This window comes from Onychomys torridus, chromosome 6 (genome assembly GCF_903995425.1).
Source record: "Onychomys torridus chromosome 6, mOncTor1.1, whole genome shotgun sequence".
NCBI classification, from domain to species: Eukaryota; Metazoa; Chordata; class Mammalia; order Rodentia; family Cricetidae; genus Onychomys; species Onychomys torridus.
In genome coordinates this window covers 69,244,312-69,305,259 of record NC_050448.1, presented here as the reverse complement: position 1 = coordinate 69,305,259, position 60,948 = coordinate 69,244,312, and the positions used below count along the sequence as shown (strand labels likewise).

Genomic DNA, 60,948 nt, shown 5'->3' with positions numbered 1-60,948 from the left:
GAGGTAATCTTCCTGTCTCACCCTCAAGAGTTCTGAGACTACAAGCATGAGTGGCCATACCTGGCCATTAAATATACATCTTGATGAACAATCAAACATGGGATATTTTTGGTTACCAGCACCAAGTCAAACAGCAACATTACCAGTGTCCAGAAGTTACTCCCCCAAAAGGGAGTCACTGAGTGTGTACTCTTTGTGTCTGGCTTCCTTTGTTGAAATCATTTCGATGAGATCCAGCCTTATGATATATAAATTTTGTTCATTCATCATCCCTGCTGTGCCATATTACATTGTGAGAATTTTCCACAATTTACTTTTGTATTGCTAATATTATTTTTGAGACGGGGTTTCTCTGTGTAGCTATGGCTTTCCTGGAACTCATTTTGTAGACCAGACTGGCCTCGAACTCACAGAGATCCTCCTGCCTCTGCCTCTGCCTCCTGAGTACCAGGACCTCAAAGGCACGAGCTACCAATGCCCACCAGAATCACCTGGTTTAGACTAAAGGAGCATTGCTGTGTTTATGATACAGAACTTTCCTGTAAGTTTAAGTCTTGGCTGTCCCATTGTGGTTTAAAGTTTTCATCATATAGAATTGACACGTGTCTTGAGATTATTCCTAGATGGTGGGAGGAGGGAGGACAGGGGAATCTGTGGTTGATAGGTAAAATGAATAGAAAATCTCTGAATTAAAAAGAAAAAAAAAGATTTATTCCTAGATATTTGAATGCCTGGATAACTATAGCAATTTAAATATATTTTATATATTTTCATGTGTAGGTAGGTATGTTCACATGAATGTGGGTAGCTGTGGGGGCCTGAACTGGAGTTTCAGGCAGTTGTGGCCTCCTGACATGAGTGCTGGGATCTGAATTCAGGTGCCCTGCAAGGGGAGCAAACACTTTTAACTGCTGACCTATCTCTCTAGTTTCCCCTTTAAATCTTCAATTTGCTTTTGATTAAATTATTAAGCCGTTTTTTTATTGTGAGGTTGTGTGTAAGTGCATGCCATGGTGTGACTATGGCGGTCAGAAAGTGTGTTTGTGTTTTCTTGAATGATTGTAGTATGTGTGCGGCCTTTAGAGAACCTGTGAGTGTTCTTCCTCCCACCATGTGGGTCCAGGGGATCAAATCGGGTTGTCAGACTTGGCGGCAATCGCCATTACTTACTAAATCATCTTGTTGACCACTATAGCTTTTTGTTGTTGTTGTTGTTGTTAAAAACGGTGGAGTATTTAAATCCAAGAAATAGTGTCCAGTATTGCTACAAAGAGCACATGATTATTTGGTAGGCCCGTCATCTTCCAGCTTCAGTGTGGGTGAGGGTGGATCAAGAAATGAAATGAAATAGAAGTTCAAAGTAGGGTTAAAAACTAAAATTACAACATAGGGAGAGTTTCTTTTTAAACAAGTTTTTAAATTTAATGATTGTGTGTGTGTGTGTGTGTGTGTGTGTGTGTGTGGTCATGCTCGTGCAATGGCACGTGTGTCAGAGGACAACTTGTGGGAGTTTCTTCTCCTCCACGTTGTGGGTTCCACACATTGAGCTCAGCTATCATATCAGTCTTGACCTGCTGAGTTATCTCCAGCCCTGGAGGGATTCCTGAATCAGGGCAATAAAAATGGAAGTGTTACTGCTTTTCAAGGGGGTTCCTGCCTCTTTGCCTGGGTAGGGCTTTGGGGAGCAGTCACTGTGACTTTGGGATTTGTCTTCTCATTTCCCCCAGGAGCACAACTCAGTGTGGAAGCTGTGAGATGCCGGATTGGACGGGCCGTGATTTCTTTACTTTCATTTCTAGCTCCTGAAAGGCTTCTCTTTCCTTCACGGTCTTCTGAACAGGCTTCAGGAGGCTGTAGGTGAAATGAGTTAAAGTCTAGGCTGCTGGAGGATTCAGTGGACAGGTGTTTCTTCTCAGGAAGCCAAAGCAGGAAGCAGGCTTTAGGGATAGGGGCTGGCTCATCAGTTCAGAGTGCATACTACTCCTCTGGAGCAGTTCCCAGCACCCATCCCGGGCCACTCACAACCATCTGTCACTGCAGATTCAGGGGAATCCAAGGCCTCTGGCCTCTGTGGGCACTTGTACTTGCATGCACATGCCCCCCCCCCATATATATATATATATATATATATATATATATATATATATATCCGACTTTAGATCGCATGGGGTTCTCAGACAAAGGCAGCCTGGCTCCAGAGCTCTAACTCAGCATTCCTCCCCCAGCCACATGCTAATGGTCTTTCAACTAATACTGTGTTGTGTGTAAGCCTTTGAAAAGCAGCATTTCTCTCTCCGTTTGCCCCACTGTGGGAGTTACAGCTTCCTCCCCTGTCAATCAAATCTCCACCAGAAATTAGTAATAGGTCCCAGGAGGCTTACTTTGTCATTTATGCTGGCGCTGCTGTCCTGACTTTACATCAGATTGACCAGGTGTCCCGGGAGAGAGATTCTCAGCCTCCTCCACCACCACACTCTAAGGCTTCCTTCTTGGGTTCCTTTACAAAGCAGTTTGAAGGAACAGAATTTGTGGGCTGTCATTCTGAGATGTTGGCCAGCCTGAGTTCCCCTCATGTTTTTTTCTTAGACCAGGAGTTCCATCCAGAGGTCCCCACCCGTCCCTGAGAGGTGAATACTGGTAGAGGAAGGGGTCAGGGACTTCCATAGCACCCGCTGTAGCATCTCTGTTACACTGTGACTCTTATCTTTGTTTTAATGGACCCAAGGAAGCAGAGGCAGTCTGAGTACTCACCTCAACTTCACCCCTGCGAACAGGCTTCTAAGACCCATGACCTTGACCTGCACTCCATGGGGTCTGTGATGGCTTTGGGTGGCTGGATAATGGGAAACATTTCCCATCATAGCTTACACCAGATAGTCTCAAGAGAAGTCCATGATGCTGTACAGGGTTTTCATCCTTGAACAGAATCCAGCACAGCAAAGGACAGCCAGAAGTCAGAACTTAGAGGAAACAACCTGTCAGGGACCAATACGGAGAGTGCTGAAGTGGCCCCAGAGGGCTTTAGGGCTATAGTTCTCTCAGTCTAGGAGCTTTGATGCTCTTCTGAAATAGAAGGAAAGAGGGTAGGATTGGTTTCAAGAGGGCCCTTTCCAGCAAGCGTAGGCAAAGATGGACAGAGTGAGTGGGTTCAAATGACCTGGTTGCTCTTCCATACTGGAAGCCCTTCTTTAAACCAAGAGGTGTCTCAAGTTAGAACCCCTGGAATATCCATGTTTTAATCATGATAAAATTCTGGGAGTCACAGGCATTCCCTTCCCATCTGTCTCATGCCTGGAATTTCTGCCCCTTCCTGCAGTCCTTGAGGCAGACAGACTAAGAAGAGAGGAAGAAGAAAGTAAAAACAGCTTCCTGAGTCAGGTACATCAGTTATAGAAGAAAGGCCAGAATCAGAGCTGGACCCAGAACCCCTTAACAGTGGAGTGGGTAGGACAGAAAATGTCACTTTTCTCACACCTTCACACCATACAACTGAGAGGCTCCGAGAGAGTCCATTACAAGAGCGGAACAGTGACTATGTAGTACATAGTAGAAACGGTAGGTTTTGGGTCAGCCACCTCTGCATCCAAGTATAGCTTCCTTATTAACTAGCTCTGTGCACTTGAACAGCTTTATCTAATCTATCTTTAGACTTGATGTGAGGATTAAACACACACACACACACACACACACACACACACACACACACCCCAGCTTGTGCACTCACAACTGAGCTAAGAGCACCCTTTTCAGGTAGGTCAGAAAAAGGACTGGCAGGGGGGATGGCTCAGTGGTCAAGAGCACCGGCTGCTCTTCCAGAGGACCCAGGTTCAATTCCCATCACCCACATGGCAGCTCACAACTGTCTGTAAATCCAATTCCAGGTGATCCAACACCCTCACACAGAATATATACAGGCAAAACTCCAGTGCACATTAAATATAAATAAACCTTTAAAAAAAGATAAAGGACTGGCTTGCAGATTACCAGAGGAGCTGTGAAAGGCTCAGCACAGTGACCTTAAATGAATGGGCTTCACTTGGTCGGGGTTTCCTGGGAAAGCTATGCAAGAGTAAGGATTGGGGTGGAGGTGAGGTGGGCATGGTGTCACACGCCTTTAATACCAGGCAGAGGCTGGCCTCTGTGAGTTGAAAGTCAGTCTGGCCTACATATGGAGTTCCAGGCCAGCCAGTGAAACTTTGTCTTAAAATAAGGAGGTGGAGGGTAGGGGGAGTTGGGAGGGAGGCTGGAGAGATGGTTCAGTGGTTAAGAGCACTTATTGCTTTTGTAGAGGACCTGGGTCTGGTTACCCAGATGTTGGCTCAGAACCCTGTAAGACCCCAGCTCCAGGGGATCTAATGTCCTCTTCTGGCTTCTGTGGGCACCAAGTACGCACATGGTGCACACACTAACATGCAGGCACTCATACATACACATAAAACAAAAGAGATAAATCTTAGACTAGGACACCCACACGCATCCCCCAGGTCCCGACCTAATAAGCTGCTGGCAGAAGATGAGAGGGAGGAGAAGGTTGCCAAATTGTTCTTTGGACTGGGAGGGCATGGAGGAGCTTGGGGTCTCAGACTTGCCTATGCCTCAAGAATGTCCTTTTCTCCAGTCTTGCTAACACCTAAGCTTCTTACAGCCACTTCTGGCGCTCCCAAGTGCCACTTCTGGCGCTCCCTGTGTCCTTGGTCCAGCTTTGCTGGCTCAGTACCGCTCACCTGTCAGGGACAGTTTGAGCTAGGGATCTTGCAGCAGCAGCGAGTGGAGTCTCCTAGCAAGGGCAACAGCAGCCACTAGAAAGCTTATGGTGGCTTACGTTTTGGTGTGAGGTGGGCAGGGACTGGGCAAGGAAACGCGAACACTGGTTAGATGCTGCAGTCAAGAGGAAAGGCTCCCTGGGGCTGCGAGACTCTCCATACATCAGCCCCTCCTCCTGTCCTCCCTGCCCCCCTTCCCCCTCCCCTTCTGATGCTGATGCTGTCAGTGTCTAGAGCTCCCAGCATCTCTGTGCTTTGGGCTCTGCTCCATCCTCTGTTGGAAACACACCGTAGCAGTCAGCAATTCTACCTCTTACTCCACTTCCTCTTTGAGGTGACCTTTATCCAGGGACAGCTTCCCACTGGGGCCACACTAAATCCAGCTGGGGTTGCTGAGGCTGGTGTGAGGCGGCTGGTGTGAGGCGGCTGCTGCCATCTTCCCTCCACTTCTCAAGGTGGCTTGCTGAGCGCCCCAGCCTTGCTCCCAGCTGCACGCTCTTGTGTTTGACAGCGTGATTCTAGGAGTTCCCCTCTGGCTTCCCCCTTGCCGGGCGTGCTTGGGATCTGCAGCCCCAGAGCGACTGAAGATGTGAACCAGGAGGTTGCTGCAGAGGCATCCCTTCAAAGGCGGGGGAATCTGGCCTTCTTTGGCTCTCGAGAGGAGAGCCAGGGGGGCAAGGGTGCAAACTGAGAGGAACGCTGATTGCTGGTCTCTGCAGCCGTGTGGGCCTCCTAAGCCTTCATGCCAGGCTTGGGTAAGTGGATACTAGATGATGAATAGCTGAAATGGGGGGAACAGGAAGAAGTAGAGAGAAGTAAACAAAGGCCCAGGGATCATGTTTCATTCTCACGGCAACTGTGGCGGCTTTTGACAGTCTGGAAGGTGGTGGAGTCTCCCCCAGGCAGAGAGCCAGAGTGGAGTCGGGTCGCACTCGCAGGCATCCTCTGGATCCGCGGCTCTAGTTCCTGCTTGCACCCAGGGGCACTGGCTGGATTTGGTACTGGGTAGCAGAAAAGAAAGGGAGACCCCCTGCGTGATGAGCAGACTCAGAAGCTCGTGGTGCTCCCCGCTCACTTCTGAAATTAATCTCATGGTTGTGTTTGGCAGCTGGTCCTGGATATGAATGGATATAAGTGTGTGAAGAGCAGACTGGAGCCTTGCATTTCTTTCCTGCCTGTTGTGGGGGTGCCAGGTGGGGGCTGTCTTGGCGATAAGGTCTGTGTCTGCAGTTCCCTGGGGCCCATGCTATCCTCAGAGGAGAGCAGCTTTCAGAGAGCAGGTGACAGGTGGAGGGGGGGCATGTTGTCTGACATGAAGCTGTGGTTCAAGAGACTTTAGCCCTACCTTTCCCTTTGATGTCTAAAGCGGACTTGGGTAGTCTTCAGTGTGGAAGAAAAGATCAGAATAGCTTGGCAGTGACCCGGTTACCCCCAGAGTTCTTATCCCCAGAGGGCCGAGGTGCCACAAAATCAAAAGCCATGTGGTGCTTGACCCGGCCCTTGCCCTTACTCCAAAGAGCGATCAGACCGAAGCAGAGGGTCACTGAGGTGAGGAAGGGGAGAAAGCCCACTGCCAGCACCATAGCTATACCCCTGCTGTCCAGAAAGAAAGGCCCTGGGATCCCTGGCATGGTGATATTGGGGTCAGAGAGAGTGCCATTTGGTGGTTCAACTTGGATAACTTCCAGCCAGGTCCTCAGGGAGTCATTCCCAGCAACATTGCTGACTACACAGACATAGGCCCCCCTGTCCCGCAGCTGCACCGAGCGAATCTCCAGTGTGCCATCCTCGAGGACCCTTACTCTCCCGGCCCTTCCCAGCCAAGCTCCCTGAGGCCTCATCCAGGAGACAGTGGGGGCTGGATCTCCATCTCCAGAGCAGGAGAAAACAGCATGCCCTCCCTCCTCTGCAATGACCCACCGGGGCCCTGACTTTCGGATCAGGGCTGGTTTGCAAGTGAAGTGGCCTGGAGGCAGGATGTCTGAAAACTCCCTTAGGCTCTTGCCTTGGACATGCTGGGGGCCAGCACACGCAGGCGGGGAGGTGCCAAAATCCAGGTGGCGACGGAGGCGGAGCAGCCAGAGGAGGCGGCAATCACAGGTTAGGGGGTTACCAGACAGCCTCAGGGTGACCAGTTTATCTGGAGAAGGAAAGGCTGTTTCCTCCAGAGTCTGGAGAGCGTTGTCTGCTACATCCAGCAAGTGGAAGGCAGTCAGGCCATGGAAGGCCTGGGCAGCGATGGAAGTGAGGCAGGCTCCTGACAGCCTGAGCTCCTGGAGCCGGATGAGGGGGCTGAGCCTTCGGGCTGGGATGGCTGAGATAGGATTCTGAGATAGATCCAAGACCCGGAGGAAGCTCAGGTGGTATAGTGCTTGGAAGGGTACTGAGCTCAGATTGCAGCGGGTGATGGCCAGGGTGCTCAGATTGAGCCCAAGCAGGCTCCCTGGGTCCAGGGCCTCCAGGGATGGCCAGTGGTGGATCTCCAGCTCCTTTAGCTGCCCTAGCCCTTGAAGCGCCCCAGCTGGCAGCCTCTCAATATCCAGTTCTCGAAGCCTAAGAGCTACTAGAGCTGGGAGCTGGGCAAGGGCTAGGCCAGGCACTGTGCTGAGGTTGCAGCGTTCCAGGGTGAGGGTACTTAGCTTGGCCAGCCCTGTGAAGGCCCCAGGAGCCACGAACACCAGGTGATTGTCTCCAACCTCCAGCTGCTGGAGGCTGCCTAGCTCACCAAAGGCTCTGTCTAGGAAAAGGACAATCTGGTTGAGGCGGAGGTCCAGCAGTGTGAGAGCAGGCAGGCCTGAGAAGATCCCAGGACCCACAATTCTCAGTCGATTGCCCTGGAGCCTCAGGGTGAGTAGACTTTGTAAGCCATGGAAGGCCCCAGGCTCAAGGGTAGAGAGCTGATTGTAGCTGAGGTCCAGTTCTTGGAGCTGGCCCAGTAGGGAGAGCATGCCTCGCTGAAGCCCCCATAGGCGGTTTCCACTCAAATCCAGGAGCTCTGTGTCCAGTGGAAGCCCTCCAGGGACAGTGTCCAGTCGCCTATGGGCACAGAGTACTGCCCGGGTCTGGGAGGTGCAGTCACACACAGTAGGGCAGCTACTGATGCTCCCCTCAGGTAGGAGGAGCAAGAAAAGGAGTGGGGACCACAGAAGCCAGGCTTGCTTTGGAGCTGTGGCTGCGTCCATCCCCTGAGGCCTGGAATAGATGATGACATGGCCTTTTTTGGAAAGTGGCTTCAGATGATGATGACCCTGCACTCTCTCCTGAGCCTCCTTAAAGGGGAGGAAAAGTGGCCTGTTGTCTCAACCTTGCTAGCAAGTGTGACATATAACTGGGGAAACCTGTATCACCTTCTTGGGGCTTCTTAAGGCTCCTCTTATGGGGAAATCTCTCCTTTGCAGCCCTGAATAACCAGCCATGAACTTCCTGTGCATGGCTCCCTAGTCAAGCTGATTGCTGTGGTGGAAGGTTTAAGGGAAAGAACTCAGCATTTCCCTGCATTTCCCCGCTGCCCTCCGTATTTATGAGACCAGGAATACCTCAGGTCCTGTTTCTGTGACATCTGCTCTCTGCAAACAGAACTCTGTTCTGTTCCTCTCATCCCTCCCACCCTTTTTAGTTAGTTTGTTTATTTTTTCCGAGACAGGGTTTCTCTGTGTAACAGCTCTGGCCATCCGAGAACTCCCTCTGTAGACCAGGCTGGCCTCGAACTCACAGAGATCCGCCTGCCTCTGCCTCCTGAGTGCTGGTGTTAAAGGTGTGTGCCACCACTGCCCAGCTCTCTTGCCACATTCTTGTTCTCCTTTATTTTTTCCTACACCTTTACCTAAGGCTCAGGGAGGTCCCATCCAGACTGGAGTTTCTGACCCTGTGCTGACTGGAAAGAGGACCTCACCTTGACCAGTCATCAGAAGCAAAGGGACATGCAAGCTTCAGCTTTGCTACATTCTCTGCCTTCTTTCAGCCTGGCCCAGGGCCCAGCCTCTGGACTAGCCAAATTGGTGTCCCCAGAATGTTTGTATGGATGACAAGCCTGGCTGTATATTAGCTATGGAAAGGAGTGCAGGGGCACTGGATGACGAGATTGGGGATCCCTTACAAGAGCCCCAGGGATGGCACCTCTTCCTTTGTAGAGGGATTGGGATGTGGAAACTTTCCAAAGGGTGCTGAGGTTTTGCATGGGGTCCTCAGCCTTGGGCTTCTCTTCTATCCTCCTTACTGGTGAGTCTAGTTTGTACATGCATTTGAAGGAGAGCTTCTACCCCTTTCTGCCTGAGCTGCCCAAGAAGACACGAGAAAGCACATGGAGGCATGGGTAAAGAGGGAGAGACAGCCATGACCAGAAGCCATGGGTGAGGGGAGGAAGGGAGCCACTGGCTAGCATAGCAGACACCTGAACACAAGCAGTGCATAGCATCCAACTATATAGAGTGGGTCTCTGAGTACCGGAAACCTGGGCAGTATCAGCAGATGGTGACCATGATAACTGTTGGAAGCTGAATAAGGTAATAGAGACGACGGAGGTGTCTTAAGTGTTGAGTGCCTCTGCTTGCCTTGCTAATGCAATAGGGACCTCAAGAGAGGAGGAATGTTAGAATTAGCAAGAGATGGCAGAGGGACGGGAGCAGGACACAGCATTCCTGCAGGCTGTCTGCTGTGTGTCCCCTGGCTGTAGGTCCTGCACCTCTGGACTCTGGGCCCTGTGGAGTCAGCTTTCTGCTGCATGTCCTATCTTCTTCTGTGTGGAACACAGGAGGAGCCAGTTAGGAGCTGTGGCTCCCCTTTCCTTCCTACACTCTAGGAGACTCATTCTGGAGACCCCCCCTCCAGTCACTTTAGAGTAGCAGCTGGGGAATTAAGACGCCAAGTTCAACCCTCAGTACAGAGACTGGAGGAAAGAGCAGGGGATGAGGCTGACTTGGGAGGAGAAAGAGTGGCAAGGGGCAATGGGCTGCTAAATCTCCCCGCTGACCCTTCCACAGCCTAACAGGCATCTCTGGGGTGCTAAGAATTCTGTCTTTCCTCTCCCTGGTGCCTGTTCTGGGAAGTCCACCTGACAGCTAGCTCTTCATCACTGTTGCTGCAGTTCCTGCTCATGGCTTTGCTCTGCATTCAGCAAAAGTGCAGTGAAGCATGTGTGCCAGCTTCCTGCCTTCCCGCTTCTATGAGTTCCCTCTTTGTCCCCAAAGCCTGCCGGCCCAGTGGTTGGGGGGGGGGGACTTGGGGTCAACATCTTTTATTTATAAGGTGGCTAATTTAATCATAGTCTTCCTTTCTTATCCTTGGTGGCTACAGGACTGGCCTCTGGTCGCTTTGCAGGAAGAGGTAGATGTTACAAAAGCGCTCTCTTTACTTCTGGGGTCTGGAGTCTGGGGCATTGCCTGCCCCACAGGGATATGGAGCTTTCTTTCTTGTCTCTATGTGACAGCCACAGACCCATATGAACACTCATTCACTTAAAAGCACACCTGATTGAGACATGGGGACATGCATGGGGAGGGGTAACTTAGGAGAGAGGTTTTTGGAGTAGCCACACTCACTGTGGGGGGGATGGATCCTTTCTAGAGGTAGAAGGAACACTAGGGAGAAGGAGGAGGGATCTCCTCGGAGTCCCCCAACCAGGGTTACCTTGGACATTTTAGTTTTCATTCACAGTTCTGTGTGGCAGGATGAACGGTTGGCTGGGGTGGAGGGAGCAAGCTCCTTTTCCTTTACAGGCACACTTAGCCTGGCCTTTGAGAATGCCATGGGAAAGGGCAGCTGAGACTTCCGCAAAGAGGGCAGGGGCACTTACCGGAGAAGCTGGAGGGTGGCATCAAGTTGGGCGCTGCATCTCTCCAGGGCTGGGGCCTGTCCCATCCGAGCTGCACCTTGGCCCCTTCACCTCCCCTGTGTGTATGACTCCCCACTCCCCACTGCCCGGCAGCCTGCAGCATCAGCCGGCTGGCGGGACTGCTGTAGCTGCCGCCGCTGCCGCCGCTGCCTCTGCTGCTACTGCGGCCGCTTTGCCAAGACCAAAGGAGAGAAAGGAGCCAGAAAGCATTTCATTTCCTCTCTCTCTCTCTCTCTCTCTCTCTCTCTCTCTCTCTCTCTCTCTCTCTCTCTCTCTCCTCTCTCTCCTCTCTCTCCTCTCTCTCTCTCTCTCTCTCTCTCTCTCTCTCTCTCTCTCTCCCCCTCTCTCTTCTCTCTTTTTAAACCAGGCGAGAATGAGTCTGCAGCAACCCTGTTGGTGCAAAATAAATAAATAAAGCAACCAGGGAGGGCTGCAGCAAGCCGCCACTAGGGGGATGACGGAATGGGGGAGGGGGGGGGACGACTCTGGGGCTGGGGCAGGGTCTGCCACTGAGACTTCCTGGGAAGCTTGAAAGAGTTCTGACATCCTGGTTCCTCCTGGGGAGCTAGAGAGCTCCTGGGACGCCTCTTCCACAGCTTCCAGTCTCTTAAATGCAGGGCAATTCTGTGCAATCTCTAAATATAAAGGGGCCTGTGGGTATCATTTGTCGGAAGTTCTCAGTCCAGAATATCTTCCTGCGGCTTAGTTTGCCATTCCTCCAGGGCCGGTTACCTGAGCATCAGTTTCCAAGTTTCCCTGAGCGACTGCTTAGTTTGGGGGAAGAATCTGGGGGGTTAAAATTCCTATAAAACAGATGGATTGCTGACTTGACATAGGAATAAGACTGCAGAGCAGGCTTGTATCCTGGGCAGTCGTATTCAAGTCTCCCACCACCAGACATGCGTGCCCTGCACCTTTGCACAAGTGCATGTACACACACACACACACACACACACACACACACACACACACACTCTTCCAGCCTTTAAACTCATTTTATAAAGAATGGCACAAGTAGGGGGTTTATGTTGGCCTAGCTAAACCCTTTCCCCAGAGGGAAAACATCTCCTTCCGTCTCCTTTGCTGCTTACACCTCCTAAGAGAGTCCACAGCTTTACAAAGCTGAGAGAAGTTCAGAGCAAGCTTATGGAGGAGAAACAGGTCCCTGCCCGTTCCTAGTCACTCCCTCAAGCCTGAATCGGTGGCACACAGGCACAGAGCGGGGGATGGTACTGCCCTCCTTCCACACAGAGAGGGCAGGGTAGAGGCTGAGGTCAAGGGCATCTTCCTGGGTGCTGGTCCTTAGGTTTCTGGCTGATCAGTGTCCAGTCCTCTGCTTCTTTTAGGGATAGTTCTTGGGACAGAAGCCAGCTAGAGCTGGGATGGTATGTTTTGGCATCCTGTATGGATTGAAACTCTTTCTAAGGACCCCCCCCCCCCCCCCACACACACACACAGGCTTCTCTGAGCTGTGACTGCAGGGAAGAAGTTGTGTCAGAGGAAAAGTGTCCACAGTGCTGTGTCACCACAGGCAGAGTTGCTCTGTGCTCCCTGTGTGTGTGTGTGTGTGTGTGTGTGTGTGTGTGTGTGTGTGTGATTAGACTGTACTAACAGAGCCGACTTCAAGTGCACCCACAAGGTTCCCATTCTAACTCTGCCAGGGATGCTCTTGGCCTCCACTGTTCCCTCTCTCCACACCCAAACCCTATAAAACCATTAGCCTGGTCCCTCATTTCCATCCCACCCTTTGTCTTTACATATCCAGGTATTTTAGGTCCCAGAAAAAGGGCAGGGTGGCCAACAACTTCTTTACTGAACTAAGAAGGAGGGAGGCAGAAAAATCTCAAGGATCTGGATTCTTGTTTCCGACTGCTTGCCACCACCCACCAGTCTCTGAGCTAGATCCATCTCCCCCAGCTGAAGAAATACAATGAGGTATTCGAAGAACTTCTGTGAGCTTTGGAGCCTAGAATTGAGCTCTCTTCATCCTGGTACCCAGATTTATGCCCCTGTCTGTTTGTTTTTAGTTCAACTTGTTTGTCCTACATCCCATCTACCCCACACCTTCCAGAAGCCAGGGTGGAACTTATGGGAAATCAACCATAACAAGCCTTTTCTCCATCACCTGCTACTGTTGTTCTGCCAGACAAGCCTGGGGGTTTGGGGAGAGGCAGAAAACCAGTCTCAGCCTTTGTTCACTCCTAGGGAGACCACCCTCCACAGAGCACAGGAAGGTGGAGGCTGAGGGAATGGAGTCCAGGGAGACGGGCCATCAGGCTGAAGGAAGTAAAGTTGTCTTTCCTCCAGGTCACTTGGTTGGCCCCTCAGGGGACTCAACATCAGTGCTGAAGAGTTCCTTATAGAGTGGAGGGAAGGCAGCTTGGACCACGATGGGGTGGAGATGCTGGAAGATCTGCAGCTTTTCCACATGCTGGCTGCACAGGCTCCGGAGTTTCCCTTTGGGTGGCAGCTGGGGATGGGTTAGGAGAGAATGAGGGTCAGTCCTTCAGTTCTTACCAGAGCAAAAATGTCTTCTTGTTGTTGTTGAGCTAGGAAAGCCCTCCCTGGTGCCTTCCCCCAACATGGCCCCCGTGGAGCAGTCGGTCCCACTGGTGAGATGTACGTGTGTCTGGAGACGGAAGGGTAAGTGAGGATCGATGGGAGACAGGTGAAGCGGTTCTGGGTTCAGTTCTGACAGTCACTTCTGTGCCCTCAGCACCGTGCCTGGCTTAGCAAGGGCACACTTGAATGGCTCTGCCTCCCCACCCTCCCCACCCTCCCCACCCTCCCCACCCTCCCCACCCTCCCCACCCTCCTCACCCTCCTCACCCCAGAACTGACTTTACTCCCGCAGCTCTTTGCCTTGGTTCAAGTTGTTTCCTCATCTGGAATGCCTTTCTAATTCTTTTTTCTCCACTAACTCTTCCCTTCCAGTGTTATCCCCGCCATCCCTTGCTGAGTTAGAGCCCTTCCTACAGGCTTCCTTCTGTGTACTACTTGCCACACTGTAGAAGAAGGACCCAATTTGTCTGCCTTCCTGACCCACATTTCCTTAGATAGGGTCCCTCGGTCTGTTTCTCACTAGGTGTCTTTTGTTCCCATTATTATGCTGGCATAAATAGTCAACGGCTGCTTATTTGAACTGAACAGTTTCTAAGCAGGTACCCAGGACAGCAAATAGAAATCAGCCCAGTCAGCCTTCAGCCAAAGGAAGAGGCAGAAACCCCTGGGACAGAGGCAGGGAGAAAGACCCAGACACCACCATTTCTATGCAACTATGAGCACAACATGGTGAGACTTACAAACGCCTCTTTCTTACCATCTCCCCTTCTGAGCCTAGCTCGCTAGGAAAGCACCAGCCAGAGAAAAGCAGCAGGGTGACTCCCCCACATCTCTTGAATTTATTAGCCTTTCGTGTTTTAGTACTTTGAGTTTGCCTGGGTTACTACAATAATTGCTTTTATTCATTCAAAAGATAATTGTTGAGAAACTTGACAAATCTAGATGAGGCCCTGTCGTGAGCCCTGATGTAACATCGGTGAATAAAAACTGTACTTTTATTGGATGTACACAGTAGCTAGGGAATCATAAATACGCTATATGCTTCCAAACAACTTTTTGGAGAATTATGGTCCTCTAACTACAGTGGTTCCATAAGGCTGAAGGGGTGGTGGCAGTGTAGCTGTGTGTATTTGTGAGTGTGTGAAGCTGTCTGGGTTCTGAGAACATATCCCTGTTAGTACACAGTATACAACTGTATTTAGTACTAAAGCAGGGTGAGGGATGGAGTCCTTCTCCTGATGGGTAATTGTTTCGGGAAAACCTCTCTTGAATGAAGGCATGAAGAGAAACGGTTGGAAGCAGGGAGGGAATCCTACAGAAGACAACAGCAGGTACAAAGACCCTGGGAGAGACAGGGCCAGACAGGGTATGTTGAAGGACTAGCAAAGAAACAGTGTAGCCAGAGTCAGGAGCCAGGAGTGGTGCAGAGTCAGGTAGGAAGAAGGCAGGGTGACATCATTGTCCAGTTGACCCTAACAGAGACTCTGGAGTTGAAATTTTGGCAGCTACAGGAGGGTGGGGAACAAAAGAGGCAGGTGCTGGTCTTGCCTCCTGAAAAGGGCCAGCCTGGGAACTGAGGGAGCGCTGTGTGGCTCTGACATGGCAGACAAAGATAGGGTAGGAAGTTGATTGAGTTAGGAGTTTAATAGTCTAGTTGTGGCCAAGAGCTGGGGGTACATCATAGAAGGTGTGATGTATTTTGAATGTGGATCCTTCTGGGCATGGTGGTACATGCCTGTGATCTTAGCACTTGGGAGGTGGATGCAGGAGGATCACAAGTTCAAGGCCAGCCCTGTCTCAAAAAAAAAAAAAAAAAAAAAAAAAAAAGATACAAAACACACCAAGTGGATCCAAGCACATTTACATTCCAATTGCTTTCCCAGGTCTAGTCCCTCCCTCTTTAAATCTATTGTGTTGTAGATTGAAGTCTACACTCCTCAGGGAGAGGCTGTAATTTCTGTCTCTTAGTACCAGCCCAATGACTGTGTGTCACAAGGGCCTAAGAGAATGACTACGTAAACGGATTCTTTACAAAGTAAATTCCCTAACGACAGCTCTGAATATGGCATGGACTCCCCATCGCCTAGAAGCAAAGCCCTCACTCTTCCTATGGCATGAAGTCTTTGCTTCTGCTGTCCTCTAACGGTTTGCAGGCCTACCTTCTGCTACTCTCCTGCTTCCCCATTCTACCCCAGCTTCTAGCCTCACATTTACAAAGAAGTACCACGAGGGGTGGGGAGACAGCTCAGTCAGAAAAGTGCAGGCCTTCAAGCATGAGGACCTGAACTCAGTTTCCAGAGCCCACGTAAGGAAACCAGGCAAAAGCCGGGTGTGGTGGCATACACCTTTGATCCCAGCACTGGGGAGGCAGGGGCAGGCTGATTTCTGAGTTCAAGGCCAGCCTGGTTTACAAAATAGTCCAGGGCAGCCAGGACTATTAAAAAAACAAAACAAAACAAAAAAACCAAAACCTTGTCTTGAAATAAACAAACAAACAAACACAAATAAAAAAGAAAAGAAAGAGAAAGAAAGAAGAAAAAAGGAAAGCTGGGCAAGGTAGCTCTTGCCTAAAATCTCAACATCTGAGAGGCAGAGACAGGCAGATCTCTGGGGTCTCTCAGCAGTCCTAGGTCAATCACAGACACGAGTGAACGAAAAAGACAAAAAGACAAAAAGATGGCACCACCAAGGAATGATAGCCGAGGTTATCTGGCCTCTACAGGCATACACACATCCATGGGAATATGTGCCATGAGCCACCCTCCCTCTGCACACTATGTGGCCTCTTTAGGGTTTCATTCATCTCATCCCCTAAGCCTGGATCCCTGCTCTGTGCTCAGAACGCTTGTTCAAACCTGTATCTTTCATGGCCTCATTTTCTCGCTTCACACCTTTTTAAGGAAACATTTATGTTCTACTCCCTTTACCTTCAAGTTGTGGAGAATTTTTACATTTTTAAAAAAAATTTATTTATGTGTGTGTGTGTGTGTGTGTGTGTGTGTGTGTGTGTGTGTAGGTCAGAGGTCAACTTGTAGGAATTAGATTTTTGCTTTCGTCGTGTGGGTTCCAGGGATCACACTCAGATCACCATGCGAGGCTTGGTGGCAAGTGTCTTTACCCACTGAGCCTTCTCACCAGTCCCTTAAATTATTCTGAACCCCTGTCTACACCATAATTTTTCTAAAAATGACCCCCATTTTAGAGGGGGAGGGGGGCTCATGTAGCCCAGGCTGGCCTTAAACTCATTAATAGCTGAGGATGACCTTGAATTCCTGTTTGTCTTGCTTCCTTCATCCTCCTGAGTGCTGGTAGTACAGGCACGCACCTCCAATGTGTGTTTTCAAAAGCTTTTATGATATTAAATTAGGGGCCCCAGGGGATATTGTTGAGAGAGCACTGGGATCAAGATTTCTCTTATCAATTAATACATGTCACTGAAATCACTTTATTGTTACGGGAAGGTTTTAACCCTATTTAATTATAATTGCCTTAAGGATAAGAGACCTATCATCAAAAGCACTTGGTTAATCTCACTATTAAAATATCACACATTCGCTGGGTGGTGGTGGCACACACCTTTAATCCCAGCACTTGGGAGGCAGAGGCAAGCGGATCTCTGTGAGTTTGAGGCCAGCATGGGCTACCAAGTGAGTTCCAGGAAAAAGGCGCAAAGCTACAGAGAAACCCTGTCTCGAAAAACTGGAAAAAAAAAAAATCACCCATTCTACTCCATATTAGAATTACATTAGAAGGTATGCAAATCTCTTTATACTAGATTGAAATATCTTAGTGGGGACAAGAACTGCATTTCTGTATCTTTCCACAGAGCTTTGTATAAGCAGGTGCTGGCTAAGTGTCGGCTATATTAAACCGAATTGCTCCCTGGAGGTCTCTTACAACTCCAGGCTAACTTTCCATCTCTCTGTACATGGGAACAGTTGTTCCTGCAGTCCTCACTGCTGTTGCAAAGACTCTGAAATGACACAGCACTCCAGCACTCCCTCGGCTGCTCCTGGAGACCCTGGACTGCCTGTGGGTCTCGTCTCTTCCATCCTAGGAACCTACCTTGGCGAGGAGGCCTTGACGATGAGTCTTGCAGAGATGATGGTGGAAGGCCAGCTCCAGGTTGTACTGCAGATGCTCCACTCTCCTTTTCTCTTGGAGCCCGGGTCGGTCTGAAGGAAGGGATGGGGCCAGATTGAAATGGAAACAACACAAATAGTCTTGCCCAGCAAAGCCGTGTCACATATCTTTTTTGGAGAGGCCCTCTCAGTTGAGTGTGTGTGTGTGTGTGTGTGTGTGTGTGTGTGTGTGTGTGTGTGTTGCTTTGATAGCAGCAGAGATGGGACTTTGGGCCTGTCTAGCTAACTACTAGGGAAACTGTAGTGATGAAATGGGGGGGGGGGCTGTTAGCCTCCCAACTCCAAGCAACCTCGTTCCGCGTAACCCGCTCTCTCACGTAGCCCATTCAATGTCAGGCACTAGATTTCTCTCATGGAGGTAAAATGTTGGAAGAGCGCATCCCCATTCCTACAAGAGTGACTCAGGTGACCTCCTGAAGTTGTCCAGGTAGGCACCAAGGCCTCTAAAAGTAGTCTGTGGTTCTCTTTCAACTGCTAAACTACCTCTGCCTTTACTTCCCTCAATTACCCAGAAGTCATCTATAAAGTCTTGCTTCCGGCTTGAGGCCACGTTGGCAGAACTGGAAGACTTGTACCGCTAATTAACAAACACAGAGCAGCAGGCCCACTTCACTGGGTTCTGTGGATGTTTAGTGGTCAGCTGGCTTGGCTCGGATACTCTAGTCCAGTGGAGTGGATCTCCAGAGCCTTACTGCTATTGCAGGCAGTCTGTCTCAAAATGAGCTCACACCAAGCAATCATTCTTAATCTTAATGGCTCAATCTGGAGGTGATGGTTACAATTTCGGATGCAGCCCGGATGAGTTACATCAGAACATGGAAGTGGGACCCAGTTCTTAAAGCTCCCCCGGGCAATGATGATGTCGCAAAGGAGTCGCTGCCAACCACTGACCAGTAGATTAATGCCTTCTGGGGAAGTGGCTCATTTCCTCCCCAGCTCCCTTCTCCATGCTCCTACTGCCCCATGATAGGCTGCTCTTGTTCTGTCTTAAGGTTCCTCTGAATGTTTTAATCTATTTTATTTTACAGAAGCGTGGGGCAGAGCTCACTTTGCTATTTCAAGCACTCTCCCAGATTTAGCCACATCCGAAGGCCTAGGTTCTCCATTAGCCACCAGAGCACCCTTTCCCAGGCCCAGCCACACTCACTGGCATTGATGAGAACCAGGGCTGTGTAGAGGGCAATCTCATCCTCAGAAAAACGCAAGGCACTGAGGAAGTGGGAAAAGTCGAATATGGAGCTGATGAGCTCGCTGCAGCCTGCCGGAGTATAGATGAAGAGAGTAAGCATGGTAGCTGGTCTCCAAGGGCACCACCCTTTGGGCATTTAGAGCAGGGGGATCATCAGCCCTGTATAGAGGCTTTAGAGAGGATTGGCATCAGGAACTTCTCATTTCCCCCTGCCCCTCACCCAAGGCTCGGAACAGCTCCACGCCACCATATTTGCCTTCAAAAAAGACTGTATGGTTGTCAGCATTGTAGGCCCGGCACATCCTGACAAGCACAACTTCCATTGCTCCTAGAGAAGGGGGGGGGGAGGGGAGGAATGGGTGGGCAGTGTCAGGCAAAGCCAGGAACTGACTCCCCCAGTATCCTGGTTTCTTTAGGCCACCCTTCACTCTGTCTCCCAGACTTGCTGTTTCCACCGCCAGCCCATGCTTTCACCCCATCCCAGGCCTTGCCCGTCCCAGGCCTTGCCCATCCCAGGCCTTGCCCATCCCAGGCCTTGCCCATCCCAGGGCACCTGCTTTCAGTAGTATGATCTGGTCATTCTGGCAGAGCTCCATGAAACCCGAGAGCCGCTTGGCAAACTCCACCACATACTGAATGGCCTCAGTGAGGTGGTGGGCACAGCGTTCCCACATCTCCCACATTGACTGCAGGGACAGAGGAGGAAACCTGTGATTCTTCCAAGTCCCTGCACCCCCATGAACTGCAGGGAGTTGGCTCCACGTTTCCGTGTTTCAACCCTCAAGCCTATTAGCACAAATGTACCCAGGGCCGATTCCTGTCAGCTCCACTTACTGATCCTGCCGGCCCCCCAGGCTCAGTACAGGGAAACCTGGAGAGGTATGTGAGGGATGAAAACTTCTAATTTCTTAACTCCAAGCCACCCTCTTCCTGATAACCTGGCCTTTCATGAGGCCTACTCAATGTTAGGTGCTAGGATTCTGCTATGAGCAAGAGAAGGTTGGCAGAGAACTCCCCAGACTCCTACAGAGTGACTCCAGATAGGAGGTGGTGGCTTTCCTGAAACATGGTGTCCTAGGGAAACTTTCTGCTGCAGTGGGTAAAGGGAAACAAGGTACAGTCTCACTTGCAAACAGTGTACACATTGTTGCTTGCTGCTCCCCATGAAGAAGTCTCAGTAACTGAGAGACGCAAATGTGAAGTGCCAGCTGATTTCAAAGTCGCTGGTATCGACAGAGTGTGACAGAAGGGGTCAGCAGATACAGCAGAGCCCTCGGATTTGAACTTGACTTTGGGTCTATCACTTGGTGATCCTGAGCACTTCTACCTCAGTGTAAATGCTATTCTCAGAGGTCAGTTGTTGGGAGGGCTGAGGATGATCTCACATATATGTCTAACCTTCAACATGGTGATATGACATGATTATCTAAAAGTTCACACCTGAGAATGAAGTTTTTAAAAATCTCATGTTTTAAAGCCAGGTGTGGTGCACACCTTTATTCCCAGCACTCAGGAGTTAGAAGCAGGTGAAGTTCAAGGCCAGCCTGGTCTACAAAGTGAGTTTCAGGACAGCCAGGGCTACTCAGAAAAACCCTGACTTGGAAAAAACAAAAACAAAACAAACCAACCCTCATGATGGTACATTGGGCCACATTTATCTCTGTCTTTAGGCACATGTAGCTCACCGGCTGCAGGTTGGACATACTTCATCAAAGCTTCTATTATAAAGACTGATAAGGAAAGGTATTCAATAAATGGCCCTTAGATACTGGTTAGTGTCAGTCACTGATGGAGCATGAAAGGCAGTGTGGCAAGGTCTGGATGCATGAGGAGGCAGGGTGCCAGCTGGGTAAATTTCAATAAGCAGGGGCAAGGGAAATACTCTCATCTAGCTGCTAGGGTATAGACAAGACACACTTGTTGGCCAGCCTGTCTGTGGTACCCTACCACCCCCCTACCTGTGCAAGTAGCCATCCCTGGGCTCTTGCGGTGGTGGGGTGACGCCCCCCCCCTTCCCTCGTGCTGCCTGCCCTCACCTTCCTCTGGTAGCTGGCTACCTCCTCCCTGGAGAAGAGGTCGGTGCGCTGCCGCAGCAGATCCTCCAGGCGCAGCTGGCAGGTCTCTCTGTAGGACTTGCAGACGTTCTGTACCAGGTACTCTGGGGCCGGACGAGGAAGGCATGGCTAGATTGCAGCCACTTCCCACCCTGACTCTCATAAAGAGGTTCTCCCTGGTCTACCCTGCTCTGCCTCCTCCCTTGACTCTTTGTCCAGAGTCCCCTAGTTCCTTAGGACTAACGGTTGGTTACAAGAGGTGCCGGGGAAAGTTCTCCCTCATTTTCACCACCCACCACCCTTCCCAGAGGCTCACCTATGTCTGTTAGAGAGGCATACGGTGCCTCTGGGGCACTGCAGAAACCGGGACTGCAGTGGCTGTCTGCACCCTGTTCTGCTTCCCCAAGCTCAGGATGCCTGGGTCCCTCAAAAGGAAGTCCACGTCTTCCAGAAGTAAGCTGGCTGGCTGTGCTATAGATGCTGTCTCTGCCTTCGGCTTTGCCTCGCTCTGGGCTGTACTCAAGATGGCAGGAGGCTCCTTGGACCTCTGTTTTGGCCAAGTTGTTGGAATATGGTGGCCCAGAGCCTGAGGCTTTCAGCAGGCCAGGGGGACAAGCGGAGGCCTCAGGTAGGTCAGGTGAGGCGCCCAGGGGTAGCTGCCCATCTGGGAGCCCCAACGTGTATGTAAGGGTATCTGCTCCATGGCCCCCTGCCGGAGGAGTCTTGGCCACTTGTTCCTGCTGCTGCTGCTGCTGCTGCTGCAATTGTTTCTGCACTTCTGCATGGAGACTGTCCCTCTGCTTCTTGGACATTCGGCCGAACTTAACAGCTGAAGAAGGTTCAGGAATCAGTACAGGGCAGAGTCAACAGGCACACAAATCTGACCCCAAGCTGGATTTCTCCAGCTCTGTCTCCAGGCTCCTCCCACACCTGGTTCTGTTCCCTTTAGGATCCAGTATTTCCATCTCTCTAGCAAACTCTTTTTCGTTCTCAACTAGATGCTAATTAGTGACAGAAACCAAGCACTGAGCTTAGGTTGGGGATTCTGGTCTCCTGAGACTGGGGCTGAGGTGGGGGTTGAGTAGGGGGCCTCGGGCTGTATTGGGGTCAGCGTGCCTGTCTGGGAGAGCTGGAGGAAGAGAAGGGCTGCGAACACAGGTCTCCCTGTGGTCAGGTCTGCAAGCTCCCTGGTGACCTAGATACTCACCACAGCCCAACCCAGGCTCCGCGGCTTCTTCTGAACATCCTCTTCTGCTCTCTTTCCTGCCTTTTCGCTCCCCCAACCCCTCCCAGGTGTGGGGGCACAGCCCTTGGCCCCGCCTGCCCCTTTGCACCCCTGCATGTTTCCTTTCGCTTTGTTATTTTGAGCACTGAAAAGTGCTGACAGGTTCCTTCTGGCTCCTCCTCACCTCATGCCCCCCCACACCACCCAGGGTTTCTTCTGCGGTGAGGATGGTGGGTGAGGAGGGTGGATAAGACCCTAGGAACACCACACTCCATCCCCCACCTTCTGGGTCATTCTCAGGCCAACTCTGATGGCGTTCCCAGCCACAATCCTGTGTCCGAGGATGGTTACACGGGGTTCGGGACGGAGATCAGGACAGGGTAGGAGATAACAATGTGAGAACTGGATGGGAACTAGGCCAGGAGAAGGCAGAATGAGGAGAATTCATTAGAGAAAGAGGAGACAAGAGAAGTAGGACATTGGTAAAAGTTTTCAGGAGCAGAGCATGCATTGAGACCCTGAAGAGCCTTGGGGACCTTCAAAAAGATGGGGCAAAGGACGATGGGTGGAAGAACAGCCAGAGGCCCTTGCCAACTCTTACTGGCAAGAGGCGGGATACCCTGGAGAGTGCAGGGACTCTGGGGACCTGTCCCCACATGCTCACCGTCTCGAGACATGCCCAGAGCCAGGCACTTCTGCAGGCGGCAGTGTTGGCATCGGTTTCGACTGGTGCGGTCGATGGGGCAGTTCTGCTGACGGGTGCAGGAGTAGGCCACATTACACTGTTGGCTGCGGCGGAAGAAGCCCTGGGGAACAGAGACTGATTATCCCACCCAGGCCACGCTCAAGGGGCACTGGTCCCAGGACTTTCCACATCTGGGACCCTGCCAAATTCTCCCTCCCCCCCCCCTCACTGCATAATTGTGATTGACCCTGCAGTCACCTTCCCACACCAAGACAAGGTCCTCCTCCCTCGTGTTCATGACCCTCACCAAGTGTGCATCTGCAGACCAGCGCCTGCAACTCACCTTGCACCCCTCACAGGTGATAACCCCGTAGTGGATCCCAGACGACTTATCCCCACAGATCTTGCAAGGAATTACTTCAATTTGTGCTGGAAGAGAGAGAAAGGGGAGTTAGCCCAGGCTATTTTTCTGGATTCCATTTCCATGAACCTGGGGTGCAGGCACAGGTGTCTGGTGCTTCTCCCACTTCTCCAGTGAGCTCCAGCATGCCCTCGTGCATTAGAGAAGGGGAAGTGAAGTGATAAATGCTTCTCAGCAAAGGGTCTGAGAAGGCTGTGCTTTTGTTCACAAAGCAACTGGAGCTGTATCAGCTTTTATGGAGGCAGAAAGCAGCTGTGAAGAGGCCACCCGCTTATCCCTTCAAGTCGAATATCTCCAGTGCCCTCCCTCCCCTCCCCCATCCTGTAGAGAGCCAGAGGAGTCCTTCATAACACCTGCTTCCCGCCCAAGGGGCTTCCTTTGTGCCCCCTCCCCCTACTGAGGTTTGGCTCCCGTGAACAGAGTATGGTGCATGGCAAGAAGATGAGGTACACCAAGCCACTGGGCACTAGACAGAGATGTCAGTCATTCTTGGAAAAGAGGGATGGCTCCCAGGGACAGGAACTGAGGGCGACCAGTATAGTGGGGTGCAGAGAGACTAGGAAGAAACAGGGATGGAGCCTGGAGAAGGCATCAACCCAGCTTTGCTGATTGCCCAGGAGCCCAAATAGGGTTTCCAGGCTGTTGGCCCAAGAACCATCATGAAGTAGTGCTCTGTGTATAAGCCTGTAAGAGGATATACAAAGGCATCTGTGTCCATCCATGTGAGCACAGACCATGACTGTTAAAACTGGCTGAGATTAAAACCACCTCATCCACCTGTTCCCTTCACAGATGAAGAACTAGTTTGCTCAGGTTCACACAGCTAGTTTGCTTGAGTGCTGGGCCTACAGCCCCACCCTCCTGAACTGTTCATTACGTGTTATGTGTAGGGCTTCTTGACCTGTGTGAAGTCATGCATGTGTGTGTGTGTGTGTGTGTGTGTGTGTGTGTGTGTGTGTGTGTGTTCAGATGAAAAGTATGTGTGGCTTGTTGGCCACGATAGCACATACCTTTGATCCCAGTGCTGGGGACACAGAGGCAGATGGATCACTGTGTGTTCAAGGCCAGCCTGGACTACATATCAAGATCCAGGCTAGCCAGGGCAACATAGTGATTTCTTGTCTCAAGGAAAAAAAATTAAGAAAAGAAAAGAAAACACAGTATATGTGGCCTGTGGATTCATGGTAAACTGTACCAGCGCATGTGTACATATTTGTCAGGTAGATCTCACTTACTGGCCACTAAAACCCAAGTTTTTTTTGCCAGGTGGTGGTGGTGCATGCCTTTAATCCCAGCACTCAGGAGGCAGAGGCAGGCGGATCTGTGAGTTCGAGGCCAGCCTGGTCTACAGAGTGAGATCCAGGACAGCCAGGGTTACACATAGAAACCCTGTCTTGAAAAATCAAAAACAAACAACCAAAAACCAAAAACCAAACCAAAACAAAGAGCCAAGTTTTCACTCCAACTGAATTCACTCTCGGTGCTGCCCGATCTCCTTCTGCTGCGCTGCGGCTGCTCCCAGCTTGCTTTCCTTATTCTGTCTTATCACTGTCCATCTCCACAGCTTTCTACAGCATTTCAAGGGTCACCAAGGCCTTTCTCTAGTCCTTCCTTGAAGGGGAGCTAGATGAGCTGGGTGTGGTGGCATGCACCTTAAATCCCAACACTCGGGAGGCAGAGGCAGGTGGACCTCTGTGAGTTCAAGGCCAGCCTGGTCTATAGAGGGAGATCTAGGACAGGTACAAAACTACACAGAGAAACCCTGTCTTGAAAAACCAACCAACCAAACAAACAAACCAGACAAAACAAAAGAGCTAGAGGGCTGGGGACTCAGCTCTGTGGTGGAGCATCATGCATGAAGCCCAAACTCAATCTGCAGTTCTTTGGGGGGATCAAGAGAGAAGGGACAGCAGCTGGGTGAAGCTTGGAGTCCCAACCACTCTAGATGTTTCCAGCAGCTAAGGATTCGGTGGGTGGTGGTGGTGGAGGGGGTGCCTCTTCTTACCATCATTGACTGAACTCTGGCTTTCTCTAAACGGAGAGGCTAGAGCCGGATCAGGCCAGAAAAGTAGTCTAGAGTGAAGCCCCTTCTCCTCTGGGACATGTCTCCCACTCTAGGGACAGTGTATCTCATGGACAGCAAATTCACTCCTATGTGAGCTCACTTTCAGCCAGGGTTTGGTGCCTCGTCACTTGTGAACCTGCTAGCTGGGTGGGGCTGCACATCCCTATAATTCCAGCATTTAAGAGGTGGAAGCCAGAGGATCAGGAGTTCTAGATTACCCTTGGCTACACAGTGAGTTCTCAGCTAGCCTGAACTACGCAAAACATGTTTCAAAAAACAAAACCATACATAGGCCTGCTGATTCGAGGGAGAGAGGTAGACCGTGATGTGTCCACCACTTCCCAAAATATTCCATCATCTGTAAACCATGATCTGCTCTAGCTAGCCTAGAACTGGGTCAGATTAAGTAGCTGTCTCTACAAGGGACTGGCCACATGAGTGTCTGAAATCCTTCCACCAAAACTCAGTTCTTTGTCCCACCCCCAGACATACTTGCTACCCGCCAACTGCACAGTAAGCTGTGGCCACCAGACGGCAAGTGTGCTTTTCAGATTGTTTCCTGTAAGTTACAAGCTTTGGAGGGAAGAAAGAACAAGAGGGGGGCCTGGGTGCCTGAAAGAGGGGTGGAAAGTGTGGGGGCACGCACACTTCCAGGCACAGCACTCTCGTCCTCAGTTCTCCTGGCAGCGAACGAGGGTGGAAGTAGCGTTGCCTGTGATGCAGGTCAGACAGTGCTGAGGGGCCCGTGGAGGAGCAGATCATTACAGGTCATTGCTGTCTGAGATAAAGCGAATCCATGGGCCTGGCAGCCTGGCTGGAGCACGCTGGCCCATAGGCCTTGCTCCTACCCAATACCTCCTCTTCTCTGTACTGTGGTATATCTCTCTCTCTAGTGGCCCTAAGACCAGAGAGGGGGGAAACCAACATAGGTCACCCAGAAAAGCAAGTGGTAGGGAGATTAGGCCAAGCCACAGTGGGAACTCAGGCCCTGGCCCAGCAGGCAACCACAGGCCTCCCTACCTCTTCCCTTCTCCAAGAGCCACATCCGTGTGCGTGTGTATACTGACCGCATGGATGACCCCAGTCACACCTCCCTGTCCCATACTTGACCCACTGTCCGTCCTAGCCCAGGAACCTTACTGCAGTGTGCCGAAGACCCTGCCTGTCTTAAGAGATTTGGCCGCTCAAGGACTGTGAGATTTTGGGGGGCTGTGGGAGCCCTGGACCCCAGCTCTCAGCCCAGCCAGCTCTTAACTTCCCCATCATCAATCCAGGGCAGGGGTCCACAATAAGACAAGTACACATTGTCAGAGCTCTCTGTGTTAGACTCTCTAGCCAAATGAGTTAGAAGGCTAAGCGGTTCGGGACTGGGGAGAAGAGTCAGTGGGAGCAGCAGAGAGATCAGAGATAGAGGGAAGCCCCTGCTGTGTCCTAGTCCTCTGCCGGACCCTCCCCTGGACCAGGCAGGCCTCTTGACTTTCTCTACCTACACTTGACTTCCTACACCTGCACTTCTTTCGGTGCCATCCACCGTAGACACTTAAACATCAAAGAAAGTACCAGCGCGCGCCTGTGTGTGTGTGTGTGTGTGTGTGTGTGTGTGTGTGTGTGCATGTGTGTGTACGTATGTGACCTGGGGAAGAAAGGCGGGGAAAGGCTGGTGAGAGGCGTTGAGAAACACCTTCACAGCCAGCCTTTAAGACTCACGGGGTGAGCCAGTCCCTGAACAGCAGGCCATGGGAACCCAGTTTGGCGAGGGGGGGCTGAGTAATCACAGGATTACTCAAACTGCTGCCTGGGAGCCTAGTCTGCCAGGAACTTACCATCTCAGGGCCCAACGGTGCCAGGAACTGGAGCCAATCAAAGGTCAGGAGCCCCTAGCCCAGCTCCTGTCCCATGGCTTCCACAGCAGCCAAACACTGCTTACATGCTTTCTTAGGATTTTTGTGTCTTCCCGGCTGCTCTCTCATGGCACCTTTCTCCTGAATGTCATAAAAAAGAAACCCTTCCAGCTGGGAAACCTCAGCTGTCAGAAAGGTGGGGCAGGAGGGTTGCCATGAGTTGCAGGCTAGCCTAGGGTAGAGTTTGAGGCCCTGTTTCAAAAAAACGACAACAAAGCCCCCCGATTTCCATTCTCACAAAAGTGAAAATGCCTGGTGCAGGCTAGTGATGACTGAGCAAGCTGGAGGTCTTGTTGAAATACAGGAGCTGGAGCTGCAGAAGGAGCTCAGTAGTGGGGGGCTTGCCCAGTATTCACAATGTTCTGAGTGCCATGGCCCAGTACCACAGAACAAAACAAAAGCAGGTCTTTGTCTAAGCAGCCCACGGTGGGGCTTGGGAGAACCTATACTTTAATGAGCTCCAGGATGATTGCCTCTTTGCCTGGAGACTATACTTGGAATAGCAAGATTTTAGTTCCTGTGGTCACTTTTGTGCCAGGCTGCTCCTCCTCCCAAGGGGTCAAGGTTGGTTTGATGATCTCTTTCCAAGCCCATTCCTTATACAGGCCAGCTCACCGAGTTTATCCCTGCACCTTCCCTACTAATGTAATGTGAAAACCATAATTATGATGCTTCAGCCCTGGGAAGCTCCTAGGGGAGCATCTCAGAACCTCCCCCTAGGAGAAATAAGGTAGAGGCAAGCACCTCTGCCTCCTACCTCCTCTAATCTCACCCTGCTCACAGCTGCAAGATTCATTGATAGTGCTTTTTGACTTTATCCAGAGCTGGGCCCTGAGTCCTGGCCAGGTGCCTAGCCACAGAGAGGAAGTGGTGGGAACAGAGAGGGGCTGCAACTCAGGGGGTTCTCACTCCAGAAGCCCCACTTGCAGGGAAGGAATGGTCTAGGCAGAGGCAAGCTAGAGTTCTCTCTTCTGTTCCTCTCTCCTTCCTTCTTTCCAACTGATACTGAGTAAGAAGGAATAATAATGAAAGATGTAAACACTACCTGAGTTCTTAGTGTATGCCAGGCTTAACACGTGTGTGTGTGTGTGTGTGTGTGTGTGTGTGTGTGTGTGTGTGTGTGTGTGTGGTGCTGGGGACAGTACCCAAGGTCTCATGAATGTAAAACAAGCACTTTATGAACCAATCTATTTCCCTAGCCTCAGTTTTTTAAAAATTATTATTACATTTATTTACTGATTGTACATGCACATTGCTACGTGCCACAGTGGAGGCGTGGAGGTCAGAGGACAGCTTACAGCGGTCGGTGATCTCCTTTTACCATGTGGGGCCTGGGGATTGAACTCAGGTCATCAAACTTGGCAGCAAGTGCCTTTCCCCCCTGAGCAGTCTCACTGCCCCTCTCTCCCTTCTAAGCAGGGTCTTACGGTGTGCTCAGGCTGGCCAGGAATGCAAGATCTTCCTGTTTTGGCCTCCTGAGTGCTGGGATTATAGGTGTGAACCATCACACTCAGCTTTCTTTTAAAAATTATTCATGGATTATTATACTGCATGTGTGCATGCTATCTCTACATGTGGGCACACATGCCACAAGTCATACGTGGTGGTCAGAGGAGAACTCTGGAGTCAGTGCTCTCCTTTCACCTTCCCAGGGTTCCAGAGACTGAACTCCAGTTGCAAAGACTGCACAGCAAGGTCCTATAGCTGCTGAGCCATGATATTGTCCTTGGGATTCTTCACTTATACTTTCAATGACCACAACAATCCTGTAAAGTAGGCTCCACCAATGTTGTCCCCATTTTACAGTTTAAAAAACTGAGGCTTAGCAAGTGACTAGACCAAGCCTATACACCCAGAAAAAAGGCAATCAAGGAGTTTGCATCCGAGTCTGGGTAACTGGAGACAGAGTCCTCAATCATTAAGCTGTATCCTCTGTGGAGGATGAGATGCCCAAGTATAGCAAAGAGAGGAGGATGGACTAAAGTCATTGGTTGCAAGGAGAACAAGTGTGAAATGAGAGTGATCGTGAGTTAGGTAATTAGGACTCAAGCCTAGTACAAAGATAGCTAGAGAGGTAGATAGAGGATAGAGAGGTAGATAGATGACAGAGAGGTAGATAGAGGATAGAGAGGTAGATAGAGGATAGATAGATAGATAGATAGATAGATAGATAGATAGACAGACAGGTAGCTAGTTAGCTAGCTAAATATAGGATAGGGAGAGGATAGTTGGATGGATGGATGGATGGATAGATAGATAGGGACCATGCCCTGGGCCCAGCTTTCCTAGTGGTCCTGGCTGGCCCCTGCACCCTTTATCTGCTTCTCTAGAGCTGAAGTCGGAAAACTTGCACACTCCAGCAGAGCCCCTGCCCACCGTCCCTCTGGAAGTCCGCAGCTCCTTCAGGGTATGGACTAGGCTATCCCTTGTTAGGCCTTTCCTTGCAGAAATGAATGGCTGGATGAGAAAGAGGAATGCAGCTCTCTGCTTCGGCCCCTTCTCTCTCCACTGAGACCACAGCTCCAGGCAGCGGTCCCCTGTGCACCACAGCCTGTCATCAGCCTCCTTCTTTTCTTAGCTCTCAGTTCCTCTAGTTTCTGCTGGAAACCGAGGTGGTGGTTGCCACCACAGGGCCAGGAACCACTGATCTACCTGGTGGGCATGCCCCAGCCCAGGCAAGCCCTCATGAGAATTTTCTACTGACATACCTGATCCCAGAACTGAAAAACTAGTGACGCTAAAACTCAGGTGGGCGAGGGAGAGTCGGGTTTTGCAAAGCCATGAAAGCCAGCCAGCCACTCGAAACCCCCTCTTGCTGCCCCCGCCACCCCCACAGTCTGGGACAGGAGAAAGGAGAGGAAAGAAAAGAACTCAAAGAAAACAAGCGGTGTTTGGGGGAGGGGATGAATCACCAGGAGGAAGCTCTGAGGAGTAGGAACCACACTCAGCAGCTTCCCCTGCCTCCAGGGCAGTGGCTCTTCCCCTGGGCACCTCTGCTGCCTCTGGGAGGCGAGCAGACCCTGAAACCCCTGATTGTAGCACTGAGGCTCTGCTTTATTACTGTCCTGCTCCCAAATAGAGATCTCCACTCTTTGAGTCTTGGAGTCTCAGGGAAAAGGCTATGTTGTCGCACTAGCAGGAGTGGAAATTAGACCTCAGGAAATACTCACGGGGACAGGAGTGAGACCCCAGGCTGTCTTCCTTAGAGAGCACTCATCTCGGGGAAAGTCCCTGTCCCTGTTGCTTTGAGTCAGCAGCACAGAGCAGGGGAGGGGTGAGTGAGCCCCTGTTCAGTTATCAATACACATTTTCATTGTGATGGAAGCTTGTCCCGTTCTAGTACCTTGAACCTGAGGCAGGTGGGGTTTTGGCTAGAAAGGAAATGAGAAGGGTGCAGGAGTGATACAGGCAAGCCCACATGGAGCAAGGATCATGGGGATGCACTCCTATTATCCTAGCATTTGGGAAGCAGAGGTAGGCAGGACAGAAGTTCAAGGTCATCCTCAGCTGTATGGTGAGTTCATGTCCAGCCTGAGCTATCTGAGACTTGGTCACAAACAAGCAAATAAACAAACAAAACCAAATAGGGCCATGGATGGCTCAGTGGGCAAAATTGCTAGCCACAAAAGTCTGACAACATGAGTTCAATCCCCAGAACACTAGGGAAGAAATCAACTACCAAAAACTATCCTATGCCTGCCACATGCACTCTATGGCACTTGTAATTTACACACACACACACACCATGCTGGGGTTTTGGAGTTCTTTGTGGTTCACTGCTCTGCATTATCATGGCTGGATTCAAGGAAGATGACAGACATGTGACCTCTGACTCTTAGACATCCTGACTACTCATTCCACATTGACCAGCTCCTAATAGTAAGCTGGCTGGGCTATTCACCCCTGGCTGGTGGCGGCGGCAGTGGGTCTGTTTAGTTATGAGACACCCTCCAGTTTCTTTATCATCTCCCCTCGTGTCTGTGCCTTAGAGCCTGTGGCCAGTGGTTTCTGGGCATCTTTCTCTATGGCAATCCTGGTATTCCTCCATCTGGACATCAGCCCCTCCATGACCTTTAATGCATCACTTATTTCCTAGGTTCCTTCTGCTCTTTGTTTCTCTGGCCTTGCTCTTTGGTGTGGCATGGTCCCAAACTGGTGGCAACTGGCACTCAATAGGGTCAGAAAGCTTGGTATATGTGTGTGTGTGTGTGTGTGTGTGTGTGTGTGTGTGTGTGTATGTATGTATGTATACGTATGTATGTATGTATGTATGTATGTATGTATGTATGTATGTATGTATATGTGCAATGCAGAGTTGCCCAAGTGTCTTCCTCAGCCACTATTGGGAACTTCTGCCCCCTGCTTGGGCATGAAGTGTGCAGAAACATGGCATCCCAGGCTGATTGGTGGTTTGGAGCTGTCTCTGTGAAGTCCAGGAAAGAATCTGCAGCTCCTGCTCCCATCATCAGGACTTTTGGCTCTTCTCCCAGTCCTCCTGTCCCACTAAGGCTCCAGCCCCTGAACTGTGGTCCCGCCCCATGCATGCAAGTGGTGATACCAACTTGACCTGTTTTCCTTGTATATTATGGGGGGAGGGGGGAAGATTCCCTTTCACCTTTGGGGGTGCTTTATTTGGGGACAAGGGGTTTCTTTGGTCCTGCATTCTTAGAACGGGGAGACTCCATGCTCGGTTTCGTTGTGAAAGTCAACCCTTTTGTTTTGGGCCGGAGACCAGAGCCCAGTGGCCTGCCTCAGGTGACCTGCTGCTGGGACCTGCTCACGAGACTTTCAGTCCATGGGTCTTTCCAGGACCCAGAACGGCCTCCTTTCTGTGGCTTGTGGAAAGACCCCAGGCTGAAGCTGGGGCTGCCTCAGGCCTCAGGGTTACAGGCTTCCCTTTTCCTCATTCACCCTGGACTTTGAGAGGTCTTCTGGCTTCCCTTACATGAACATGGAGGGTGGTCTGATTTGCCCACTTTGCTCAGCTGGAAGACAAATGGGCCCCAGACATGTGCCCAGCAGCTGTCAGCCCATGGTTCCAAACAGGGAATGGAGAGAGGCCAAGGGCTTTCTGCTCCTATCTCTACTTGCCTCAGATGGGCAACGGCGGCACCTGGAGACACAAGCAAGTGCATACATAAACACACACACACAAGCAGACGCAGAGCATTCCCACCATGTCCCAGTGTGTGTGTGTGTACACGCTGGTGGTCAGGCAGATTAGAGGTTCTGAGGCCTAAACGGTGATTTCTGACCCCCCACTGCCTGCTGACCTCAGTTTACTGTGACTCCTGCTTCAGGGCACAGCAGCACCTGTGTTTGGAGGCACAAAGAGAAATTCTTCCTGAGGAGCTAGGAATGTCAGCTGAGTCCTGATGACTACCAACCTCCATCAGCTCCCAGGCCCCAACTGTGAGCTCTTGAGTGATTCACTCCCCTCCCTTGGTCTCCGTCTCTTTTGTGAATCTTTTGTTGTCCATGCTGGACACCATGGGGATGCTCAGTCTTCCTAGAACTTATGGCAGGAACTCCTCAACAATTTGTTTACCGCTGCTGCCAAGGAAGCTGCCTCGGGAGAGAAACTCCCTGGGGACTCCACCCATCTCCCAGCAGATCTTGACTTTGACTGGGACACACCCTGCCAAGGAGGCACTGTTTCCAAGACACCCCTCCTATTCAGTAGGACCCAGGCTTCCCCAGAGCCAGGTGGCCCATTCACTTACTTCTCATGACTGAGCCTGAGCTTGTCGGTCTTGGCTCCCTGTCCGCCTCAGTAGGGTAGCCCAGGACAGCGCACAGCTGGCAGTGGAGGTGGGGTGAAGCCCTCTCAGCGGAGCCTCAGCCCGCAGATCTGCACAAAGCTCTCCCCCAGTGTTTCTGGGCAGGGGGGGTTTAAGCTCTGCACCACACAGGTGGCCAAGTGACAGCCCCCCAGCCCCCAGAGGTGCACTGTGTGTGATGACAGGCACCCCACGTGGCCAATCTGGGTCTGGGGCAGGGTGTGAGGGGCGGGGCAGCCAGTCACAGGGGGCGTTGGAAAATTCCAAAACCACAGCCACAGCCGTGGTAAAAGCTGTTTCCACTCGCCAGGGCAGTTCTAGCTGGGGAGCTTCGTGGAGCTCATGGGCAGAGAGGCTGGGCTCGAAATCCCCTCTTCCTGAGTACCCCAGTCCCTCTTCCAGGTGACACACCAGGGGTAGGGATGTCCCAGAGGTAAGTCACAGAATATCTGTCTTGGGTGGTGTCATGTGGCACTGAGACCCTGTGGACTGTCAATAGCCATACCCAGTGTGGTGTAATCAGGAGACTGCTGACCCTCACCACACCCACACTACTCCTCCGCACATGATGCTATCCTGAGCTGAGGAAATGACAGTGGCGGTATCATTAGGCAAATACCCAAGACTGTAGGATGGGTTGGTCCTTCAGAAAGGCCTTTAGGAACAAGACTGCTAGACTGGGACACAGCTAGTGAGCACCACCACCTTGGTCCTCTTAACCATAGTGCTTAACTCAGTGCGGGGAATGACTCAGTACTGTGGGGATTATGTAATCCCCACAGAATACTTTATGTGATAGCTACCATTTCAAAGACAAGTAAAGGGAGACACAGAGAGGTTAAGCAACCTGCTCAAGGTCACAATGGTCGAGAATGGTAAGTGGACAGGCAGAGTGACCTCAGATCCACTTGAGGGATATGGGGGTTTTATCTGGCTCAAGTTTGCTTTTGAGTGTGTCTCAGGCTGGCCTGTCTCCTGGGACTTGAGTTTCTCTGTAGGTTTTGTTGGTGTGAGGTTTCTTACTGATGGGTCCCTTCATTTTCCAGTCTGCTCTGTGGGGTACCTCAGCGTTGGAGATTCCTTTTCTGACCCTGTAGTCACTAGGCTCCCTCTTGGTCTGGGTGTGCCCCCTAAGTTTCTCATCTTGGATGCCTTTCTGGAGGTTATTTCACTTGGGGAGCAGTTTATATGTTCTTGGCCTGGGGTCAGGGAGTGGATCTCAACATTTGGGTCAACCCCCTTGAGAGGTCTTCAATCTTGCTGGAATCCCCACCTCTTCAACAAGTACAAGCCTCTCTCTGCTTGCTTGGAAGTTAAGCGTTGGCTTGGTGAGGGTGGCCAACCTGGACCCTCATGAGGACAGGAGGCATGGCTGGAGGAGGCTTGGTCCTTCCCAGTTCCCACTGCTCCAAAAGTCCCTCTTTCCCCCCCAAATGTGGTCCCTGGTCCCCTCCCCCCAGCTTGCCTTCGTCATTCTGACTCGTTTTCCTCCCGGGGGCCCTGCTCAGCATTTCCGTGGGGCCCTGTGGCTAGTGGCACTTGAAGCTGATCAGGATTGTGCTGAGCCAAGCAGCCCCAACTACCCCCCCCCCCCAAGCAGGAGGACAGAGTATCCTAGCCAGCCCCAAGCTCAGGGAGGAGGGATGCTGGGACACAAAGGCTGCAGATGGCTTTGGCAGTGGGAGGAAAAGGTGGGCCAAGAGTATGTTATCGAGGTGTGGAGGTTACCTCCTCTGATGAGATGGTCATCATCAACTTAATGACCGCGCTTGTGTAAGTCTTTTCCAAGATGCTCCCAGGCTGCCGGGCAGGACTTTGGTGGAGTGGACACACTTTGTGGGGGAATAGCCTGTCTCTCTGTGGCTGGGTTGGGGGTGTTACAATGGCCCGAGAGAAGATGCTTACTTGCAAGTGTCCATTGGGAAGTCCTTCTGGAACCCTAGTCACCTCCTCCCATACTTTAGTCTCAGGATTTCAGGACCCCAAGAAACAGAGTCCCTGTCCATTCTTTCCTACAGAGACCAGGCTTCCTGCTCTCTAGTTCTGCAGAGCCTCGATCCAGGCTTGCTCACACCTCAGAATGTGTTAACCACAGAGATGAACACACCAAACCTGGCTCTGCCACCACAAAGCCTTGGGCACGCTCCTAGGCCTCCCATTGTGGCTGCTGAGTTCCGAGGCTGGGGCGGCCTTAAACCTCCTCTCTGCTCCGGCCCAGCAGCCTGAGTCTCTGTCCAGCACCCGCCCTCCTCTTTCCACAGTTCCCCTTTTCTTTACACTGCTTGTTACTTGACACTCTCTGGGCTCCTTTTATTGTTCTTCACTGTCTTGGACTTTTCCTTTGGACCTCATCTCTTGGGCCTTGTAATCTTGGCCTGCCTCTTCCACTTCTGTCCAGTTCTGGGACTTCCTTTCACTCATGCCTCCTGAACTGAACTGTTTCACTATACCCAGTACCACTTTCTTGGCCCAAACCCCTACTCACAAGTATGAGTCTTCTTTGCAGCCAGCAGCTCTGTAAAGAGAAGGGAGGGGTCAGTCAACAGTTGAAGACATGGGGGGCGGGGCACAGACTTCCCCAGTTACTGGCTCCCACCCTACCCCACTTTTTTCTTAGCACTGCCTGGCCTCTGAGAAGAAGCTGGGTCCCCTCTGCAGTGCCCATCTCTTTGCCCTTTGGCCACACTGGCTCTCTTCCAGGTCCTGAAAATGCCCAGCTCCTCTCTGCCTCCAGGACTTCCCCATGCCACTCTGCTTTCCTCCCACCCCTTCAGATGTCTCTCTTCCTCTGGAACAGCCGCCCATGCCTTCTCCCCTGCCCTCGGGTTTATTCAGTCAGCACCATGCGTTGTTTCCTGGCACTTGACGTAACAGCCAGCTGCCCTAGGTGTGCCATAGTCCCTTCTAGACTGCAAGCCCGTCTTGAAGCAGAGCTACTATCTGTCTTGTTCAGCTTGCTGTTCTGGGGACACCCAGAACCCTCGAGTATCTGGTGCATTTGAAGTACACAGATATTCTGCACCCAGAGTTAAATTCCTGTGGGAATAGCAATCTTTTGGCTGCTTATCTGTGCCAGAAAGCTCGAGGGAGTAGCAGAGGTGTGGGGCTGGGTGGTGGGAGAGGAAGACAAGGAGAGAGCTGTGGACAGACCCTCTCTGGCCACCTGTGGGCTTCACTGGTTCACAAGCCTACAGAGGAGAGAGCCCTTTTCCTGGCTACTCTGCTCTGTGCCTAGGTCTGGGTGGAGATCAGGCAGTAGGTGGTCCCTAGAGGTTTGTAGAAACACTGCTGTTCAAGGGACTAGCTGCTGGGGTGGTGGTGGTGGTCTTAGCTACTGCATAGTTACAGGGTCGTTTATGCATGCAGTCATTATTTGGGAAACACCTAGAGAGGGAGCCCTTGGCAAAAGAGGCTTTCTTGCCAGACCTCCATCCCATTTTCCATATCCACACAGTGCCCAGGGCCAGTTTTTTTCTTGTCCCAGAAAGCCCATTAGCCCTGCCGGCAATGTCCCTGACCTTTGACTCAGTTCTGTTACTTTTTGCCTCCTGCGGACCGAGACTGACATCTGTCCCTCTGCCAGGAGATGCACCCTGCCCCCGGACTTCCTGCATTTCATTGCCATGATGGCCAGTGCGGCCTAGTGGTCTCTGGCTCCCGGGGGTGGGGGTGGGGGTGGGAGGTCTGCCCAGAGAGGGTGTGGCCTTGTGCCGTGCCCACCTCCCTGCTAATCCTGTCTGGTCCTACTCAGTTTCCTCCCTGAAGCGGCACCCTGTCAAGCCTCCAGCTTTGCATTTCTGAGCAGTCCTGCATGGAGGCACTCCCCTTGTTGGCCCCAGGGACCTTCCTCTAGGTGGCCCTGGAAGCTGGCAGTTCTGTCACTCACTCTCCCTAGGTTCCCAGCTGACAAGCATGGTGTGTGTGTGTGTGTGTGTGTGTGTGTGTCCTGTTCTGAGTGGCTCCCTCCTCACACCGTTGGCAGAGCCAACGCTGTTCCTTCCTGTGCTCCACAGGTGCCTCACACTCTGCAGAGATAAAGCTCCTAGAACAGGTTGGAGGAAAAGTGTAGGACTGCTGGGCTGGAGCAGCTGGAAGGGTGCAGTTGGGCCTCCCCCCCCCCCCCGCTGCCCCCTGCACCCTCCCACCCCATGACAGCAGACAGGATACTCCAGTGGTGAATGAACGGGAAGGTGGAGAGGGCTGCCCTTCCAGTCGCTACTGCCCAGGGTCCTGTGGCAGGGAGAGGCCTGCTCATGCCTGGGAGCCGGCCTGCCACATTGCGATCCTTTCTAAGGATCTAGCCTCCCTAGCACAGCTCCTCCCTCCCGCACCCCCCTCCTCCAACCTGGCTCTTCCTTCTTGACTCCTCCGTCTCCCCAAGTCTCCTGCAGTTACCTCAGCCCTTCTTCCTGTTTGCCCTACTTTTCTATGAAGACTTGTCCTGTCCTACCCTTCTGCTCTCCTCTGCCAAGCCTCTCCAATTCTCTTCCCATCCCTCCTCCCCTCTGAGCCTCCTGGAGGTCTCTTTCACCTGCCTGCAGGGCTCTAGGGCCTCTTACCCCGAGATGTTCGGTGGTGTCTCTGTGGGGCCCTGTCCATGGGGTAGCTCCCTTGGTGCCGTCCTTGCTGCCCTGGCTGCCCAGGAGGGCAGGGAGCAGGGCCCAGGGGAGGGAGGAGGAGGGAGAGGGAGGGAGCACCTGGCCCGTCAACAGGCAGGGGAAAGGAGTGGCTGGCAGAGTATCCTGGCACTAGGAGGCACTCAGGGAGGGAGCAGTGGATCGGTGTCTACAGTCTTGAGGAGACACAGCTAGGTGAAAGGGAGCTGGCATTTATTGACTACCTACTGTGTGCCAAGCCCCTTGCCAGACCTTGTAGGAAAAACCAGGATTGTGGTTTTTGGAAACCCACACCAGAGCCTCTGCAGGCAAGTGTGATTATTCATAATCACGAATCCGTTGTTGCTCAGAACAGAGAAGACTTGCCAAGGACTTCACAAGGGTCATTTGTGATTGAGCTGAGATTTGAACCCAGGTCTTTGTGACTTTTGAGCAGGTAACAGAATAGCAAGAAGGGTAAAAGAGGAAGAGTGAAGAGAAAAGACAGCATGTGTGTGTTTGGGGGGGCAACATGGACTCCGATCCCCAGGGTGAGGTCAGATGAACTTTTCTGCACGTTGAGTTCCTGGAGCACATGCCCACTTTGCCTCTATCTAACTGCATGCTGCCCTCCTCTGGATTTCCCTGGCTTCTAGGTGCTTCCCATACTCCTGGAGGGGTGGAGGGTGGGGGGAATGTGTGGAGAAGGAGGAGCAAAGTGGAGAGCCAGGGGAAGAGAGAGGAGGGGAGAGCAGAAGATAGGAACAGCACTGGACCGACAAGTTAGGAGGAGAGGGACCCCCCTCACACACACACACTCCATTTTCCCCCTTCCTCCCTCGACGAAGCCTGCACACATGAAGGCCTGCATTGGAGTCTGAGGAGGGCCAAGAGCCATGGCTTCTGTGGATATTGGATGCCACAGTTCGGCGTGGCCTCCACCCAGAGTTTGATTAGCTGGGCCTGGCTTTCCTGCTTACCCAACAGCCACTGGCTAAGGGCCAGGCTGCAATCAGGAGGCTCCCAGCCCCTCCTCCTGCTCTCTCCAGCTGGTAAACAGCAGAGCAGGAGCCAGCCACGCCAGGGCCTCGTGACTCGCCCACTCCCTCCACCTGGGCACGCGGCACCTGGCGTGGAAAGGGCAGGGAGGAGCTGTCACTTCTCCACTCTTGCCTGCCCTTGGAGCCTCACACTCTGCTACCATGGCACCTATGTCTCTGGGGAGTTGAGTGTCCTAAGCCTCAGGAACAAATAGGAGGAGAAATAGCCTTTCTGACTCCTAGGGGGCCTGAGAAGGGCTTGAGGAGTGAGCCGACATTTGAGGGACTTTGAGGCTCTGACTATCCCCATATCCCTTGTGTGTGTACACGTGTGTGTGGATATGGGTACACATGTGGAGTGTGCGTGCCTGTGGAGGCTAGAGGTTGACATCTGGTGTCTTCCTCAGTCCCTTTCTATTTTTTTGAGAGTGGGTCTCTCCTGGAACCTGGAGGTCACCATTTTGGCTCGACTGGCTGGCCAGTGAGCCCCAGGGAGCTGACTGTCTCCACCACCCCATTGTTGAGACTACAAGTGCCTACCCCCCCCCACTGTACCCTGTTTTATTATGTGGGTTCTGGGGACTGAGCTTAGGCCTTTTTGCTCTTCTGGCAATACTTCACTGCCTAAATCAATCCCCTCAGACTATCCATGGCCTTTGGTAAACATGGGCCCATGTAGACTTCTCTGCTCAGAACATGAAGCCAGTCTGGAGAGCTTTGAGGTAAGAGGCAAAGTTCCAGTAGCGGCACCCCCACCTAGGACTCTACCTAAGAGCAGAGCCAGAAAGAGGCAGGAGGGAAGGCTGGGCTGTTCAGGGGTGGGGACCTTGCTTGTTCACATCTACCCCTGCTTTTTTCTGTGCTCCTGCACGATTCTCTTTCCCTGTCCATCACTCTCCAGTTCCCTGCGCCTCACCAGCTCCCCTGCTTTTTGTTCCTTACTTTTACCTAATCTTAATTTTTTTATGTGTATGGGCATTTTGCCTGTAGGTTTGTCTGTGTACCATTTATGTGCCTGGTTTACTATGAGGACAGAAGATGTCAGATGCCCTGGAACTGGAGTCATAGATGGTTGTGAGCCACTGTGTGGGTGCTGGGAATTGAACCTGGGTCCTTCTAGAAGAACAGCCAGTGCTCTTAACTGCTAAGCCATCTCTCCAGCGCGCGCGCTCTCTCTCTGTCTCTCTCTGTCTCTCTCTCTCTCTCTCTCTTTGGAAGTGGGCTCTTCTAAGATGGCCTCCAAACTCACAGCCCTGCCTCAGTCTTGGGTGCGCTGGGGTTACAGGCTTGCATCACTGGCCACATCCTTTCCCCTTCTGGCTTCTCTTGGTGATTCTAGATCTAAAGGCCTTCCAGATGACCCATTCCTCAAGCCAGAGGCACAGGGTGGAGGCCCTTAGGGATGCTTGCAGATGGCACACCGTATGGCACTGGCAGACACTGCCTGAATGGCTGCTTTTCCCACTGTACCCCTTCACGCTCCTGTGAGTGCTCAGGAAGTGACTGGGGCTTGGGAAGACAGGCTTCTGGCTGTCGGCCTTGAGAGCCATTTGCTTTCTTGGCATTCATTGTTTTGTTGTTGTTGAGACAGGGTCTCACTCTGTAGTCTAAAATGGCCTTGAACATTCATGAAGATCCAGTTCCCTCAGCCTTCTGAGTGCTGGGATTACAGGCAGGAGCCACCACGCCCAGTTTTTGGTCACTGCCTCCAGCTCGAGGGTGTGTGGGCTTAGGTTCCTTCTCCTACCCAGACTGACACCATGACCGGAGAATTCTCCCTGCTCACAACTACCAGCTTCAGCATTTGTTCCTCCCACAGTGGCCACAGGGTGAGTGAGTGGACTGTTGTTATCCAGTGTGACCTTGGCCTTACTCAGCTGGTAAAGAGAGCAGAGTAGGTGCTGGGATTAGTCTCTCTGGGATGTTCCCCCTCTTGCCTGAACTCCCCGCCTCTCCCTGTAACCACGGCTCCTTTTCTGTAGGAATCTGTGCTTTCTAAGCAGGGCAGGGGTTATTTCCTCCTCAAATACATTCTTATGCAAGGAAGAGGCTGATAGGGATCAGAGAATCATTCTACCCCCACGTGCCCAGTCCCTTTATCAGGCCCAGGAATCTCAAAGCTGGGGGCAAACAACCTGGAGGGGGTGGTGATGGCTTGGAAATGGGGAGCAGCCACCAGCCCTTCCTCTCCACCCCTGAAACCGCAGAAACCACTTAAAGCTCAGCACAGGCCTGCCCTTCCAGGGAGGCAGTAGGTAGAGAGGAAACTTATGGGGTTTGGGCAGCGTGATGCCATTCTCAGCCTGGCTTGGCCCAGACAGGGCTATCCCCCACTGGAGCCCAACACACTGCTTAGAGACCACCTTTCTTTGAGTCTTAGGGGCTTCATGCCTGCAGAGACCTCAACCCACCAGAATGACTTGAGGGAGAGGATGGTGTCTTGGCCATGAAAAACAAAGACAGTGCAAGCTCTTTGGAACATCTGTGGTTTCTGCCTCTCAGCTTCCAGGCCCTCACCTTCACGGAGGCCCAGTGTGGGAGGAGTGGGAAGGGTTGACCCTAGTCCGGGCCTGGAGCTCTATTTATATGGTGACCCTGCTTAAAGCTGTCATTTCCCAGTTAATGCTGAGGTAGGCTTGGAGGCAAGGAGGGTTGAAAATCAGGAACTGGGGCTGGAGATGGAACCCTAGATTCGACCCCCAGCACCTCATAACCTGACAGGGTGGTGCTCATCTGTATTCCCAGCACTTGGGAGATGAGGCAGGAAGACTGGGAGTTTATTGTCATCCTCAGTTGTGAGGGGGAGTTTGAGGCTAGCCTGGGTTACACCAGAGCTTGCCTAAAAACAAAGACAAAATTGGGAGCTCTGATTTGGGGGACAAGGAAGACTTTAACAATGTGGTCTGCTGGGTAACAGTCATGAGCCCTTAACCCTGCCACAACCTTCAGCCAAAAGTGGGTGGGTGGGTACCACGGGTGCCCACCTGTGTTGATATGGGTATCTGGGGCCTGAGCTGCTTGCACACAGGATAGGTTCTTAGGGTTTATTTGCTCCCAAGGCACAACATGTCTGTGGCTGGGACTGTGTGTCCCTGTCATGAGCCCTGAAGAAATGTGACAGAACTTCTTTTGGGGGTCTTTGCAACTCATAGATACCCCAAACTCTCCGGCTGGTGGCCGGGGATGTTTGTCTAGAGTCGCTGTCAAGAATCTTCCTTTCAGCCAAAGCCGATCCTCAGGCAAGTTTATTTAACCTCCCTGATCTCTTTCTGCCTTTTTGAACTGGGACTAATAATGCCTCCCTTCCCCAGTGGTGATGAGATAAGACCAATGGGTAAAGTACAGGGCCTGGTACAAAGTACTGCAGCTAAAATAAAAAAAAAAAAAGAGGAATATTTCAGTCTCCCCCTCTCCTGTCCACTCCTGTAGTCTTACCTCCCTCTTTCTCTTACCTTACTTTCTGTGTCCCGTCACCAACCAATTCTTTATTCTTATTTATTCATTTTATAACTCACTTGGTTCCTGTGTTTGTTTTGATCATGGCCGCCTCCAATGCCTAGCACGCCATAGACCCTCCCTAGCCTTGTTGGAGGAATGGATGAATGAAGGTGATCTGATCTGTAGGCATCTTTCCAGATACTTTGAAATCTCATTGCTCACTAAGGGTTGCTATGAGAGAATTTCAGGGCTGATGCAGAACATGGTTCAGCATAGTAGAGACAGAGAGAGGTGTGGGGGTGGACTTCTTAGAGTTCATAGGTGTGAGTCCAAAGTGCCAGGAAGAGAAATGATCGAAGAACTATCATCCTGTGGAAAAGCCACCTTTCAGGCTTTTAATACACATGTTAAAAACTATCTACTTACATGTGTGTGAGTCGGCTCTCTACTTCTACCCTGTGGACCTCTAGGATTACACTCAAATTGTCAGGCTTGGGGACAAGTACCTTGAGTCATGCCACTTAGTTTTAGTCTTTGTTACCTGACTAAAGCCCAAGGTCACACTGAATTACAACGGTACACTCACCTGATGGCAGTTGCCCTGAGGAGCAAATGTCGAAGCTGTAACAGTTAGTTCCTCCTATAGGGTTCAGGTTACGTGTCAGCAGGGAGTATTGTTTGGTGTATGCCACCACCTGGTGGACGCCGTGAGCAAAGGATGGGTGGTGGAAACCTAATCAGTGGAGGAAGAAGGTGCTGGGGGAAACTTCTGCCTTGTGTGTGAAGGAAGAGGGTGTGTGTGTGTGTGTGTGTGTGTGTGTGTGTGTGTGTGTGTGTAGGTGGGGGAACTGCTGTTGAGATTTTGGTTGGAAACAAGCAGGTTTAATCCCAATGGCCGGCACCACGAGAAGTGAGAAAAGGCCCAAGGGGGAGGAGGAAGAAGCTGGATTGTTCTAGGGCCTGTCATCTACCTTCCTTTCCCCGTTCCCTCCTCCAAGTATGACGTAAGCCAGGAGGAACCAGTTCCCGAGAAGGCAGAGGTGGAGAGAAGGTCACTGCTGACGTCAAGGACTTTCAGGTAGGAGGTAAACACAGGCTGACCCACTTTTACTTCTCTGCCTTTCACCCTCAGCTCCTGGCTGGAGAAGCCTTTTCTGGCATCCCTGAGGCTAGCCCTCACTGATAGCATCCTCTTTCCCAGATCCCAGTCCCTATAACCCTAAGGGCTGCTGCCTACCCAAACACTACTCTGTGCCCCCCCCCCAAAAAAAACCAAAAAAACAAAAAACAAAAAACCAGGGTTTCTCTGTGTAGCTATGGCTGTTCTGGAACTCACTCTGTAGACTAGGCAGGCCTCGAACTCTGCCTGTCTCTGCACTGGGATTAAAGGGGTTTGCCACTTGGCTGGCTTACTCCGTGGTTCTTGACTGCAGCCATTCTTCCTGCTCCTGGTGCACAGGTGCACAGGTGTGGATGGGGCTGGCCAGAGGGAGGCAGGGAGGTTTAAAGGGTACCGTGTCTGTGCTCCCCTGACTCACTCTTAAGGTCCAAACGTTTCATTTGTCTGTAGGACAGATATTGGTCTAAGGGGTGGGTGTGTGGGTGGGAGCTCCACCTCAGCCCCTGGCACCCTGGCATCCTATACTCAAAGAGTCTGGAATGTTCTGGTGGGAGATCCACTTCAACTCCTCTCCCCCATCTCTTTCCCCCAAACCCGCCCCCTCAAGACCCGCCCCCTCAAGACCCGCCCCCTCAAGGCCCGCCAAACACAGCTCCTCCCCCAGAGAGGCTCAAGACCACTCCCACAGGGTATTTAAACTGCATCTCAGAAAACAGACTCGTGGTTTTTCGGTCTCTCATTCCCCATCTCCTCTCTGGGGGGCTGGAGAATCACCTAGGAACGCTTTACCCATTAAACCGGGGCTTTTTCCAATTTGGTCTAATTTGGATTGTTGCGTTGGCTGAGAGGCTTATGGGGTGCAAAAACTTATCAGTAGGAAGGACCAGTTTCCTCTGTGCAGACCCAAGGAACTCTGGTTCTGTTCCTAGAGCTCTTGCTGGGGTTACTCAATGACTCAAGGGCTCTCTGAAAGTGCAGGATTTTGTTGGACTCTAGGAACCTGTTGCAGTTAGGTTTAACTGTCAGCTTGACACAGTATAGAATTGTCTCCATCATGCTGGCCTGTGGGGATGTCAGTGGGACATTCTCTTGATTACAATTAATTAATGTGGAAGACCTACCCATGTTGTGGAATAGAATATTTGTTTATCAGGTAAAGATGTGTTACATTTGTTTATGCTGCATTTGTTTAACTATGTAAAGATGTGTTACATTTGTTTATGCTGTATTTGTTTAACTATGTAAAGATGTGTTGCTGTTTGATCTTTCTTGTCTAAGGCACCTGACTGGTCTAATAAAAAGCTGAATGTCCAATAGCTAGTCAGAGAAGGGATGGAGGGCAGCCAGCCAGACATGGCGGAAGCAGGAAAGCAGGATGGACAGTATGTAAATGAGGCAAACAAGCCTTGGGGCAGCACATAGATGAATAAGAATGGGATAATTTAAGTTAAAAAACAAAAACAAAAACAAAGTAGCTGGAAACAAACCTGGGCTAGGGCTGAGCATTCATAATTGATAGTGGGTCTCCATGTCTTTATTTGGGAGCTGGTTGGTGGCCCAAAGAAAAATTCAACTACATGCGCGCGCACACACGCGCGCGCGCGCACACACACACACACACACACACACACACTCTTTTTTTGAGATTGAGTCTGACTGTATTGCCCTGGCTGGCCTGGAACTTGCTTTGTAGATGAGGCTGGCTTCAAACTTACAGAAATCTACCTACCCCTGCTTCCCAAGTGCTGCGATTAAAGACATGAGCCATTATACTCTGCTTTATTTATTTATTTATTTATTTATTTATTATTATTATTATTATTATTATTAGTTTTTTGAGACAGGGTTTCTCTGTGTAGCTTTGCACCTTTCCACTCACTCTGTAGTCCAGGCTGGCCTTGAACTCACAGAGATCTGTCTGGCTCTGCCTCCTGAGTGCTGGGATTAAAGGCATGTACCACCACTGCCTGGCTTATTTTTTATTTATATGTATGTGTGTTTATTCATGTATGTGTATGCATGTCTGGCCTTCAGAGGCCAGAAGAGGTCATCGGATCCTTGGAACCAGAGTCTCACAGGCAGCTGTGAGCTGCCTGATGTTGCTGCTGGGAACTGAACTTGGGTCCGCTCTTAACTGCTGAACCTCTCCAGCTCTCTCTCTTTCTGCTTCTGACCGTGGAAGTGATTAGCTGCTTCAAGTCCTGGCCTTGTTTTCTCCACAGTGATGGTCTATCACCTAGAATTGTAAACCAAATAAACCCTTTCTTCGTAAAAGTTGCCTTTTTGGGGGGTGAGGGGTGGGGAGAGTTTATCACAGCCATGGAAATAAAACTAAGATAGGACCCTAGGCCCTACTCACTTAGCCTTCTTGAAGTAGTATCGCTTGGGGATGGATCCTAGACTCTGCACGTTCAACAAGCACTTCCAGATTTTCTGACATCTGTGGACTCTGAATCTCTTGAACTACTGTTTAAGATCTGCTCCTGCTCAGATGAGTGGATCGGGCGGGAAGGAAGGAAAAGATTTGCTGCAAAGCCTGGAGTTTTTGGTGCCCACTGCGGAGCATGCAGCTAGAGACAAACTGATGTTTTATTAACAAAAATAAATACATGTTGGGCAGATGGCAAGAATAAGGGCTGCAGACACAGTGGAGGACCCCCTCCCCCTCCCAAGGAAGCTGTGGTGTCAGTCTAGAGGCTGAGATGTGCAGGTGCCAGGGAGGACCCTGAGCCTAGACCCCCAGCCAGGGGGGGCAGCAGGGCGATGAGGGGCGTCTCACACTCCCCCAGTAGCACGTCCCTGCGCAGCCCCGCGCCCCTCTCCAGCACTTTGGCCCTTAGACTGCGGGCAGCCAGGTCCCGCAGGCCCAGCCCTTCGAAGAAGAAGTCTTCATTGAAGATGGGGCTGGAGCTGCCCTGGACCACGCGGCTGCGTTGAGCTCGCGGCCTAACGCGTGGCTGCAGCCGCAACACCACGCAGCAGCCACCGCCGCCGCTCCCGGGGCGGGCCCGCGGCCGAGGCAGCCCTTCGGCGCTCACCAGGCGCAGCCGCAGCCGCCCCGGCCCCGCCTGGTACTCGGTGGACAGGCGCAGCTGCCCGCCGCGGGGCCCCAGGCGGAGCACGCTGTCTTTGGTCGGCCGCAGCTGGCAGCAGAGGAAGTCCAGGTGGAAGAGCGGCGGCGCGCGGCGGGGCGCGTACGGACTGATGTCCGCCGAGCTGGTCTGGCCGGGGGACAAGGAGTGCGGCCTAGGCGCGCGAGGGGAGCCGCAGGGAGACGAGTCGGGCGACGAGGCCGTGTCGCTGTCCGGGGCCCGGCAGAGGCGGAGGTCCGGGGCTGAGACGTGCAGCCGCGACGGCGCCGGCGCTAGGCCTGCCGCCAGGCCACGGGGCGCGTGGAACAGGGACTCGCGGCGGCGCGTGTGCGGGCTCTCCGGCAGGAAGGCCCAGCCCTCGCGGCCCGCCAGGTGCGGCAGCGAGCAGGCGACGGGGAGGTGCCGGCCGCCCAGGTTGCGGTCCACCCTGGCCTCGGTGCCGCTGGGGTCCCGGAGCCGAGGCGGAATGAAGAACTGCGGGATGCGGTCGGGGGTGAGGACGTTAGGGTTGCAGCGCGAAGGCGAGCCTGGGGCCCGGCGCTTGGGGACCAGGCTGGAGTGCGCGTTCCGCGCCCCAGCCTCTGCGGTCCCCACCCTATAGCCCGCTTTCTCCAAGAGCCACATGCAGTGGGTGGGGATAAAGAAGCACCGAGGTCGGAGAAGGTCCAAGTCCAGCCTCCCGGTTGGGAGCCCTGGACAGAGTACGCTGAGAGAAGAGAAGGGGATACGAGGGTCGGCGATGCTGCTGAGAGCCAACACGTGGCGGTCTGCCTCCGTGGCCTTGTCCCCAAACTCATGGGATACCAAGGCTGGTGTTTAGAAGCAGGTAAAAGAAAGGGTGAAGTCTAGAAACGGGAGACAGGGAGCACAAGGCCAGACAGATTATCAGATGGAGGGTCTGGAGATGGCTCAGTGGTTAAGAGCACTTGCTGCTCTTGCAAAGGACCCAGCTTTGGTTCCCAGCACGGACATGGTGATCCACAGTCATCCATAATTCTAGTACCAAGGGAGCCAACACCCTCTTCTGACCTCTGCAGGCACCAGGCACGCACGTAGTGCACATACATACGTGCAGGCAAAACACTCATACAACATAAAATAAAATAAATACATCTTAAAATTTTTTAAAAATGACTTTCAGTTAGAGGCCTTGTATACTCCACCCACTTCAGGGGTAGAGGGCATAACACCCGTATTGCCCAAAGATATTAATCCTGCTCTTATATACTCTAGCTCCAGAGGTCACTGCGGCCCTAGGTAGGCTGGCCCCCTTGTCCTACACCCATGATCTGGTCTGGGGCCCTCAAAATTCCGTCCCGGCTCAAGCGGCTTCTGCGCGGGCTTCTCTGGATTGACCTATCCTGGAGCTCTAACCCTATCTGACTCTTTCTTGTCTCCTCCCCCAAATCACCCTTCCATTCTCAAGCTGCTCCTTCAAGAGAACTCACTTCTGCTCCTAGCAGTCGGGAACACGCCTGATTGCTGATCCGTAGACACGCGGGGCCAGGGCAGGTCCAGGGAGATTCACCTCTTTCGGTGAGTCACAGAACCCCTTTCCCTTCCTCTTTACCCCCAGCTCCTCAGCCCTGCCGAATCCTGAGGCTGCAAGGCGGAACTGGGCAGTTGAGTGGTCCCTCCCACTGTCCACTCTTTTCCCTTAGGAAACCTCAGAGCACAAAGGCACCATTGATTCTCCGCCACCCCCAGTGCGGGCTCAGGAAGCCTTCTTTGCAGCGGGGCTTAATGCACCTCTGCATCGAGTCACCAGGAGCAATGAAAGTACCAATAGCCTGCCAGGGACTCTGAGCCCGTGTCCGGCTCTGTCATGCGCCCAGAGTGTAGAACTTACCTGTGGGCAGCTGCTGGATACCAGCCTCTGGCTTCTGGCCCCACGGTGTGCAGAGCCTTAGGGGATTAGCTTCCTGTCTAGCTTGCTCCCCCGGCCCAGTCTTTCTGGGAGGAGCTGGCAGGGCCCTCTGCTGCCTACCTCTGTCTTCTTTTCCTGGATAAACACAGGTCTGTCTCTCTGGCCCTCAACCGGACTTTCTTAACTCCTTCCTCTAGGCAGAGCCAGCTTTCCAGCCGCAGCAGCCTGCTAGACCTGAACATGGGCAGCCAAGACAGGGAGTGCGGCAGAGAAGAGGGCCAGGGCCATCAGTGACCAGCGGCTAGCTGTTGTCCCAGCCCTCCCAGACAAAGCCCATAGCCATATCTACACACAGCCTGTCTTCTGAAAATCCTCTCTGCTGGCATCCTGACTTGGCCCCTTATTATGGGCTCTGGAGCCACTCCTCAGCGTTGTGGCTTTCAGGGGCCAGTTCAGTTCTCGAATTATATCCATCCCCCTCCTCCCACCACCACCAAAGAAAGAAAAAAGAAAAAAAAAAAAAAAAGCGGCTAGGCTCAGGATTTCTGGATATAAAGACACCGAGGAAGGACAGCTGGTTCCAAAAGTGAGGACCAGTGGACTTACATTCTCCATCTTTGGCAGACTCTAGGAAGCACACAGGTGGCCCCTGGGAAGATGAGATTACTAGTGCCATCCCCATTCTCTTAAAGACAGGCGCTCCGTCCTTCCTCAGCACGGGCTATTTCCTTCTGTTCTCGTTTCTTTATCCACAACCTTTCTAATTAGTTAGGGATGCCTCCTGTCCTGTTTCACGGCACTCCATCTTTTCCTTTGACGACATTGGTCGGTTTTTTCTATTTATTTATTATTCATTTATTTATTTTTATTTTTTCTTGTAGGTCAGTGAGAGGCCTGGAATTCCATGTATAGCCCAGGCTAGCCTTGGCTAACCTGCCTGATTCTGGCCCCCAAATGTGGGGACTACAGGTGCAAACCATTATGTGATTATTTTTTAGTGTCTGCCCCCTTGTTAGGATGTAAATGTCATAAGGAGAGTACTTAGCACAAGCCAGGTGCTCATTCAGGATAAAAAAAAGTTTTATGTGTATGACTATTTAGTCTTTGTACATGATATGTATGCCTGGTGTCCTCAGAAGCCAGAAGAGGGCATCAAATCTCCTGGAGCTGGAGTTTCAGGCAGCTGTGACTCCCCACATGGGTGCTGGAAATCGAACCTGGGCCCTCTGGAAGAGCAAAAAGTGCCCTTAACTGGTGAATCATTCCCTCCAGCTCTTCAGTTGGGACTTTAAGGTATAATGAACACTAGTAAGCAGAATTACACTTGAAACAGATTGTCCATCTGTTCACTGAAAGTCTGAATTGTACTAGTTGCAGTCTTGAGCACACAGAGCAAACATGCATGCCTCAAGCACAGCCCCAAGACAAACTGTGAAATGCAGGGTCATAAAGGCAGTGATTGGGTTGTTATCTGATGGTACTCGAGGATCACGTTCCTCTTGTTCCCCTGGTAACCCCCAACCTTGTAGTTCTGTGGCTCCTGAATCTGTATAGTCCTACTGGTTTTCAGGGGAGGGTTGGGCTGTCACAGGCCATAATCTGGGCAACAATCAGATGGGCTAGGAGCTTTGAGAAGTCAGCTTTGTGGTTTCTCCTATCTGGTAGGTGGAAGGAATACACCTAACTCTCAGAGTTGTGAGGATTACATAAGGTAACACAGGGGCATTAGTTAGGCTGACTTTTGCCATGAGAAAACAGAAAACCCAATTTAATATGGAGTGTTGAGGAAATTAAAAAGGATTTATTTTTATGTGACTAGGTGTGTTGTCTTCATGAATGTTTATGTACAAAGTGGGTGCAATGCCAGAGGAGGCCAGAAGAGGGCACTGGATCATATGGAACTGAAGTCACAGGTAGTTGTGAGCCAGAAACCAAACCAGGATCTTCTGCAAGAACAGCGAGTGCTCTAAGCTGTGGAGCCGTTTCTCCTGCCCCTAGAAAGATAGTTTTGACTTCTAAAATAAGCACGAGAGTAGAGTAGGATTTGTGGAAACTTGAATAGATATGCTGGGAATATAGCAACAAGCAAACAAATTCCCCTGGCCAGATGTAGTGGGAGAAGGCAGGCAGTGATGACATATGCTTTGGTTAAGCAGCGAGGAGGCTTGTCTCCTGTGTTAAAGGGGCCTGGTGTCTGTCGAGGATAGAATAAGAGGGGAAGGGACTTGTGGAGAGCTAGAGAACGTAGAGGGAACACTGCTGAAATAATGTGTGAAATGGCTGCTGCGTGAACCAGGGCTGCAGTAGTCTGTTTCTGATGTACTCTGAAGACAGCACTTCCACATGGACTCATTCCCATTCAGAGTTTCGGCCTGAGTATCTGAAAGAGTGGAGTTTCCATTTTATTAAGAGGGGAAATATTAGGTGCTCAGTTCCATATCTATCCATTTGAGACACTTTTTTTTTCCTTGTTTTTTGAGACAGGGTTTCTCTGTGTAGCTTTGTGCCTGTCCTGGAACCCACTCCGTAGACCACGCTGGCCTCGAACTCACAGAGATCTGCCTGCCTCTGCCTCCTGAGTGCTGGGATTAAAGGCTTTCGCCACTACCGCCCGGCCATTTGAGACACTTTAATGTTAGACATTAAAGTGGGGATGTGGAGTTAACTTTTGGATATATGAGTCTTGTGCCCAGAGATGAGGCACAGCTTACCTCAAAGGCACCAGGGGAAATGAGGATGGAAGTCATGAGACTTGGTGACATGTCAACCATAGGGGCCCAAGAACTGTGCCCTGGGTGCTCATGCATCAGATCCCCAGGGAAAAGGGGATGCTGTGTGCTGAGGTGAGATGAAAGGTGGGGATTATTAGCAGACAGAAATGTTGATGCCTTTGTCAAGAACGGTCTTGGTAAAGTGGTGGGGCAAATGCCTCAACAGAGTGGGCTCAAGCAAGATGGATGAGGGACTGGAGAGATGGCTCAGTGGTTAACAGTATGTACTGCTCATCCAGAGTTTGATTTCTAGCACCATATTAGATGCCTTGCAACAGCCTATAACTCATTTCCAGGGGGTCTGATGCCTCTGGCGTCTGTGGGCACCCACACTCACAAAGAGTAGCAATCTTAGGCTCTGGTCTACCTGGTTGATTATTATTGAGGAGAGCAGGCAAAAGCACTCTGGCCTAAGAACTGCCATTTTGGCTTCAGACTCTGTTACCTGCAGGATGAAATACAGTGAAGTTCCCAAGCCCTAGGGGAGCTGAGAATTCTCCAATGGCTGACCAACCTCCTCCCTAAATTGTAGAATAGTCTTTATGCATCTTTAGTTCTCGAGAAACGTTATAACTGTTCCCCAAAATAGAAAGAGCAAATGAATCTGATTGGTTGGACTGAAAGGCTTGCGTTGTAGATTGATTGACAATGATGGAACATTCAAGGAAGCCCCTAATCTCTAAATCCTGATTGGCTGAAAAATGTAACTGTAATTTGGCAACAAGTGTTTGTGATTTTTGTGCTTATAAACCCACTTCTGCCCCTGTTTGGGGCTGTCAGGAGAAACGAGGCTCCCGAGTCCTGAAGCCCTGATCAATATGCCACTTATGTGTAAATTATCAAAATCTTTGGAAGCCTTAAGTGTTGTCTCTTCTTCCTTGTGGTGCAAAACGGGCTAGGTGTAACAATTACCTTAAGTTTAATCTTTTAGGATTCTTATGGCAACACCAAAATCTTTATTTCTTGGGAGTAGAGTTCTATTTCCCATTACAAGGTGCAAACCCCAGGGGACACACACACACACACACACACACACACACACACACACACTTAAAACAAAACAAATTTTTTTGAAAAAGATGGAAGAAAGCAGAGGCAATTCTGTTGAAGCGAGTCGGTTGAAAGGGTGAGGAGAAATGGGGCCATGGACAGAAGGGAAAGGAAAACCAAGAGAGGGTTTGTTGTTTTGAGACATGCTACCCTTGAATTATTTTGAAATCTCCATGTAGTAGAAGATGATCCTGCCTTCACCACCCACCAAGAGCTGGTATTACAGTTGTGCACTATCACACCCAGTTTACACAGTGGTAGGGATCAAACCCAGGGGCTTGTACATGTTAGGTAAGTACTCCACGAACTGAGCCATACGCATATGCTTTAAATATTTATTTTTTTTTACTATTTATTTATGTATCTGGGAGTGGGGCAAGAATGCCTGTGGAGGTCAGGAGTGGACTCTAATCCCCTGGAGCTAGAGTTATTAGCTCTTATGAGCTGCTTGATGTGGGTCCTTTGGAAGAGCAGCAAATGCTCTTAACTAAGAACCTTCTTTTTAGCCTTCTGTTATTAGGTGTGTGTGTGTGTGTGTGTGTGTGTGTGTGTGTGTGTGTGTGTATTTATATTCAGTTGGAACCTCCAGCTTATCCCTGCATAATCCAGAAAGCCCATTCCTGTCTCTCTCTCTCTCTCTCCAAACCCTGTCCACTCAGAGAATCTCCAAACAAAGGGAAGGAAACAAAAAGCCCAGTTGCACATTCTTGGCTGCTAGGGCAGGCAGCTTCCTCCTCTGAAGGTGCTAGCCACCCAAGTCCCCACTTAAAACATTCAGCTTTTGATCATACTTGGGCACAACCCAGCTTTTGGCAGACATGTCATCACACCTCGCCTATATTCTATAAAGTCTCCCTGCTTTTGTTTGTGGACACGGCTTCTCCTCTGGCCTCCATCTCTGAGATTGGAGAACCTGTCCTGGAATTGCTTTGCTCAAATAAACCTGTTATACTTTTTCAGTTTGGCTTGATCTGGCTTACTGTATTGGCAGAGAAACCTATTATGAGAGGAGGGAAGCAGAAAACCTATTAACACACACACACACACACACACACACACACACACACACACACACACACACACACACATGCTTGGTAAGTTCTGTGACTCTAAAGAACCTTGACATACACTGAGATATTGTGAGGGTGCCATGATCTCTCAACCTGGAAGTGAGTTAACATCAAAGGGGGTATTGGAAATTCATTCTGCTCTCCACCCACTTCCCTGCCAACTGCCTGGAATCAGAGAGCCTGGCTGGAGGCTTTTGTTGTAAACACTCATCCTCAGAAAGGTTTGAAAGCACTCTTCTGCCATGGGGGTTCTGAGACCTCTCTTCAGAGTCTGTGTCATGCTGTTGCTTCTGTCCGTCTATCCATGGTGTTGATAACCTTTCTAATAAATTCCTTCCCCCAGCTTTGTCTCAATGTCCCTCTGGAAGCACCCCATCAGAAACCATTTAGTGAGCTGGCTCAGCAAGTGAAGGCTGCTGCTATTCTTGGCAGTATCTTAGTCCATTTTCATTGCTATAGCCAAGTTCTGGAGACTTGGTGATTCATAGAGAATAATTTGTTTTGGCTCATGTTTTTGGAGACTGGAAGATCCCAGATCTTGGAGTTGGCCTCTGTGAAGGACTTGGGAATGGCTTAACTGTAACAACCCACTCTCACGAGAACAAACTCAGGAAAGAAAGGTGTTGAATCCTCTTAACAAATGTGTTAACAAGATAGCCCAGTGGATAAAAGTGTATGTTGCCAAGGCTGAGGACCTGAGTTGGATCTCTGGTGTAAGGATTTGAGTTGTTGATGCAAAACCCATATCTCTTATCTTAAAAGAAATAAGAGATAGTTTATTCTGGAGCCATGTTGAGTGACCATACCCAGGAACACAGATTTAGTTTATCAACCTCCCCCACCAATTTCCATGTTTCAACATGGCAGCAATGTCACAGAATTGTTATTGTTTAATGGAACGGAGAAATTCATAAATCAAGGCAAGTTCATAATACATTGGTGGATATATCAGAGAGACAGATACTTGGAGATGGGGGAAACTTTCTATAGACTCAAGCTGCAATCTGGTGGTGTTCTTAGCTTTTGGACTGATAGAAGTTAGTTGCCTGCTAAGTTAATAGATCCTAAAAGTTTTTTCTTTTAAAATCTATTGTCACAAGATGTTAGTTCCAACATGGGCAAGGAATGACTGTTTTGAAGGGCCAGAATTTAGCCCAAGATAAGGTTGGAATGTTGCCTCTTCATGGCAACAATACAATCTTTCCATGGTACTGAAATTCTAATCAGTCAGTCAGTCTCTGCTGACAGATTTCCTTTCAGGAACGTTCATTCAAAGCCAGATGCAACTTTTCAGAAGTTTTGTGCACAGAGTTTTAGAGTTGGGCGTGGTATTGCATGCCTTTAATCTCAGCAACTCAGGAGGTAGAGGCAGTGGATCTCTGTGAGTTCAAGACCTGCCTGATCCAGAACAGCCAGAGCTATATAGGGAGTCTTGGGAGAAGGAGAATGAGGGAAGAAAGGAAGAAAGAATTTGAGTATATAGGTGAAATAAAGAATGAGAATTTCAGGTTGACCTTGATGCTAAGAGTAGATTTACAGGTCTAAGAGGCAACAGCCTGCCCCCTAAACCCTGCAGTTTTTGAAGTTGAGAATAGGGAGAGGGTGGGGCATAGCCAGACCCAGAAACTGCTTTTCTGGAAAAAAACACTTTTCTTTTTCTGAGAACCCACCCTCAAAAAAACCCCTACAGAATGAGAATGAGAGAGAGAGAGAGAGAGAGAGAGAGAGAGAGAGAGAGAGAGAGAGAGAGAAGTCAGAATTGCCTGTTTTTGCAACCTTCTCGTTCCAGGGCCGTTGGTTATTTTCCAAAATCCCATGGGTGACAGTTTTCTTGGAGCCTTAGGCCTGTTTTATAGTCCTGGTTTGGGGGCTGTCCTTCACCTGGGACCCACATGGTAGAAAGAAAGAGAACTGATTCCTGTAGATTGTACATATGTACACACACACACACACACACACACACACACACACACACACACACACTGTAATGATGCAATGTAGTAAAAAAGAAAACTCTCCTAAAGGCCTAATTATCTCTTAAAGACATCACTTCCCAGCACCCATCTAATGGCAATCAAATTTCAACATGAGTTTTAGAGGAAGGAGACAAGGCATATTCAAACAATAGAGACTTCTCAGGTGTCCTGATTTTCTTGCTCTTGCTGGTGCCGATGTAGGACACTCAGAGGAGTGAGCCTGTGCAGAGTGCTTTCCTGGGTCCAAGCCAGATGAGAGATGCAGAGCCGGGCAGGTCTTTGTTTCTAGGTTGGCAGGCAACTGCTACAAGGCTCCCTGTAAGAAAACAAGAAAACTGCTTTTGGGTATTGCTCCATATCTTGAGGGCTTGTGTGGTGTCCTTAGGCAGCGTGAATTGGCTGTGAATGCTCATTGGTGATAAAACTATGTCTTACAGTCTGGCTTATCACCTAGGACCTTTAATTGTTGGTCTAGTTCAGCAGTCTCAATTCCTGGAAGGCTCTTTATTCAGAAGCTGGTATGAGGTACTTTCTTGGATGGCTAGATCTTGTGCCATGGTGTGATGGTCTGAAAGAACATGGCCCCCCCAAAGGAGTGGCACTGTTAGGAGGTGTGGCCTTGTTGGAGTAGGTGTGGCCTTGTTAGAGGAAGTGTGTCACTGTGGAGGTGGGTTTTGGGGTCTCATCTATGCTCAAGCCATGTCCAGTGAGACAGTTCATTTCCTATTGTCTGCAAGATGTAGGACTCTCAGCTCCTTCTCCAGCACCATGTCTGTGTGCACACCACCATGTCCCACCACTATGATAATGGACTAAACCTCTGAACTGTAAGCCATCCCAATTAAATGTTTTCCCTTATAAGAGTTGCCATGGTCATGGTGTCTCTTCACAGCAATAGACACCCTAACTAGGACAAATAGCTACTAACTTTTTGGTTTCTTTTTGTTCCTGATTCAGGCATCTGGAAAACACATATCCTTTGCTTCAAGGAGAATAAAGTGTCACTTTTGCCTGGATAGTTGTCTGAGTTACTGTTCCTTCGCTGTGAAGAGACACCATGACCAAGGCAACTCTTATAAAAGAAAGTATTTAACTAGGGGCTGGCTTAAGTTTTAGAGGTTTAGTCCATTGTCATCACAGCGGCATGAATAGCACTGGTACATCCTGACCCACAGACCAAGAGAGAGCACTGGGCCTGTCTTGGGCTTTTGAAACCTCAAATCCCACTCCCATGATACACTTCCTGTAAGAAGACCACACCTACTCCCACAAGGCCACACCTCCTAATCCTTCTCAAATAGTGTCACTTCCTGATGACTAAGCATTCAAATATATGAGCCTATGGGAGCCATTTTTATTCAAACCACCACACCGTTCTCCTTCTGTGGTAGCTGTGTCCTGGATGTACACTCTAGGAGGGAATAGGTTTGCAAATGAAGAGGCAGCTTTTCCCAGTGTTTCACTAGATGGCTGTCAAACTTACCCCCAAGAAGCCTCCATTGGTCAAAGCATTAGACACTAAAGAAGCATCCTGTCCCTTTTGATCCCTGTGTGCTCGCTGGCCTTGCCAGGTCATACCTGGCTGTGGAGCTGTCCCTGAGAGGCTCCCAACTCTGTAGATTTCCACAGTGTAACAGAGTGCTAGGATGCAACCAACCTATGTAAAATGGAACTCAAACACAACTGTGTCTCTCTACCCCCCATTTATTTGTAACTGCTTCAGAGAGGTGAAATATATTCCCCTCTTCTTCTGGGAGTGTTTGGATGAATAATAGACTCACCTTGATCATGAAACAAGGGAAACCTGTTTTTCAATATATTTAGATTCTGAGTCTCTAACAGAATATTAAAGGCAATAATGAAAGCACTGAAGAGAGGAGGTTTCAATAGACGTGTGGGGGTGGGGAGGGCTGTGCTGGCTATCACAAACTATCTCCGTCTCCAGCTTTGGGAAGGCATTGGGTCAAGGCCCTTCACATCCATGTCTTCCTGTCCTTTGACCATCATTTGAGACTGACTGCTTAGAAGAAGGTGGTCTAGTTACTGGAAGATCCATCTTCCTCGCCACTGTTGCTCAGACTGCATAACTCCATGCTGCACCCGCAAAGGGTTTCAGTCTCTCTGATCTCCTAAGTTCCCAGTCCGAGCCCCAGATCCTGGAACCCCAGGTCAGGTTTGAAACCAAATCCTTCACTTGCTAGTATAAGATCTTGAGTCTAGATCTTCCTACTGACTCCTCTCAAACAGAGGCAGGGGCTGCTGCTGTCAATGTGCTCATGAAACCCTTTTCTCTTTCTTTTTCAAATTAAAATACAACAACATCATCTCCTCTTCTCTTTCTTCCCTCCATTTCTTTATCTTTGATTTTTATTAATTTAATTTAATTTTATGCGTATGGGTGTTTTGCCTGCATGTATGTCTGTGTACCACTTCCATGACTGGTGCCCATGAAGGTTAGAAGAGTGTGTCAGATCTCCTGGAACTAGAGTTATACGCAATTATGAGCTGCCATTGTGGGTGCTGGGAATTGAACTCAGGTCCTCTGGAAAGAACAGCCAGTGCTCCTAATCATCAAGGCATCTTTCTAGTTCTCTTTATCTTTTTTGGGTGTGGATATGAAGGAAGAGGAAAAAGTGTTTAGCAGAGCAGCACACACCCATAAGCTATGGATGTAGACTTCTCAAGAGCGCATTGCTCCATTTCCCCTTTTCCTCCTTCTCTTCCTCCTCCTCTTTTCATTCTTTTGGTATTTTTGAGACAGGCTTTCTCTGTGCAGTCCTGGCTGTCTTAAACTCACTCTGTAGACCAGGCTACTTAGAACTCAAAGGTCTTCCTGCCTGTGCCTCCCGAGGGCTGGATTTAAAGTGGTGTACCACGATGCCTGTCTTCTCTCTCTTTTTTAGTGTAAGTTGGATCATATTTTCCAAACTCCCTTTTGATTTTGGGAGCACTTGAATAACTATGAGGCCAGACCACCAACCCCCCCATTGGATTCTGTCACTTGTATCTGGCCATTAGAAGCCAACACCCAGTATGACTTTGGCAGTCCTGTGTTGAATATGGAAGAACTTTCATCAGCCAACAATGACTGGTCCTTGGACATCACTGTCTAGAGTAAGAAACACCTTGTGTTGAAGATATGGGTGAAATTACAGATATTTAAAGCATTTCATAAGAAAATTCTTTGTGACATGGTCTTTTGAAGCTTTCTTAATTTTTACTTTTCCCCAAACATTATCTCTGCCCACTGGTTGTAATGCAATAATGACTGACCCGAGAGAGGAGCCCTTTTGCTCCTGCCCTGTAGAAACCCCTTTCTCCCCCGTGTTCTGAGGAGACTCAGACTTCTCCTGCATGTCCACTGCCTCCTCTGTGCCACTCTTCTCCATAGTGAGTGTCTCTCTCTCTCTCTCTCTCTCTCTCTCTCTCTCTCTCTCTCTCTCTGTTTTTCGAGACAGGGTTTCTCTGTGTAGCTTTGGAGCCTGTCCTGGAACTCACTCTGTAGCCCAGGCTGGGCTCGAACTCACAGAGATCCACCTGCCTCTGCCTCCCGAGTGCTGGGATTAAAGACGTGCACCACCACCGCCTGGCTGTGTTTCTCTTTAGGTATGTGCACAGGCACGTTGTCTTCTGTCTGCCTTTACCATTGCTCATGTACAGCACATCTGTCACCACCCTTGGGCTGTGCTGACCGGCTCCCCCGCTTTCTTCTCACTGAGGCTCAGGCCACTCCAGATACCGTCTCCAGCTAGCAGTGGGGAACTAAGCATGACATGGTCGTACATGTACTAAATCTACTTGGTTTCCTGATGTCACAGAGGCTTTCCAAATCCTCCTTCCACCAGGCGTCCTTCCCACCCGAGGCCATCCTCCAATGTCACAGAGGAAGCTGAGGTGCTCTGATGTACATTCCCTCAATTCCCTTGCTGCTCTGTGTCCCCATTTCCTGACTTTTGGTCTCAGAGTCAATCTGATGCTGTCCTGTGACTCCTGTCTCCGTGTTCTTGATCCATTTCAAAGACCGATTCTGAACCAGTTTATAAATACAGTCAAATTTCTTTCCTTAAAGAACAGTAACGACAACAGAATTCCCGGAAATAAAAAATACACCCTTCCCTCATTCTCCGTCATCTGTCCGTCTACTACTGCCTCCTATGGCGTCCCTCCTTAGTGCTCGCCCTGACCTCCTGTTATTTCTAGTGTCTCTCTTCCTGCCTGCTCTTCTCAGCCTCTTCAGCAGGTCCTTGGTCTTCCACCAGACTTTAAGCTTTAGTGTGGCCCAGGGCCACCTTTGACCCTCTCTGTTCTTCCATCCTCGGCTGTCACTCCTGTGCTTTCTCTCTGCATTAGCCACTTCCGCAGGAGCGGGGGGGGGGGGGGGGCTCCCCAGCTCAATGCCCAGGCTCTTGCAGGTATTTCCTACAGGATGGGAGTTCCCTGAGCACCTCACACCCAATGTAGAGTGTATGCTCCACCTCTGTTCATATCTCTCTTCTCCTTTCCAGGAATGCCACCTGGGACCCCCAAGCCAGACAGCACCCCTTCACAGATGCACTGTATACAATTGGTGTACGTCCTGAACTTCTTTTATTCCCCCAGGCTCTCATATCTGTGGGTCTGCCTTGGGCAGCCCCTACCGTCTTCAGCCTTGGAGGGAGTCTCCTACCCAATGCTCTGCCTTTGGTCTTCTCGACTCTTTCCTGTCCCCATAGTCATCTTTATGCCACCCCTCCCCCACCAGGCCCTTTAAGGCTCCTCTTGCCTACAAGGCAAAGTTCAGTCTGCAGGGTGAGGATGCTGAAGCCTTTGGGGTCTGCCCCGGCCCTGCTGCTGTGGTCTCTTTTCTCAGTCTCCTGTCATTCAGTCCTCTGGGGTTCCTGAAATCCCCTGTGCTCTTTCATACACTGTGCCTCTGCTCAGAGTTCCCTCTGCTTGGAAGACTTCGCCCTCCCTCCTACCAGTTGGTCCCACCCACCTTTCCCTTGCAGTGCTGGTCCTGGAACCCAGGTCTTATGCATGTTGGGCAAGCATCGAACCACCTACGGGTTACGTTCCCAGCCCACCAACTGCTGGGGGATGTCTTTCTGTGCACATGTGTGACAGTGTGTAGGTCCAAGTGTGTATGTTTGGAGGCTGGGGTTCAACACTGTGTGTGTGAGTGTGTGTGTGTGTGTGTGTGTGTGTGTGTGTGTGTGTGTGTGCGCGCGCGCACCTATCTATCACTGTCTACCTTGGTTTTGAGACAGAGTCTCTGACTAAACCTGGAGCTCGCTTTTTAGGCTAGACTGGCTGGCCCACAAGCCCCAGGAGATGCCCAGCTTCACCCTCCTCCCAGCTGGGGTGGAGAACCTTGTTGACACTCTCATTTCCCCCATGGGTTCTGAGGATCTAAACCCAGGTGCACATACAAGCCCCTCACCACTGAGCCACCTCCCCAGCCCTGTTGTTTTAAGATAAGACGTCGCAGGGCGGCGGTGGTGCACGCCTTTAATCCTAGCACTTGGGAGGCAGAGACAGGCGGATCTCTGTGAGTTTGAGGCCAGCCTGGGCTACCAAGTGAGTTCCAGGAAAGGCACAAAGCTACACAGAGAAACCCTGTCTCGAAAAACAAAACAAAACAAAAAACAAACAAAAGACATCACTACATAGCATAAGATGGCCCAGAACTCAGGATCCCTGCACCCCACCTCCCCCTCATTTCTCTCTTCCTAGTTGCAGGAGTTATAGCCATGTGTCACCACACTACTTAACTTTTGAGTTTCATTCAGTTTAGGCAAAGCTGCTTCTAGATTTTCTTCTTGAGTTCATAGAGTTAAATGGACGTGGCTCTTTTTTCAGCATACTCTGCTCTTCTGACAGGAACCAGGGAAGGGTGGGTTAATCTTGATATGGTGATTTGTGCTACATCTCCAGGCTGGTGACCCTGACTTGCATTATAGTGGACCAGACACCTCCTTTGGTGCCTGGCACTTGGCAGGAGCTCTGTGTCCCCTTTTGGTGCTGGTGGGAAGTGGGCACTGGAAGATTAAAAAAAATTTAACTAAAAACATTTTAAAAATTAATTTATTTTATGTGTATGGGTGCTCTGCATGTAAGGTACCATATGCATGACTGGTACTTCATGGAGGCCAGACGATCCCCTGGGATATGAGTTAGAGATGTTTGTGAGTCACTATGTCGGTGCTGGGAATCAAAGAACAGCCAATGTTCTTAACTGCTGAGCCATCACTGACCTGTGGACAATTTTGATTCCAATTATACAAGGTTTTTGGGCTTATGATGGGGTGGTGAAAGTGCCTTCTCCCTCATCTG

The 60,948-nt window shown here is 50.7% G+C and overlaps 3 protein-coding genes across 7 annotated transcripts; all 3 read right to left on the bottom strand.

Annotated features, from left to right (window-relative positions):
• Window positions 1-1,464: 1,464 nt before the first annotated feature.
• On the bottom strand, window positions 1,465-10,808 carry Lingo4 (leucine rich repeat and Ig domain containing 4). 3 transcript variants are annotated; one of them, XR_004945255.1, is made up of 3 exons: window positions 10,555-10,610; window positions 2,382-2,975; window positions 1,465-1,851 (listed from the first exon to the last, which is right to left on the bottom strand). XR_004945255.1 is itself a non-coding variant. In XM_036190976.1 (2 exons), the coding sequence occupies exons 1-2, from the start codon at window positions 10,617-10,619 to the stop codon at window positions 6,164-6,166; spliced, it is 1,857 nt and encodes a 618-aa protein (XP_036046869.1). In that variant the 5' UTR covers window positions 10,620-10,808; the 3' UTR covers window positions 4,414-6,163. The 3 variants fall into 3 exon arrangements, 1 of the variants encoding a protein (XP_036046869.1); XR_004945256.1 differs by lacking the exon at window positions 10,555-10,610 and having other exon boundaries at window positions 2,382-2,497; window positions 2,752-3,823; XM_036190976.1 differs by lacking the exons at window positions 1,465-1,851; window positions 2,382-2,975 and adding an exon at window positions 4,414-7,955 and having other exon boundaries at window positions 10,555-10,808.
• A 1,628-nt stretch (window positions 10,809-12,436) lies between these two features.
• Window positions 12,437-37,310, bottom strand: Rorc (RAR related orphan receptor C). 2 transcript variants are annotated; one of them, XM_036190978.1, is made up of 11 exons: window positions 37,177-37,310; window positions 35,103-35,132; window positions 22,794-22,879; window positions 22,430-22,571; window positions 20,857-21,369; window positions 20,523-20,644; window positions 19,040-19,172; window positions 18,707-18,814; window positions 18,445-18,555; window positions 17,221-17,330; window positions 12,437-13,063 (listed from the first exon to the last, which is right to left on the bottom strand). In XM_036190978.1, exons 1-11 carry the CDS (start codon window positions 37,214-37,216, stop codon window positions 12,902-12,904), a joined length of 1,557 nt encoding a protein of 518 aa, XP_036046871.1. In that variant the 5' UTR covers window positions 37,217-37,310; the 3' UTR covers window positions 12,437-12,901. The 2 variants fall into 2 exon arrangements, with proteins under 2 accessions (XP_036046871.1, XP_036046872.1); XM_036190979.1 differs by lacking the exon at window positions 18,445-18,555 and having other exon boundaries at window positions 37,177-37,247.
• A 7,624-nt stretch (window positions 37,311-44,934) lies between these two features.
• On the bottom strand, window positions 44,935-47,472 carry C2cd4d (C2 calcium dependent domain containing 4D). Of its 2 annotated transcripts, none has more exons than XM_036190981.1 (2): window positions 47,351-47,472; window positions 44,935-46,747 (listed from the first exon to the last, which is right to left on the bottom strand). In XM_036190981.1, the coding sequence occupies exon 2, from the start codon at window positions 46,524-46,526 to the stop codon at window positions 45,501-45,503; it is 1,026 nt and encodes a 341-aa protein (XP_036046874.1). In that variant the 5' UTR covers window positions 46,527-46,747; window positions 47,351-47,472; the 3' UTR covers window positions 44,935-45,500. The 2 variants fall into 2 exon arrangements, with proteins under 2 accessions (XP_036046874.1, XP_036046873.1); XM_036190980.1 differs by having other exon boundaries at window positions 44,935-46,608.
• Between the last annotated feature and the right edge of the window lie 13,476 nt (window positions 47,473-60,948).

What these genes read in the sequence shown, in the direction of transcription:
- C2cd4d (XM_036190981.1), bottom strand. Translation starts at nt 46,526, where the DNA reads ATGTGGCTCTTGGAGAAAGCGGGCTATAGGGTGGGGACCGCAGAGGCT.
- Lingo4 (XM_036190976.1), bottom strand. Translation starts at nt 10,619, where the DNA reads ATGGGACAGGCCCCAGCCCTGGAGAGATGCAGCGCCCAACTTGATGCC. An exon ending in GCCACCCTCCAGCTTCTCCG is followed by an intron (nt 7,956 to 10,554) that starts GTAAGTGCCCCT and finishes CATCTATTCCAG; the next exon opens with GCCTCAGGGGATGGACGCAG.
- Rorc (XM_036190978.1), bottom strand. Translation starts at nt 37,216, where the DNA reads ATGGACAGGGCCCCACAGAGACACCACCGAACATCTCGGG. An exon ending in TCTGGGCATGTCTCGAGACG is followed by an intron (nt 21,370 to 22,429) that starts GTGAGCATGTGG and finishes AACCTTCTTCAG; the next exon opens with CTGTTAAGTTCGGCCGAATG. An exon ending in GTCAAGGCCTCCTCGCCAAG is followed by an intron (nt 13,064 to 17,220) that starts GTAGGTTCCTAG and finishes ACCCATCCCCAG; the next exon opens with CTGCCACCCAAAGGGAAACT.